At 38.4% G+C, this 72,089-nt stretch overlaps 2 protein-coding genes across 2 annotated transcripts; both read left to right on the forward strand.

Annotated features, from left to right (window-relative positions):
• The first annotated feature begins 604 nt into the window (after window positions 1-604).
• faf1 (Fas (TNFRSF6) associated factor 1) lies at window positions 605-50,943 on the forward strand. Its single transcript, XM_087783716.1, has 19 exons — window positions 605-981; window positions 2,861-2,929; window positions 5,924-5,970; window positions 6,535-6,782; window positions 6,865-6,956; window positions 7,332-7,435; window positions 12,926-13,031; window positions 18,221-18,307; window positions 24,269-24,364; window positions 24,418-24,541; window positions 24,633-24,696; window positions 24,767-24,848; window positions 30,030-30,184; window positions 34,203-34,339; window positions 34,416-34,504; window positions 37,874-37,954; window positions 38,825-38,902; window positions 41,686-41,901; window positions 50,095-50,943. The coding sequence occupies exons 1-19, from the start codon at window positions 949-951 to the stop codon at window positions 50,176-50,178; spliced, it is 1,992 nt and encodes a 663-aa protein (XP_087639842.1). The 5' UTR covers window positions 605-948; the 3' UTR covers window positions 50,179-50,943.
• Window positions 50,944-63,594: 12,651 nt separating this feature from the next.
• On the forward strand, window positions 63,595-67,955 carry dmrta2 (DMRT-like family A2). Its single transcript, XM_087782653.1, has 2 exons — window positions 63,595-64,191; window positions 66,006-67,955. The coding sequence occupies exons 1-2, from the start codon at window positions 63,744-63,746 to the stop codon at window positions 66,887-66,889; spliced, it is 1,332 nt and encodes a 443-aa protein (XP_087638779.1). The 5' UTR covers window positions 63,595-63,743; the 3' UTR covers window positions 66,890-67,955.
• Window positions 67,956-72,089: the final 4,134 nt, after the last annotated feature.

Raw genomic sequence — 72,089 nt, forward strand, 5'->3', positions numbered from 1 at the left:
TTTCAGAATCCCTGTTACAAAGGTAACCTGTGGATTCTACTTTATGCTTTACTGTATATTGTTTAATCTCTATGTATTTATCCATTCAAACCATCCTGCCTTGTTTATTTTGTCGACAAACTTCTTCCCATAAGCTGTACCTCTGATGTATTATATATAAATTATATAATTATGTTATTGACTTTTCTTGTAGCTCCAAAAGAGCCATCTTCTTCGCTGAAAATTCAGCTTTAGGTCTTCGTTTAATCTCTAATATAAAATAATCATATCAAATATAATAAAATATTAAATATACTTGTCATTACATAGCAATAAAAGTAGAGGCACCACAGAATGTAATTTATAGAATTGTTATAAAAAACATTAAATACGTGTATTTTTTCTCAAAACTAATGTGAGATATGAACAGATAACATACTTTGAAGAAATCTATGTCCTTTCATATCCAACTCTTTGTTGCTCTTGTGACTTTGAATCAGTGTTTCTCTTCTACATGACAGTCCAATGTCATAACAAAGGCGTGCCCTTTGTTCGTATGGCGCACATTATTAAATGAATAACCGCATATAAGCTGTGCATACGTCGCTGAAAGTAAATATAAAAGCATTTAGTATCCAGACGGTCTGGAGCTGTTGTTGTTGTTGCTGCTCCGCTGCAGCAGTCTCTCTCTAGCGTGTGTCGACACTTTTGCAGCAGTTTCTCCTCCTTTACGTCAGACGTATAGCAATGACTCCGCTCACAATAATATCAGAAAGCCGTTCATTGTAGCGCACTTTTCTCATGTTGTGACGCTCCGAAGCGGTTGTTTCCACCTCTGCCTCTCTCGTGACCAAGGTGGAGTCAGTAGTTCCGTCAGTATTTATTGTCCCCCCGGTGAAGAAGGCGAGTGGCAGCGCAAGATTTTTTAGCCAGTCATCGCCGTGGCCTCCCGATAGTGGCGATAGCAACATGGACAGAGAAATTATCTTGGCCGACTTCCAGGTGGGTATCGACAGTTTATCGATAGTATTATCGGGTGTGATGTCAGTCGATTAACCCCCAATATCATGCTGCCCTATAAAGACAACGAAGCCGCGGTTGTCGCTGTAAACAACAAAGCTAAGCTAACAAAACTGTCAGGTTGCTAACGGATAGTTGTTTACAAGCGAGCACCGGCTGGCTAGTGTTTTTCTGGACAAAACCCTTCTATACTGTTTATTTCCAAGACGCCAGGTTTATTTATAACACTCTAGAATATGCTTAACACTTAAAGCTGGTGGTTTAAGTTGTTATCGTTCCGTGTCAAGTTGTTGTTTTCTTATCCCTTCAGCACACTCGGGGGGTTTTTACACTCACGAATGGTGATAGTTTCACATTCAATGTCCAAAATGATGAGTTGTGTTTGTAAAAATGTACGTTATTAAACAATCAAATCGACTATAAATCCAATTCGTGTGCATTTAGTGCTATTATATATTTCCATAAGCCTTTATACCACATCAGATTCAAAGGATATAAATTGTCAATCTGAGTCATTCTTACCTTCCTTGAGCTAATAGAAGCCTGTTTATTTATATTGCTCTCGTTGCTCTTTGCTCTTCAGTCATATGTAATATCTATGAGTTATTGGCCTTCATTTAGATAACAAAACACAAATCAGTTTCATTTTGGGATATTCAAAAACGGAGAAGTTCTCTCCAGTTATTAAAAAATAGCCAGATACCATCTCGTGGTGTTGAAGATTCATTTATTTGAACAACTTTTTATATTTGGCTAGTAAAACAGGACATTCTAGTTCAATAGTAATCGTCATGTATGTGTAGCAGGGTTCCTGTGTATCCTTAAAAAGTCTTAAAGGTATTCAATTCATGAATGTAAAAATGAACTAAAATATATAATGTCTTAGAAATGTGAACAATATTTTGTTAATTTTATTGATTTAAATCAATAAATAACAACATGGGGATGTTTTTTTTCTTCATGGGTTAAATCAATAAAAGGCAACAAGTACAAGTTAATGTTTTCTTTGTGCAGGAACATTTCAAAATCACTACGATGGAATTTAATGAAAGTCTTTCAGTGGACTAAAAAGTAATTTGGTTATCGTTCCCTAAGCCTATGTAATTGATTTAGTGTCCATTTTGGTTGATCGTACTTTTATTTTCAAATTGTATTAGAAAAGTCTTAAAAGCCTTGAATATAACTTGCCTTAAGCTGTCAGAATAATGTCATGTTCCTCATGTGCACAATGACAATAAAGTACATTCAATTCGGTGAATGGAGAAAATGTAGTGGTTTAAAAGCCCAAGAGCATAAATGTTTGTATCATGAAGCCTTGTCTTTGTTCCTTATGTTTGCAGTATGTGAAATTACTCATAAATATGTGGGGTAATATGGTATAAAAGCATCTAAAACTAAGGCCTTGGACCAGATAAGAATATGTTCATAAGCAGGGTTTGTTGATCCCCATCGGTGTGCCATGGTGGACACAACGGAACATATCAAATACTGAATCCAATGTTAGGGAAGAGAAGTCATTAATCATCACAAGATTCTAATAGAAGGATATTTATTAAAAGCAAAGGATGGAAAGTCTGTTAACATCTTAATTCTCCTTTTATTTTAGATGTCAAACCTCAAGTGTATTGAGACAGAACCTCTGATTTCCTATCAAAATGTGCCAGCTCAATAATTGGGGTTACTCCTTATCCATTGTTTAAAATACCATTCATGCATCTTAAAATCAAGGAAAATTCACATCTACTGTGACTAACTTAAGTAAATAAGTGCAATGGATTACACAGAGTACAGATATTTCATTATAGAATTATGGTATTTAGATCACAATAATCTCAGTCTACTTCTTTGCTCCTACTTACAGGCCTGCACCGGAATTGACAACATCGCAGAGGCAATCACTCTTTTGGAGCTGAATAACTGGGATTTAGTGGTAAGTGGATCATATTTTTGTCTTCATGTGACACACAGGTATAATTACTTTAAATTCACAACATGCCACATCCTATAATTCAACATCCAAAGTCATGTTGTTTAATGTTATTTAGCACGTTTCCAGTTTACCATGTTGACTTAAATTCAACTTTAACTTTACAGTCAAGAGATTGAGAGATAGAAGAGGAACATGGAACGTTCAGAGATTTGGTTTAAAAAAGTCTGAAGATTAGGAGACCTTTTATTGTACAGTGTACACTTCTCAGACTTGGTCTATATTTAGCTTGTTGCTGGCAGTTACCCAAAGCAGGCAGCATCAGCATTAAAAAGTGGTGGCAGGACAGTGTGAACCGAGTCCCATTGCACCTGTGAATCTGATGACTTGCTGTTTCTTTGCAGCAGCATTTACTTAAGTGAATATATCTTGAGGAATATGCTTTGTTTTAACATGATCTTTAAATGACACGACTTTCTTTGTTTTTATGGTTGCAATATTTCATTCACACAACAGATATATAATTTAGGTCTTGACATTCCTGGTGGTCACTGCTTTTATTTAAACTCTGCTAAATAAGATTTAGTGCAGATTGATGGTGTCTATTTAAACATACTAGTCTAATCTTAGTTGGTTAAGTAACATGTTCAGTTATTTTGATCAGATTAAATGTGCATTAGCATTTGGATAAGGTTCTGTGCTTTAAAAGTACTCTTAGGAATCAGGAATTCAACTCCCTTCTCAGATTTTTAAAACAAAACAAAATTTAGTTGATTTTCTATCCTCTATCCATAATGGCAAGACTGAGTATGCTGTAAGAAGAAATGTTCATGTGTTATTTTACTTGATATATATTGTTAAGGGCAGTTGAGTATGCACTTTTTGTGTGATATTTTCATATAGCTTACTGCAAACATGAGATCCTAGTTCAAGCTTAGCCTGAGTGTATGGGTTTAGTAATACAATGAAGTGCTGTGAGTGATCGAGAGTATTCGTCTCAATTGTTCAGTTGTTCAATAGTTTGCTACAAAAAACAAAGGGTGACTGTTGTCGATCTAAGCTCTTTTCTTTGTTGTCAGCGACCTGCCTTCATATTCTCTTATTGAATCTCAGCAGTCATTTTAGTACTGTGGCTCATGGTGTATGTTTGAGAACGTAAGATTCTGTAAAACAATGCTTCTGATAGGGAGGTGTCGGATGGATTATTTTGCCTACCAACGAGACCCTTCCACTGCTATCGATAAGCACATGAACCAACAATGGGGAAGAGTGCATTTAGACATTGTGTGCCCTGTCAACTTTGTAGAGAGCGGTGAACATTGGCAGCCTCACTGCCCTGTAGCTATGTATTGCCACTGGCCTGTGTGTCTATACACCTGTCATCTGTTGGATGGAGACAGAACGAGCCTCTGCTGCCCAGGACTGTTACTTATCGGTCAAGTTAACACATAAACAGGTGCTGGTTTTTGGTAGAACTTTATTGATAGTTTTTTTTTTCCAATTAGACACAGCAATACAGCAATTCATAAAAATAAGAACAAGAACAAAGAGAAATAAAGGGAAAGAGCAAGAGGATACAATCTAAGTCTAAAGATAAAGAACATAGATCAAAGAAAAATAACAAAGACAAAGGATACAAAGACTAACATAGAACAGAACAGAACATCCAGATACTTTCACTCCACTCCTGCCCCCAAACTCATAATTGTTCAATCTAATAGCCCGAGGAATTAATGAGTCCCTGAGTCTATTTGTTTTGCACCTGGGTAGGAGCATTCGTGCTCCATCTGCTTCTCTGCTCACTGATGACAGTGTTCAGAGGATGACTGTCATCATCCATGTTTTATAAAGAACACATTATTAAAAAATGGGGACATTTTGAGTTTTTTTTGTGATCTTGGTCATAATGTTATGACTCAGAGATACCTATGAAAAAAGTGACGTATGGTGGGATGTTATTTACTGGGTTTGCAGAGTTCTACGTTAACAGAAAAGGGGACTGCTTCCATAATGTTTTCAGCAAGACAGTTGACCCATTTCATCACCACATCTGTCGCCACAGGTTCATGATTTGACCCTGTTATTGTCGTACTGCAAACAGATGATTGATTTTTGCTCTCAGAAGGTGTGGCTTGTGAACGTTCTCTTGTTCTAATACGACTAACAAAACATGTCTATTTGGACTCCTGAGACCTCATGTACTAAACATTGTGTGGATTTCCTACTAAAAACATTCGTACACCCGGATCCAGGAAATGCTCAAAACTCATCGAAGCACATTTAATTTGTACATCTCAATCGTCGTAGAATTCAGTGCAGACGTATTCATACCTAACCTTCCTTAAACTTTGTAAATAATATTTAAATAAACCAGAACCTCTGCACCTCATCATAAAAGATTTAATCTAATATTTTTTAACTAAACAATATTCTGACATTGATCACATATTCACCCATGTCTCATCAATGCTGGCATATTGATATTACATTTATGAAATATAAGTGTTTTCTGTTTTCATAACCATTTTCATATTATGATAGTGCCTTTATGGCAATTAATATTTTTCGGAGATCTCTCAGATCACATGATTAAAACCTATTCTCACTGAAACTTAGTTAGCACTTAGTTTAAAACTGTTCAGCTACAATTTGATACAACTGGCTGATTTGAGGGTGGTTCCGTCTCTCAGGACTGGCATTGGTTGGCTCATGGTCTATTGGCAGAGTTGTGATCGTTAGATCAGCTTCCTCCTGAATGTCCCGGTTGCATGTTGTGTTTTATTTTGAAAACTTTTTGTATCCAGCAGTTTTGATATGAATATTTTTGTGGGCGCACACACACTAAGTACTAATTGAGGCCCCTGATAATTTGGCCATTTACCCTTTTAAACTGTTTTAAAATGAATAACTGCAGATATATTTGACACAAACACACAATGATTATGGCCCAGATGTATTCACAAGTTGTTAAAGTTACATCTTTAATTTTTATTGCAGGCCGCCATTAATGGGGTGATCCCACAGGAGAACGGGATCTTGCCAAGGTATGTCGGCTTATTGTTACCTTAACTAGAATAATCAATGCTTTTAGCTTTATTTGTGTAATGATCAGGTAGGTTTGTGTGTTTATTGTACTTTTGTTTTGAATCAATGTTTCAAAGTGAAATAAAATTCCCACAGAACGAGTTATGACAAGTGATCAAAAGTAAAATTCTACCACCTTTATTTAAAAAAGACAATGATTTTTCAGGGGTGGGATGGGAAACTATTATTTTGCTTCTGGCTGCTCTGATTATCTCTGGCCCTTCTGAGTGTTTTATTAAGATGGCTAATGGCCTGTCATTGAACACAATCATACCAAACAATTCCTACAATCTTTGACTTTGCTTGCCTTCTGTCAATTCCTGATACCAACATCGTCCAAATCATTGTGTAAATACGATGGTTTCAATATCAGAAAGGTCAAGAGTGCAACATCCTTGCATGAATAAGCAGGCACAATGATTTTAATCAAATCACACCTATGTATGTGTCTTAGCTCGCATTTGCTTCAACTGTTGTTCCTTCCCAACTTTAATCGGCTTCTTGTCTTGCAATCCTTACTCTAGCGACGTCAGCGAGGTCGGCATATTCGGACCTCCCAACCAATCAGAAGCAGCAGATGCAGCAGCCGGCGGCCTGGCTCCCCACTCGTCATCTATGCCTTCATCATCTTCACCCTCATCCTCTGCTTCTGCATTTTGCTCCGTCGCTTCCTCCAGACACATTGTAGAGCGTCAGCCAAGAATGCTGAACTTCAAGGTGGAGTACAGACAACGCACAGTAGATCTGATGCTGGAGGAGGGCAGCACTGTTGGTAAGAAACAGGAAAATGTTTCAATTCACAAATAAAACTCTTCACATTTCACAGTCTCACTTCACTTGTGTGTTTCTCCTAGGTGAAATGAAACAAGTTCTTGAGGTAGAGCTCAGTGTTCCAGCGTCCAAAATGCAGCTCAAGGGCTGGAAAAGTGGAGATGTTACAGACAGTGTAAGTATCAAAGTGCAACTCACCAGTCTACAAACTAGATATAGACTGGAAAGCTTCGCTGAACTTTACAGCTTCACATGAACTTGCTCTTAATCTTAAGAAGAATATGTAAAAATGTTGAATTTTGTTGGCAACTTGTTAAGGGCGTCTCCTTCTTCTTGCTCTATGTGTTTGGAATAACCTCTAACATCTCAGTGACTCAGCAGAAAATCAATAATGGCAGAACATTTTTAAAAACTGATAACAAGAACTATGATCGATTGAAATGACTTGTGTGCAAAACGGAATCTTTGCATTCGTACAAAAACAATGAGTTGCTTTTGTATCTTCTGCATGAACATGTCTAACTGTCGATTTGTTCCGTCTGTTTATTAGATGGTGCTGAGAAGTTTACATTTACCTAAGAACGTCAGCCTCTACTTGTTGACACCAGATATCGCTCCGGCTGCCAGCACCAGCACCAGCACCAGCACAAACAGGTACTTTCACTTTCTCAATCACAATGCCTTTAAAGTAGTTCTGTGGTTGCTTGTTGCCGGGCTTGTCTGGGAATATAAACGTCCTTTCATCCTGAAAGACGGTTTTATTTTTGCTTACAATAATCTGACACCAGATGGCGCCCTCTCACTGCTGAACAGGAATCGTCTTTTAATCATGTTTGGTCGCCTTTCAAACAGTTCTCACGTCCCTTTTCTTTGCGACTATTTGTGCCTCTTGAATGTCCAAATTCCATGTGTGTTAAGAGAATTACTATAGACTATTCAAGTGAAAATTAAATAATTCAAATTTATTGTATGAAATCTTTGTATCTATTTTTTTAACCTCAGTATAAAGTCGGAGCAGAAGTAGAGAGAGCTTAACACTGAGTTCCAATGTCTCTATGTCGCTACAAAATCATTCCCTAAATATTTGTATGGTATTGGGAAAAGAAAGAAACCCCAGCATATGCAGGTCTTATAGCTTGTATTTTTCAAATGGCTATTGCTATTCTTCACACTCCAGCGTCTGTCACCACTTCAAGAATCCGGGTGACGGCCTGGCCACCATGTTGTGCAGACCTTTCATTGTGATAAAACAAAACATATGGGGATGAGACATGATCAGCCATTATCTTTTGTAGACACAAAACTTCTACATTCCTTCCCTAAAACTTTAGCAACTACTTTCTTACTTTCAAAACATTAACAGACGGCAGCAAACAACTGGATAAGTGCTTCTTGTTTTCATGCTGCCTCCAGCAAATCGAAGAGATTTCAATTAAATGTCCCTGTTTTAATGAATTCCACATCTCTGTTCTTCTGGTCATTTAAAATAAATTCAATGGTTTATAAATTACCAAGATAACGATGAGTGAATGTCTCTAACAAATATAAGAAACCAGGTTAAATTCTGTCTTAAACTGAATGTCTTGTGACTTTGTATTATATTTTTCCAACCTCAAACCTCTTTCCTGCCACTGATGGTAATTGGTAACCAAACATTGAGGGATTGTGTTTGTAGCCCAGATGTCCATCTATATGTATCCTGTAAAACTGTAAGACGTGTCTCTGTCTCCATCTCGAATCAATGTTTCCAGACAGCTTGTGTTTTTGATTGATTTAACTTATTGTCCATTTTGAAATCTACTTATCATTAAAAAAAAAACAGCCTTCTGTCCAAGAAGTCCTTTGGCAGTGAGACGATTGCATGTGAGTCATGCTAAGTGGCAGTTATATTGTGTTGGCAGTTAATGGCCCTCATCTCCACAGTCTTCCCTCCCTCTTGCTCCTCGTCTTTTCACTCCCCCAATTACGGTCGTGTCTTTTTAACAGCACCGTTGCCATTTCACCAAGTGATATCGATATCATTTTAGGTGTCAGGAGCTCATTATTCTGTCTTAGCTGGTTGTTTTTTTTGTTTTTTTGGTGATCAATGGTCAAGGCTGGAAAGAATCCCGTCCACATGCCACGGTGTAAATGTATGGTTCTGTGCTGCTACTGGGAAAAGAAAGGTGGCACATCTCAATATATGGTTGGAAGGTAGTAGTAGTAGGTGCTTGTCAAGCTTTACTAAACCTCTATTTCTGGAAATTATTTCAGTGTGTTATATGGGTTGGTCACATTTAATGCATTTATTTATTTATACAAATAAATTGTATATTTATTTGTTTATCTGCTTCTCTTTCTTAGGTCAACTATTTTCTCATTAAATTTGCATTATTGGTTTTATGTATAGTCAGCTTTGTGCATCTTGTTCTGGCCATTTCTTGGGTATTACTACTCATTTAACGCTTACTTAAGTATATATTGGTAGGAATTTCTGCCTTCAATTACTCTACTCAGATAGTGCGAGACATTCCCAAGCCAGAATGGAATCCTATATATAATCCCTGGTTGATTCTGTCTGGATGGCAATCTTGTAAGATATGCAATCCATCTTAACCTGTATGAAGTGAGATTTTCGGCTCTAGTATCTTTGCAATGTTTTAAAACTTGGCGATGCAAAGTCACCTTTTGTAAGAGTTGAACTGCCACCGTGAAATCGTATGGGGAATCCTTTATCATCAGCCCCAAAGGTCACACCGCGTTATTATGTCTGGTTTCCACAGTTTGCATTGTCGACACTTGTTATTGTCTAAGATCCAGTCTGCTTAAATAAATATCACCGAGTTAATCAATTTCGAGATGAACGGACCGTTGTCCGCCCAAATATAATTTCAGTGTTTATTTGCCTCAAAGTGTTTCTGACTAAAATGAAATGCAAATGTCCTGTTGTGGTAATATCCCAGGCAATTACTTTGTGGAGCTTGGCTCATGTGGAACACACACCTAACCAAACGGACTGATTAAATAGTGCTGCACCGTCATTATGATCCCGCTATGCAAACTCCTCTTAGTTGTTTGATGAGAAATAAGACTTGAAGCTTTTACAGATTTTCATTCGAGAACGTATTCATCTCATATAGTTATTTGGCCAGAGATTTGATTTGTAGTTAATACCTGTGTGTTGAAGTCCAGTTTAAAGAAGGTCCTTCCCTGGCTATGGTGATGAGTGCCTGTGAATACAAGAGGGTGTTGAGAAGGAGCTAATCTCTTGCATAAATGATGAAGGCCTGATGAATATTTCAATGGAGCCTGTTTCCTCCTTTAGTCACACTGCGCAGCAGCTCTAGGGAAGCATGTTTGCAAATGAAAGGTTATTTTTGTGTAGCAAAAAATGAGGAATTTAGTATTACAGTATGATTTGTTAATTTAAGGAAAGGTTACCTTGCCTGCAAACTGCAGATGCTTCTGGGATGCGGCTTTTAGCAGAACGTTTCTTACAGGTGTATTGTTGGTTAGGATGGCAGAACAAAACAGAGCAGCAGAGTCGAGGCGCTTTCACATCTTTCTCCTTTGTTGTGGATGCAAAATATGGAGGAGGTAAGAGGAGCTTGTGTAAGAATCACTCATCCTAGTATGAAATGTTTATTGTAAATGAGAGAATGTGAGCTGGATGGAGTTACATGTCACGAGGAGTGTCTGCATGTGTCTGGCACAGCAAGTTTAATAAGGTCTGCTCTGTGCCACGGGGACCTGCAGTTTAGACTATAAGCTTACCTCAGGATGAAACCAATCTGCCCGGCCTGATGTTTTCTCCTGCACATTGCTAAATTTTCCCTGTCCAGATAGTTCAATGACATTTTCCTCCCGCCACGCTAATGCCTGCTCTATTGGCCGTGGAGATTACAGATCGACCTGTGTTATGGAGACCTCTGGTAGAGGAACACCTACTTTTTGCATCTCATGCTGCTCAAGGGAGGTCTTCATCCTGACTCTCTGGTATTATTCTTGAAACACATGCTTGTGTATATATAAATGAAGAGACCAGAAGTATTGTAAATTACTTATTTTACGTAATAAATACTTGTACTTTTTAAATCTGAAAGATCTGACTGCTCGCAAAGACACAACAAAATTCTGTTCACACTATAACCAACGGCTTTGTTGGTCTCACTCATAAGATGTTCTTTCTTTGCTTGGAAGGACAGAGTAACACTTCTGCTCAGTTTACCCTCCGTCATCTCAATCTATTTAGGAGGGGAGTCTCCTGCCAACAATGGCTCGGGAAGGTGTCCAAACATAATCACGATATTATAACTGCAGCCACATTTATGTCTCCACTGCTGTCGTTTCTTCTCTCTCCGTCCCTCTGTTTGTCTGCCTCTTTCTCTCCATCCCTTCTGCTCTGCCATATTACATATGCATCCATCCTTCCCACTCCACACATTTCCAATCTTCCCCAGTTAGCTACAACAAACATTACATTTACATATTGATTTCGTAGTTTTAGTCAATGTAAATATGCTCTCATTACAGTAAATTTGAGCTTCTGTTAACATAAGCTCGTCCAGATCTATGCAGATTAAGGGTGTGATTGCATAATTAATGTGTGCGCTACATATTAATTCCCCCATCCATTTTATTCTCCCGAACTCTTCCTCCTCTCCTTGGGTTCTGAGCCCTGATTAAGTGCCTGCTTCGGCCTTTAAGCCCCCATTGATATTCAGCCGCACAGTCCCAGCGTTTGCTCAAAACGCTACTTAACCTCACAGCTTATTGTAAAAGCTTCCAAAACTTGATTCCCCCACCTCCTAGTCTCTACGTGAAGCTCACAGTGTCTGCTTTTCCTGACGGTGTCTCAGTCAATGTAAAAAGATACTGAACCAGCAATCTTCTCTTGGGAATGTTAATTGATGAATGCTTTTTCAACACATTTTGATTGCATCTCCGTAGAATCGTTACAGGCTTGATGAGATTTAACACTTAATTGTTTGCATGATATTGACCTGTTAGTCAGTGTGTAGTGCTGGGTTCGTCAGTTGATCCAGAAAGTCTTCTGTGCATGCAGGTTTCTCAGTAGACTGTTGTCTGTCGGACACTCTTTGGTTAAATTGTTTAACAAAAATCGACATCCACACAGACCTTCTCTGGATCACATGAAGAAGATGGATGTAGGAAAGCCTTTTAGTTTAGAAGAAGTCCAGTATCTTGGAGTCTTGTTTATAAGTGAGGAAGTGAGAGATGGACACTCTATCGGGACTGTTGTTGTTTCAAGAGAGCTGAGCCTCTTAAGGCTTGGTCTCATTTTGTGATATTGTGGTGGAGCAATTGATGTTTCTTGACTAGGAAGGGGTTAACTGAAGGCTATTGACTAGCATATTGACAGCCAGTTTTTTACCCTGAATTAATTGGCAAATTTACAGCATCGTCTTTGATTTTGAACTGCCCAACCTGACATCGACACTAAGCAAGACATTTGTTGTTTGTGACGTTCTTCAACATCCGGACGGAAAGCCTGGCTTGTCAGGCAACCAGTTAAAGTGGCTTGGTCGTTTAACTGGTTGGCAGGACCACGTCTCCTGGTTGGCCGGGGAACCCCTTAATATTCTCACAGAAGAGTTGAAGGTTTTCTGTGCACTTACTACTATTGTACTTACTTGTATCAATGTTGAAAGTTGGATAATTACAATGTATCTGTTACTCGATAATTACTTTATTAAAATGCTACAAATACATAACCTCTATTTACTTTGATTAAGTTGAATGATGAGTGTTTTTCAAACCTTTTGGCCTTCATTGTTACATACAATCACATTTTTGGTGATGTTAATTTCCAGGAAAATGATTCTCTAAAATAAACAAGCGTTTTGTCATGGTAACGGTGGTCACCTATTAGTGACCTGCTGTGCTGAGCAATTGGTAGGCTTGCTAAGACATAACTAGCGGCACAAGTGAATATTCCCCAAAGGAGAGACTCTTACATCAGCAGGATATTGCTTGGTGGCAAGATTCAGCTTGCCCTCGACGTGTTGCTACTGGTGATAAATGCCTCTTTTTTCTTTTTTTTGCTTCTGCCTTGAATGTGCAAGTTATACTACACTTGTTTGTTTATTGTTGCTTTAAGTTTTTGTATTAATGTCTAACTCAGTTTTCCCTTTACCCCTCCAGCGGTCACTCAGAGTCTTTAAACCAGAACTATCTGTTGGTCATCAGTCACCACGAGGCCCAGAGGGACTACAACCTCAACTTCCCTGGTTCACGAACCATTCAGGAGGTAAATATTCAAACCGCGATGTTGTTATTATGTATGTATATTATAGCCTATTTTCTTCTCAATACTTTCTTCCTAGAAATAAACATGTCAAAATGGATTGACCTCAATCGAACCAATCTGGTTAAATAAATGTTATATAATAATAATAATAAACTATTACATCAATGCATTTTAACAGTAAGTATAGCTGCACATATGCTGGTGAGCCAACCTCAATAATGACTCGCCTTGCTGAGCAGAACTATTCTAAATCAGATGTGTTAATGGAAAACTTCGGATCTCCATTTATATTAAATGGAATTGTGGTATTCAATAACTGTGTGTATGGTCTCTTCATTTCACAAACTAACAGGCTATTATGAAGGAGAAAAGTAACGCACAGCTCTTCCTCTCCCTACTGCCGATAGATTGATTTCATTTTTTAGATGAGGGATTTAACGTTATTTGATTATCTGTAGCAAGAAATGGAGACTGTCTATTCCCTTTGCTCATTTGAAAGTGAACAGTGGATTTTGCAGCATATGAAATATTTATCATCATTCAAATTGCACCCAGTCTAGTCCATCCTTCATTATTCTGTCGCATACCAATTAAAGTCTGAGTGTCTAAATCTCTCATGCAGAGGGACATGAGCAGTCGTACTTAATTCACTTGAGGTCACCTGCTGTCACCGCGCCGTAGAAACACAAGCTAGAGCTTCTCTATCAAGTATTGTTAATTCCCCTGCATTACATTCTGATAACTGGTGAAATATTAGAGGTGCACAACGGAATGCAATTCAGCGTTGTCAAAATGCTTTGTTCTGTCACTGTTGGCCTTTTTAAATGGAGATATTATTTAGACTTGTTCCTTTTTAGGCTTTTTGTATGCCTGGTTGATCCATGTGAAAGTAGAAATAATGTAAATTGAATATTTCTTAAGAACCTGTGTACTTTTTTCTACATTTTCACCATAATTTGGAATTAAATCAAATAAAAAGCAGAACGGATCAATCATTTTTATGATTTACGAAAAATAATCATCTTGCAAATCGGCGTTGCTGTGGATACATTTAAATTTAAATTGTATTAATTTCACTGAATGATTATATCATAGGACTTGTCAAAAATGTGGCCTTGTGACTCTGTTCAGTTCCGATTTTATTGATACGATGCACTTAAAGGTCACTTTTTGATCAAACCTGTCAAATGATGTTTTGTGCAACAAATGGTTTATAGACATAGTTACAAAAGTAAAATGTGTGATTGCAGCTTTGAAGGAGTAGCAGAATAAATGAACAAATGAAAGGATGAAACGTATTTTGAGTGTCGACTGCAGAGGATAGTAATTTTTATTTTAGTGTAAGGCATTCAAAAATAATAAACACTTCAAATAATTAGATCATTATACTCTGGATCTTAACTCGAATAGAGGGACTTATTTCCTGGATTTCTGCCCTCACCTACTTCACTCTCTCATATGTCTCCTCCTCTCACTCTCTTTTGGGGCAGATGGTTTTGATGAGCACCCACTGTGAACCTTAAGTGTTTCTGCTGGGATTACAAACACAAGGGAGGGTCCCCTGTGGTGTGGGAGGGGAAACCATCATCACAGAAAGCAAGCATCGTACTCTTGACTTGGCGGGGGTGCTGAAAGAGGCCACAGGCAGCGGCTATCGGACAATGTAGGCTTTCAACAGGCCTTCGTGTTATGGTCTTTACCTTACGCATGCTTGTCTTTAGGCATCACCAGACCCCCTGTGGGGAAAATGAGGCACAGGACTTTAACCTGCCTTTGTTAGCCACATATTGACTGTCCTTTATATTTAAACTTAACATCTCTGTAGGGTCATTTCTCCTAAAAAGTTGAGTTATTTCTGCACATAATCTAGAGAAGACTGGTTTTAGTTTCCAATTTAATGTTACAATTATTATACAAGGATTATAGTGCAATTATATTCATCAATTATTGGTTATATACGGAACATTCTATTGTGAGTTACTGGTATTATTGGCAAAGTTTTTGGCATTTTAAAGCCAGACTCCATTGTGTGTAAACTGTGTCCAGTTACAGACGCATATGGAATCCACTGAACAGCCCCTTTCCTTCTCTACTCTCGTTTTTTGTCTTGGCTGAAAACCAACGGATGGTTCCTGAGTCTGCATATCAATGGGAAAAGTCCTATCTTCTTGTTTGTCTTTGCCCAAAAGGCTCTGGCTTTGGCTTGTGGCTCTCAGGGAACTGCCCTTGCCCCTCCTGTTCTGTCCATTCGTTCTCCATCTTTCAGTGTCCCTTCTCTACACTCTTTCCCCCCCCTCCATATGTAGAGAAGAGGCTGGCGTAGAATGTGATTGGCATAACAGACAAGAGCGGGGATAAGTTGCTGGCTATCCTGCAAGATAAGCTGAAGTGCAAATGTTTGCCAGGGAAGTAGTGGGTAGAATAGGGATTGCTGCCTGGTCCCAACTTCTCCGTGATCAGACCAGTTGTCCCAGGGATTTCCCCCCACCCCCTTCTCAGGGCTAGTCCTGGGCCTCATCCCCACTCTGCAGCTGGGGAACATATAGGGACCAAATGCTGACGGGACCACAGAGATGAGAAAAAGAATGTTTCGTCTAAAAAGGAATAAAGGGAAGGCATCTGGTGCCTTGCGGAGAGGAAGAAAGGGAAAAAGAGAGAGCAAGCTTGTGACTGTTAAACGGAAACCTTTCCTTCGCTTTGATTTGCTTCCAGTCAGGGATTCCATGCCATTGGCATTTCCAATGATTGGTTCATTAATTTTGCTCTGAAGCATATTGCCCACTTGCACCTCAGCTCAGTGCGCGCCACGGCACAGCTGTCTCTCAGACCGGCTTCTTTCACATCATTTTTAATGTCGGCTTTGCATGTTTCTTCAGCCAAATCAGAGGCCAGAACTCGGTTTGTTTAAGTCATTAATTATAGATCAATAAACATGGCAATATGTTAACAGAAATCCTCGTTGATGTAAGTGTGTTTAAATTATTTCTCTTCTGTGATGTAAAATCTGGTTCCTTATGATTATTCCTAAAATGTGTTATTGAAAGGGGTTTGAAATGTGTATTACATTTATTTTATTTGTTATTTTAAATATCGATAGTGAGGAGTTAACTTCCTGCCCCCTGTCTGCCAATGTAACGCTGACAGACAGGGGGCAGTATAACACAGATCTGTTTTCAAGTTGCTAGATTCTACTAATATGAGCACGAAGGATTTGCTAACGCCAAAAATTATCATCTCTCTGAAGTCGCTATTTAATAACTTTTACACACATTTACTGACACTGTTGGTTAGTTTGTATTTATCAGTGATGTTAAGTTGAATGGATGTTTTTCCTGCAGATATTTTTGCAGGTGGGTAGGTCAGCTGTGTTGCTGGTGTTGTCTCACTGTGAGCGAGATCAAGTTGGCCTTTCATTTCACTGTCCATCTCTTCTTTTCCTTCTCACCTCTCAACCTCAGTCTCTGGGTGATGGGCGTCAGTTTGTTTTTTCTCCCAGGCAGTTTTAACCTCTGACAGCAGGCTGTTCATTACTAGTGTTTATGCCTTCCTATCTTCCCTTCTCCCCATCTATTCATCAGCTGGCTAGGCGGTCACTCAAATCCCTGTGGTCCGGCTGGTCAAACATAGATATTACACTCTGTAATAACATTGGCCACCCGCTCTGACCCTGGACGTCTATACTTGCCATGGTCTATCCTCATAAGGATGGCCACTTAGCACCCTGGAGTGGGAAGGACAAAAGAGACAACACACAGACTCATTTCCAATCGACTTTTGGTCGTGTTTGAACTGTCACTTTATTGCGTTCCCTGTAAATACAAAAGTGAGGTGTGTGTGTGTTTCCCAAAACGGCTGGCTTTAATTTAATATAATTTTAATAAAGTCCTTCATAGTTATTGGTTCTCCGAGTTAAAAAAATATATTTCAGAGTTCCGTAGTTTAATTATCTAAGGTCATTTTGATGTTAAGTAATGAAGTTGTTGCCTGCATTTCAATACGTTTATATTTTTCTTATTTAAACCAATATTTCTTAATATGATCTATTACATTTGATTAATTGTTTAGAGTAGAAATGCATTGTAGTTATCAGTAACTATAATAAATAAGAATGAATGTATGAAAGAATAAATGGCTCAAATATGCTTATTTTTTATAGCCCAAATACAATTTGATACGTTTCCGAGTAGGAAACTTATGTTTTTAATAAATATAGTTTATTTTTCTCAAACCTACCCCAAGACAAGATTCCCAGTAGTGGGAATATTACCAGCACACCACCTGAGATATTTAATCTCAAACAAACTGAGATTTAAATCCTTTAATTAAATATAACCATTGTTAGTATCATTACTAATAGTCAAGCTTAATCAAAGTAAAGTAATATACATTTCCATCAATGTCTTTATACAGTAGCCTTCATGTCAAGTTGCTTCGTAGACGACTGCCTCAATAGTCTTGACGGGTCTGTGGTTTTCAGTCGGCCTGCTGCTTTGCCCAACATTGGCTTTGACTTTGTGTTTGTAGCATTCTTTCGGTTTCCACATCTATGAGCAGCAGGGCTTCATGTGCTCAAGGATCTATCTTTCTACCGTGCTCTCTACAAAGTTAGGCTTTGCTTGTAGGTACTGGGATCTGGGCTCGACAATGGACTGTTTTCTCAGCATCAGTGTCCGGTGCTGTGTGCCCTGCGGCACAAATGTGCCAAAGTCCACGACGGCTAGCGCTCAGACGCCGACGGACTTTGATCATCTTTGTCTAGCGCACATTAGGCTGGCGTTGGGGATTTAGATCAGCGGTTTACTGCTGGGTGTGATGGTGGTGCTGGATGAGACAGACGCTGTAGGCTGCTAACTGTTTAAAAAAAATTGAATGTTATCAATTGACTCGGATTGTGAGTCTGCGCACGCATGGAAGAAGAGAAATACTGTTCATTTCAGAACGTGGAGCTGTTGATGCTGGCATTAGCTCTGGCATCTGAAGAATTCTGAAAACACAGGAGAGATTTTTTTTTTCTCTCCTCCACCGTGTCTGCCTAGCTCTTTCTAAACCTCTTCCTTTTCCCACAAAGCTCAGGAGGGTATAGTTTAGTGCGTACTCGTGCTACCTACGGTTATTAATCAGTCAAAATGAAGTTGTGTAAACTGTGTATGCACTGCCGTTAATCTGTTGTTTTGTGTCTTCTCGTATAGGTGAAGAGGAACGTTTCAGACTTGACGAACATCCCTGTTAGACATCAACACTGGGAGGGTTGGCCTGCATCAGCTTCGGATGACTCCGTAAGAACAGACACACACACAGACACAGACACTTGAACACACACTTGCATAGTCACAAGTTTTGATAAATAAGCTCTCAACAGAGGTAAAACGGACCGTCCTCTGGCTGAAGAAAAAGGATAAAATCAATTTGTAAAAATGTCAAAATCCAAATATTATTGGTTTAACTGTTATCTTCTAACGTTTATATACAAAATAAGTATGAATTAACCTGCTCCATAGACTCATTTCAGAGTCGTACTGAACCATCCATGAGTCGTAACTGGATGGATTGCAAAAGCTCCTGTTGCTGTCGAGATAAAATAATCTGCCAGAGGTCTAATGAAGACGTCAAATGCAATTTGGTTTTCTCGATCCGCCTTCACTCTTCATTGAGTCCTCCTGACCCTTGCACAACCCTGGGTCCTTCTTCATCCCATTTATCCCTAACACAGGCAAGCTGATCGCAACCGGCCAACGTACGCAACCTTAAAGATCCTTTGACCCCTTTGTCCAGCCGGCCTTTATCAGTGTATGTGTTCCCATGCTACTTGTATGGGCTGGGTTATCATGCTACATTGCAAAGCTGTTGAGCATACATTCTGTCGTTAACCCTTCGCTTTCTGTGTGCTTTCAAGTTATTGTGTTCGTCTGCCTTTTTTACAATTAGTTTCCCAATCATAGATCTTCCTCCTTCCTTATAAACTCACAATCACTTTATCTGTGCTGACAAAATATATAGCTTAATATTATTAGTAAGTATAATTATTTGAGAGTGTAAATTGACATTAATTGCTTGGTAGAACTATATTGACATCAGAATAGTTGGGTGAGTAATGGGCCTTTATAATGGATCAAAGATTTTAGCAGAAACAATCCAAATGTCTCAAGTTACTGACTGAGAAATCCAGGGAAATGCTACAATAACTTGTGTTGGCGGCCAATATTTCAGTTAGGATCATTAGCCTGATCTCCTCTTGAGGTTTTTGCTGAAATACATGACATGGACTGAAGTCCAGAATGATCTACTCGTTTAAGCATTCACTTAAAATATAAATCCAAACATAGCAAAAAAATAATCGCCAGACCAACTGCCCTAATTTGCAAGTGTCTTTTTTTTCAATAAAGCTATGATCCTGAGTTCCTTAAATATGTGAAATTGTTATTGTCTCATCATCACTCTAAGAGATTAATCTACCATTCAGTGCAACTGGTACTCAAGTTTCATGTCAACCTGCCTGATACTTTCTTCTCAATTGTTTCTTTGTTTATTGTTTCTTGAACCTGGAATTGGATGTTTCCTGTTCACCAGGTTTGCACTAGGGCTGTGTCTTGGCAAGACTCTGGATGCTTATCAGGATACAGGGGCAATATGATATATTGTGATATATTGCGGTACTGTAGGAACCAGTATATACTGCCAGAGTACTTAACGCTGGCGATGCAGAATTTACATTCCGCATGACTTGAATGCTTTAATTCGTTTTGTAACTAAAATTTTGGTCCAAACATTAGCTTTTAAACCTGTTGGATTCCACCATATCCTCTCGCCCTGATCCTTTTGCTGTCTATCAGCTACCAGTTTAATTGGAACAAAAAAAAAATCAAGGTGTGAATATTTCCATTTTAATTTAAAATATGTAAACTGTATATTCAATTGTTTTGAAAATAAATCGATAAAGCGCTGTTGAATATCCATACAGTATAGTGGTTAAAGAACAAGGCAATATATCGCCACATCGACATTTTCTAACACTACTAGTCCGACTAGACAAGCTGTAGCTGGTATTTAGGCCCAATGAAGTCTTCTCTGCAGAGAAGTGGCCCAAAACCATAATGTTTCCATCCCTGTGCTTCTCAGTGGGTATGTTTTTTTTGGGGCGCAACTCTGCGTTCTTGCCTTCCAAACAAGGCAAGTGCCGTGTTATGGATTTATCTGACCACTTGACTTTTTACCAACACTCCTCTAGGTCAGATGGGCTTTGTCCAACTTTAGACAGGCCTGGACATGTGCTGGCTTAAGCAGGGTACTGGAGGATTTTAATCCATGAAGACATTGTAAGACTTGTGTTACTTTGGTCACTGATCTCTTCACGTCATAGACCAGGGCTGTTTTTTTTTTTTGCACAGTTGCTGAGATCATTTGTACCCCACAAAGAGAGATTTCACACGGAGCCATAGGTTAAGGGAGATTGTCAATTTAATTTTTCCTTATAATTGCTCCAACAATAGTTACTCACCAAGCTGCCGCCTGTTATAGATGATTCCAGTCTGATTCCAGTCTTGTGCAGGCGTACAATCATGTCCCTGGTGTCCTTAGAAGGGTCTTTTGGCCATGTTGAAAATGTTGCCGTCTGACTGTTTAAGGCTTTTGTCTTTTGTACAGATAACAAGTTCAAACCAGTGCCATTTAAACTGGCAAATAGTCGAGGATAGAAGAGCATCTTAATGAAGAAGTAATGGGTCTGTGAGGGCCAGAATTCTTGTTAACTCTGCACAATTATACATTCCTTTGAACATTTTTTATTTACCTTCTGCCGCCCTCAAAGTGTATCTATGATGAAGATTACATAGCTCATCTTTTTTTAGTGGGACACCTTTCAGAATCTGTGACTACAAAATACCATTCTATGTTTTGAAGAAATGCTTCACGGTGTATTGTTTCTTCCCTACCCTTAAACCTCCCTCCGTATTTGTTTTTGACAAACTGCTCTTTCCTCAACACCTAAAATGATTGACAGGCTATAGCACAATCTTATTATATTTAGCCCATCTGTTTGAAGCCCTCAGTGTAATCCTTTCTTCCAGCCAGTAATTGCTGACATTTATGTAGTGTTTCATGGTGTTTGCTAATGTATTAATGCAGGGAGCCTTATAGGTGCCTGCCTTGTAGGCCATCACCCTCTTCATTTCCCCGCTGGCATTAATGGAATCCTCCGTTACGCTATAGTGGCCTATGGTTTCAACGGTTTATTGTGGGGAGCCTGTGTTTACCATGGCAACGTGGCTCAGAAGTACGCTCGGAGAACCTCTCCCTTGAGTGATTTGATGCCTTTCAGTGACATTCAACGCCAAGTTAGTCTTTTTCATTTTCTCTCTTGCTTGTTGGTAAAGCGACTGTCTCGGCTTATGAAACCCATTCTTCAATATCGTGCTGATAACAAATGAAGGGGTCACGAGGTAAAGAAAGGGACTATTTTAAAATGAAAATTAGATGATTACAGTTTTATGTTTTAACGATAATTACTGCCATGTGATTGGTAATGAGTACATTTGACACCGTTGCTGTACATATACCACACAGGAGTTAAGAGCTTGGATGTCAAAATCAATACATTCTTTCAAGTATGTTTGGAAATCAATCGCCTTATTGATCCGCTCGGCAACACCTCTGCCTCTTCACTTCCATGTGTCCTCTCTCTCGTACCTCTTCATTCGAGTAAACATGGTCGTAGGTGCTACTTGTTGTAGGGTTGTGCTCGCCGTCGCTGCAGCTGTCGCTAGCAATTATCTCACACTCGCAGCCAGACATCTAATCCAAACACGGCCTACACAAGAAAAGAGAAAAATGAAACACAGAAAGAATGATGGGAGAAAAAGAAGAGTAGAAAGAAGGGGGGAAAAAGACTTCAAGCATGAGGAAAAGCAAAGAAGGGTTTTGCGGAGAGAGAAAATTCTTTCCCCTTTATCAGTCTTGAATGCTCGGAGCCTCAATGCAAGTGTTAATTAAAAGAATCCAAAAAAGAAGAGCCAGTTCCTTTTGTCTGGAGATGTGAGGCAGGGCAGTTTTGGTTGGGGCGGGGGGGTTAACCTCATCACCTCACCCTCGTGCCCTGCGGTGCTTCAGCGTTGTTTCCACGTTTTACCACTGAGCCGTCAAGCTGCACTTGTGTACCTCAACATCAGGAGAAGCCATCGGGTCAAAGTGAAGGAGAGGATTGAGAGGCACTCAACAACTCATTTTCTCCCCTTAATTCACCTCCCCTCCTCGCATCCATGTCAGCCCGGACCCTTCAGGGTGTTTTTAAGAGGGGAAGTGATCATCTTCATTTATACACACTTGGGCCCTTAGACGAAAAGCCTCTTTTGTTTGTCGTGTGAGTAAAGGGTTTTTGGAGATCTTCTTAACGGCCACTGGTAAGATTCTCACGTTTGATTGCCACTCAATGTGGGATTTGACAGGAAAGACCTCGGGCCATTCCTTCACTGTGTAATGGCAAATATGTTCAGTTGTTCTCAGTGGCGAAGAACGAACTAATAATACTATAGTTATTACAATATCTATAAATTATTTGTGTGCACTTGTCATTTATATTACATAATTGCAAGTGACTTGTTAAAAGTATCAGTTGAGATTTGATGGATTTATTAAAAAAAATGATTGCAGAAAGTAAATGCTTCTTTTAAACCTGAAACGTGACTCCAAGTAAGACTGGTTGTCACGTTTCTTCTGGTCTGTATAGATGTTTTGAAGCTGATTTGTAAATTATACTTTCATTGTTTTTTTTCTTCTGGTGATGAAACGGAAAAAAAAAATACTAATATTTCAGGCGATTCACTGATTTCACCATTTTTTAAATTACATATCATTGCCTGTGCTCAGTTCTCAGGAAATATTCTGCACATACAGTGTGAAAAAAAGCTCTTAAGAAATGCAAAAATAATGTTTTGATATTTTATCTTCTATTATTTAGCAGAGTGCTTACCTATGTTCTAAATGCACTTGGTTAGATACTCATCTTGATTCTTTGTGATTTGCGATGTGTGCCTCTTAACGGCAACTGCCGTCTCTTACAAATATTCTTATGTTGCTGGCAAGGTTGAGTGATTTCTCTGTTCTGGTCAGCCATTGAAGTGGAGGCTGGCGTGAAGATCTTTATTTTAAGAGGGACATAGAAACTCCCTGTGGTCTGTAAAGGCCTTTTCAGACTCAATTGGCGTTGCATGTAATCGTCTCCTTATTCAACTTTCACCAGCTGCTCTTTGTGTGTCTTAGCACTTGACAATGGAGCAGATCACGGGACCTTTGCAAGGGGACGAGTAACTTCTCTGCCTTTTATCTTTTCTCGCCACTGTGCGTCAGTCAGACTCGCTCTCCTGGAAAAGTTTCGCATTTATCCTTAGATAAAGGCCTTTGATATGAAATGGTTACTCAATTGTTCAATTTAACCTGTAGAGTCTAGAAAACATCTTAACTCTGTTTCATTCAGTTACACAGTTGTCTTTGTTTCACAGTTCAGTCCTCGGTGTGCAGGTTGTCTGCAGGGATTTTGTTGGCAGTATGAGCTGTAATTAGTCCCTACTGAACTAATATTTTGATTCCTGGCCTTGGGTTTGAGAGATCATTAGTCAATTTTCATCCAATTTACACTCTTTTAATACCCACGATTATGGGATTTAATCTTGGTTAGTGCCCCTTTTTATGGGGAAAAACAACTTACTTTTATTGTTTAATCCCAAATATTATTAGCTTCTTAAATATGTTTTAGTTGAACTGAAAACATAAATTACTTCTAGATTAAAAGAAAAGGTAAAGGTTTTTAATTAATTGGGTCATTAGACTGTGAAAAACATGTCAAGAAGACAGCTTCTGTCTGTAGTGGGCACTCGCCTTTCCCACTGATACCTGATACAAGACAATTAACTATGTACAGGTATATTTATTTTTTGTTACCCTAGTTCACTCTGAGGACTTTAACTGAATGGAATTTGGGTCAATGCAATCAGAACATTTCAGATTGTTGGACCTCATCACAACAAAGCCGCCAATATCAATTTCAAACTTAGGCGGGTACAATTAGCTGAGGTCTCACAAACAATGCTCCTGTGCCAATGTAGTGTCAATAAAGTTGTAAATGTTTTATGTTGATGCAAAAAAAAGTCTACCATGGCACAATATTGTTGAGCATTTGCAATTTCTGTGCTCGATCCATTCATTAAATATTTCATTTTTTTGTACCTGAACCTTATTTTCTGTCATAGATGACGTTAGCTGGCTCTGGGATCAGCTATCCTTGCCATCATCTCCGCGTTTGCCGGAGAAGCTCGCCAGCCAATGCCCAGGAGCCTACAGAAGAGGTAAGTTTACTGAAACACATGAAAGAAAATGAAGTCTAACATTTTCTCTACAGTGTGCCGACGTCCATATGGTCAGTGACAGTGAAGGGGACGATTTCGAGGACGCATCAGATTTTGTCGTAGATGATTCCGAAATGTTTGGAATGGGTTCTTCCACCTGTAGGAAAGCACCAATGAGTATGTACTATGAATTACTGAAATTGAACTGTGTGCTTTGAGTATGGTTTAGGAATTGTTTAGATGTAAACCTATTTCTTTCTGTGTACAGTGCCAGAAAACAGTGAAAATGAAGCTGATGCCTTATTGCACTTTACTGCTGAATTTTCTTCAAGGTGAGAAATGAATTTTAAATAGCCGTATAACGGTGTGAATTGTGTTTACATGTCTTTTTTTTTCCTAAAGGTATGGAGAGAATCATCCAATGTTCTTCATTGGGTCTCTGGAGGCAGCATCCCAAGAGGCCTTCTATGGCAAAGCCAGAGAGGTATTTTTTACAGTTTAACTAGAGGTTTATTAAAATTAAAACAAAACAAGGAATTGCTCACATTTTCTGTTTTACACCATCACATTTAAACCTTAGTCAGTATATCTGTTTTCAAAGACATCGCACATTCTTCACTCATTCACTGCCCTTTAATAACACGCCAACCAATTGACCGCTTGTGTGGATTACAGCTTAATTGATCTGTGCAACACAGAAGTTGTGAGTTTCTTTAAGTAAGAGCGGGAGGTGGTAACATTACTAGATAGCCAGAGACAGATAAAACTATGCACACTAAATGTGTATGTATTTTTAAACTGGATATTGTTTTGTTGTTTAAGCGCTTTGTGACCCTGGTCAGTGAAAGGCGATGTGCAAATTATTTACTTATTATCACAAAGTGAGCGAAGTTCTATAAGTGAGTAATATAAGAATGGATTATTAGAAAAATCTTTGTTTTTTGGGTGCACAATTGTATGGTATTTGTAAAACGTATTGGTCTATGAAACTATAGACCTTAAATGGTTTAAGAAGCGATCAAGTTGTTCCCAAACAGCTGAGAGAGATTGTCTCTCCACCATTCCTGGGTCACCTCTGTGGTCTCCAACAGGAGGGACATGCCCTGAACACCTCACTAGCATGAATGTCTGGGAGAAATCCTTATCAGCCACCAGTTGCTGTTTTCACACTAGTTGGATAAATGTTCCAGTGTGAGCTGACTGGTCACAGACAGGTGATACCAATAGGACCACATCTTCCACAAAAAGTAGTGACCTAATCCTAAACTCTCCTAACTGGAGCCGCTCAACGCCTTGGCTGTGTCTAGAAATTTTATCCATAAAAGTATTTAACAGACGGACACAGAACGACACAGGAGGCGTCATAGCTCAGATGGTAGAGTGGTTGCCTGCAGTCCAAAAGGTTGCAGGTTCAATCCCAGCTCCAGACAAGCTTGTGTCGTTGTGTCCCTGAGCAAGACACTTTACCCTGATTGCTCCTGATGGTAGACTTGGCGCAGGTGTGCAGCCTACTCCCATCAGTATGTGTGAATGGCTGTCAAAAGCACTACCGAATTTCCCCTTGCGGGACTAATAAGGGATTCTAAAAAAAACTAAAAAAAACCTTGCAGCAAAGAGTATTATACGCAAACTCGGTGCCCCTTCCGAGTATAAACGTCAGAGTGGAAAAGTGTCTTAGTCTCCGTCCCTGCCATAGAGGTAACATTCTATGTCCTTAGAGCTAGCTTCTTCGGCTGCCTGGCGCACATAGCACCACACCCCACGGTTGGTGAGCCCATTGGACCATCAGGTGCTCTCTGTTCAAGCCCCACCCCCACGCTCGCCACTCCAAGAGTGGGCCATCCTGAACCCACGCCTGGGCAAGCGAAACTGGGTTCCATTTTCTTTCTTAATCATAAGGGGTTTTAAGTCTGGTCCCTCCCCATGGACCTGTTTGCATTGGGCGACCCTACCAGGGGCAACATAGCTCCTGGGATCATTGGGACACACAGACCCCTGAGCCACGTTAAGGTGGCAGCTCGAGGAGAAGCAAATCACTAAGCAAAACACCAAATTTGATGAAGTGTTTCTGAAGGTGTGTCTTGGAGGACTGTTAAGATGCACTCAATCCATCCTTAATGAAAATGCTTTGGTCTTCAGCGCTGAGCTGAACTCTCTTGGGGATCAGTGGTTAGTCGGAGCATCCAGAAAATTGGCCACCCATCACTAAGCGCGATCCTCACTAAATCCCCGTCAACGCAGTGGTTAATCACTCTAACCCCAGCCTCATCGACTCTCCACTCGTCCCCTCCGTCTGCCACACACAAAGGCACATCAAAATTTAAAGCTTACTTGAGAGGGATTTATCACCGCTTAGTATCACTTTAAAATCCAGCATTTATCTTCCAGGTTCCGGAAAGTACTTTATAGAAAAAAAAGTTATTCTCTGTATCTTATTTGAGGCGAGTAACGGCCGTCTATCATCTCTTGATAGGAAAGAAACAAATACCATGGATATCATTATTATGTTTATTATTATAAATTATTATTATGTATGTTAAGTTGTGTACTATTATTGATCGCATTTCTGTAAATTACCCTCAGTTTTCAACTGACACATGTAGATCTGCTGTGTGTGGCCTTTGATATGGAAGTCATCCCACTGTGTCCCACTCATTAGATGTGTCATCTGAGATGTTCATTTCGCAATGTTTGCTATTCCAGGCTTAGCTGTAGTCCATGCAACAACACTGCCTGGACTTGTTATCCGATGTTTAATTAATTTTTTCCTAAAGCAATGATTCACCTCTGAAGCGTGCTTCATTTAGAAGAGAGTGTATTTAATGTTATTTCTATATATATATATACACACACACACACACACACACACACACACACACACACACACAGTTTTTTGTTTTAGTGTTTCACTGATGGCATTTAATTTCTACTTGAAAATTGACTTGTGCAGTGATCCTGCAAGTCTCTGTTGGGAATACCAGCGCAATTGTTGAATCATGGAATTTGTATTGATCTGATTATTAATTAATAATTGTGATGATATTGCTGAAGTCCTCTAAAGGTGTATTTAATATAAATATTTTTTATCAAACCATGATTCAGTTAAAATGTTTATTTCTACAATATAGTTTTTTTTTGTTGTAGCAACAACTTCAGTGCCAGAACTAAGAGGACTAAAGTACAGCAGTGCAGTACTTCCTACTTCTTGTTCGAATGTATTGCCAAACCCCTTTTAAAGTAATTCATAACAGATTAAACTTGTGATGTGGAGATGCAAGAATAATCTTAAAGCAACTTTTTTCATTTTCCAGGTTGGTAAACTTTTCTTTACAAACATCGTAATGTTGCAAGAAAGCCATTAGTTCCCTCTTTTCACTTTTCATCTCGGATTAGTCTAAATCACATGGTGGAATAAATGTCAAAATTTAAAAAATGAGCTCTTTAGAAAGTATTTTTTCGAACATACATTTTTGTTTAAATGTTGTTTACTGAAAACTTCATACAAGGTTCTCTTCAGCTAATATTAAACGCTATACAAAAAGTTACCAAATTGCTTCGTAGAAACATTTCTGTCCATGCGATTATTGGCCAGAATGGTAACAAAGCTCTTTGAGTGAGATACTTATTTAACAAGGAATATACATTAAAATGAAGATTTGTTGGGAAGCATATAGAACCCACATCGGTTGAAAGAACACGCACACATGTAAACCCAATCGCATGTCAAGCTTGTGAACAGGTGTGAGGAAAAGGCTATGGGGTCACTAACCAGCTCAGGTTAGACCTAGTAATTTACCCGAGCGGGGATTTGCTCCTTCCTGCTAAGATGGCGATACAAAAGGTCTGACTTGAAAGAGGAGAGCATGAAGGCGTACAGACGGTTCGATGAAGATGACGGTGTCCGGTGAGCCAAGATACCAATTTTGATGGCTCTCTACGGTTACTCTAATAGGGCATGCAGGTCCGAGGTGCGAGTCTTCCACTTGTGGGTTCAACAAAGTCATATTTATGAGTCTGTGTATAGGCCTTGGAATGTCAATGTTTGATTAAGTGTCAGATTTTTTTCATGTTTAAGACTCCCTCCCCTCACACTCATTCCATTCTCGAGACTGAATTGGCTTGTCTTCTCAGCATGAGTGTTTAATCTTTTCAGGGTGTTGAATCGCCCCGTTGAATGTGTCCCCGGCTACTTCTCACTAGGAGCCTCGGAGATTATTCTAAAGCACTAATCGTTGAGCAAACACAGCAGTGCTCTCCCATCCCTATTCTCTGCAGGCCACAGTGTAGCACAACTTCTTTCACTTTTCCTTATTTAAGCCCTGTGATTTTTTTTTTTTTTTTTTCTATCCCTGTTAGTTGCCAAGAATAAAGCTCCTGAGAAACGCATCCAGTCTCATTTTAAACATAGTTAGGCCTACTTACTTAATGCTAAACCCTTTACAGTTAGATATAATTCCCGCTTCATGGAAAATTTCATAACAGGTCTAATGAATTAAATGATGTTGGAGAACCCTCTTCAACATCACAACTCAAAACCCTCCTCTCCATTTTTATATCTAAATTTATTCCAAAATAACATGTCCTTTCATTTAAATACTCAAAACATCTTGTTTCTTTTGTGATTATGACTTGGTTCAGGAATATACAAGACCAAAGCATGGTCTAGGGACAGACGGCCAATAGAGTCTGTTTACTTCTAGTTACGACTTTTGTCTTATGTATATTCCGCCATTAATTAAAGTCATATTAGAAACATTTTGCTTCGTTCTGTTTTTCTCTTTCTTATTTTTTATGTTTTATGTTGTGTTACAACACTGGGAATACATTTTTCTAAATCTGATAATTGTTTTAAAAATAAAGCCTTTTTTCTGTTTGTTCCTTAATTAAAATAGTCTCATCTCATTGATCCTCACACATATGTGTAAATTCAAACAGCATTTTTTAGGTTGTATTTATATGTCGTCATATACTAAGACGTGTTTCTATAATTCTTTCGATTTTTCCCTCCTACTTAAGGTCCTTTTCCTCAAAGGTTTTCCATGTAATTAAGACGTATTCTCTTGTTGTTGCTAAGCTGTCGAACTTTACAACAGATGTGATCTCCAGGGACAACCATTTCTGTTTATATTATTTTATATCAAAAGAATTGACATGTAATTTTGGGAGCATTATGTCTAACATAGCGTTTGGGAACCTTTGTGATTCTGGTTGCATTTCTTTTAATTAGATTTTCAGATTCAGGCGAATTTGCCGGGCTTATATGATGGTGTCAATATCATGGGATTTGGAGCTTCGTCAATATTGTCTGGCCCCAGAGCTACTAACCTGTACAGGCTGCTGGCATTTGGTGTAAAATAAATAAAGTGATTTGTCTGTTTTGTTTTCTCCATATCTCCAACGCCTCGAAAGAACTTTTTATTTACACCATTCTTTATTTGATTGTATGTGCCATTCCTGGCCTTGTTTGTGACGGTGCAGGTCGAAGTGGTTTTGCTCCCCTGGCTTTCTTTTCCAATCTCCTGAGAGCAGAATACAAATGATGGGTTTCAGATAACACATTTACGATGCATGATTGACGTGTTTTTTAATGTGCTAGTAGGAATATAATTAACCCACTCGAGATTATGTCTATATTTTGATCCATTTGTTTCATTTTCTTCTTCAGAGAAAACTTCTGGCCATCTACCTCCACAACGACGACAGTGTCCTAAGTAACGTCTTCTGTTCCCAAATGCTGTGTGCCGACTCTATCGTCTCCTACCTGGGCCAGAACTTCATCACATGGGCATGGGATATCACTAAGGAAGCGAACAAATCCAGGTAGGAGCCATTTTACCTTAAGGGTATTTATTCTGAATCAATGCTCTGTTGCGTTCGTCATAGTCGTTGCTCTTCTGGTACAATTCCACAAATTCCATTTTATGTAATCTATCGTTACAATTCCATGAATGTTTGGTATTATTGGTACTTCATAAAGTCAGAATTTTAATAATTTCCGTGCAACTGTCCACAGAGCCATTCTTCAGCACTTAATATTGTCTTTAGTGCACTGTAAAGCTCTTGGGAGCAATAACTCAACCTTCCAACCCTACACGGCATACTTAATCCTAATGTTTTATTTATATGTGACTGTCCATCTGGAGAGGACGACTGCTCGCATAAATGCTGGCATTTCTCTCTAATGGAGAAGGTATTTTATATATTTCAGTGGTGTGTTTTTTTTATGGACGGTCAATTTAATCACAAGCTCTCCACATTGATGTTTGGCTGCAGTATCGATGTCTGTGTGATTATTAAATTCCAATTTACATTTATCACGCCTTTTAAAATTTTGGTTGTGTTATCGTTCTCATCATTATACATCTACTTCTACTCGGTACTGCACTCTCTTTGAGAGGCTCTGTAAAACGGGGTTTGTCATTCCTCTGAGGCTCCTGGGGTTCATTGAAACTCTAATCCTAATTTCCCATCTCTTTCCTTTGTAACTCACTATAACCTGTTCCCGTTGTTTATCATATTCTAATGCTGAGGAAAAACACTTGATTGTCATGTTTTGTTAATGTGTTGTGTGAACATTAGATCATTTTACTGAAGCGTCACTGCTGATCTTTTCTGAACAATTTAAACATTGTTCTTCATTGTCCTCAACTATTCCCTCCTTGCTCACCAGTAGGAGTCGATTCAGGAAAAAGGCCTGTCCTCACCCCCAACTGTTTTTTTTTTTTGAGGGAAAATCCCACCTTCACTCATTTCAAGCTTTCTTTTCACCAACCCCCCCCCCCATTTGCTTTTTTGCCCAGCTGAGCTTTTTTTAATTCACATAAAAAGCAGGCAACATCTGGAGCCTTTTAACACACACAGCAAGTCACAGCTTTGCTGCACACTTGTATGCACAATTTGTTTTTGTGTTCTCACGCTCTGTGGTTGAGCCAGAGTGACTGTGATTGACATGAATCTTGGTTTGCCAAACTGTCAATGTGCACCTGCTGCTATAGGAATGTGATTTTCTTTCTTTTTTTTCTTTTCTTTTTTTTTTGCAATAATGTTGTTCAGGATGTTATCTAACCTATAAAAAAAATTAAAATCTTTATCATTACCGACAACTGTCCCCACATGTCTCGTCTAACTATTAGGCCTCTGAAAAAGTATTTCAGTTTAATTAAGTTTATCAGTCAAGAACATTTTTTTTCTGATTGTTACATTAAATAAATAGTTTCTTAAGTCCATACTCCATATTTATTTGATTTCTTAAAAGTCTTTTATACAAGTTTTCTTTTTTTAATCAGAAGTTTGATGAATGATAGAAAGGATTGGATATGGAAAGCTTTCACTCACTCAGAAAATGTACTCTCATGAAGAACAGATCTGTCATTTGGCTATGTGTAAATGTTAATCTAATTTGATTGAAGGGAACATTATGTTATTATGAATGACTTGGTAACAAAATGTTTGGGTAAAACTAATCTGTAGTTTAATTGTCTTTCTTTTTAACACATTCACAACTGACTTGGAAGTTTAGAGATGCTTTCCAAAACATAAATGCATTATTATAATAAAGTATATTTAACAATTGAATCCTACTCAGGCCAATTAACCAGGGTCAATTTAAGAGTAGTCAGAAAGACCAGAAATAATATTGTTGCATAAAGAGTTGGGGTGCATTTAATATAATTTTTCCTTCCTGAAATCTAATATCAGTGAAATGTATTTATCTTTTATATACATAGTCATCTTTACCACTTTTGGGCAGGTTGTCTCAATACATTATTTCACATCTTGTCAATGTAAGGTCTCACACACTAGGAATAACTGGGACCCAAAGGGGTCTGAAATGTATTTTATTTGGCTCGATTATACTTCCATGCAACTGAGCTTTAAATTAAATTTTAGTGCCTGTGTTTATGTCTGGATGTCAAAATTTGTCAAATGGTATTTTTCTTGCATGATCGTGAGATTTCACGTGCGTTTGATCTGCTCGACTTCTCCTCTTGACATCTGACTTCCTGAAAACATAATTGACACCAATGGAGGACCAAATGTAGTTTTCAAATCCAAACATGTTCAGCTCGAGTCTGAAACACGGTTAACGACACAGTCGGCACTCGGAGCGTCCGGTTCCCAGACGAGCTCCGGTGCAGGTGTCTGCCAGAAATATTCCCTGCAGTGCTACTGTTCGAGTCTGACTCATCAGCTGCTCAGTCGTGCAAATGTCAGGTCCAACCATTCTTCACACTCCTCTTCAGTGTGATGAGATGTGAGCTGACAAACCAGGGAAACATTAACTTTTTTTTTTTAGCTGTCTGGATATGTAGTTTGAGGTGGAATTGTTGACAAATTGGTCGCTGTCAATCACATTGGAGTCTCAAACCCAAATTGGTTGCATGTTGCATGCAGGTGTTTCCTGCACAGGTCTGGTGAGGCAGACGACATTCTTGACCGTGTTATGTTATGGCTGGATGAGACTGGGCTGAAAACTTTTCACCTCCGAACATGAATTGGCTTGACTTTCTTCTGCCCTCAGGATCCTGGTTCATCACACAGTCATGTATTTTTTTTTCTCTCTTCCCAAGCAACATTACATTAAGGTGTAATATTGGGTTTCATTTTAATTTTTCTTTTAGTGCACAGTAGTGACTTCTTTAGTTTAGACTAAATAACTAAGCGGTTTGACTGGTTCTTGACAAGCGATTTAAGATAGAATTACCCTTCAAGTTGGTGTCTATTGTTCTCTCCGCCTTTTCATTACAGGTTAGAGTTTCCTTGTGAGCTTTTGTGATATTCTTCTTTGGACGGTGTCCGAGAGGGGGGCAAATGTAAGGACAAATGATCAGTGGGATTTCGGGTACCAGGCCTCTTTGAAGCCATGGGTCATTTGAAGTTCAGCTGGTTAAGGCACAGGAAGGCGTGTCTAATTATATAGCTGGATTCATTCCGAATTGCAGGTCAGAATGCTTGCAGAATAATGAACATTGACTACCAAAAAAAGCTTTTTTTTTAAAATAATAATGTAATATCGTACACACACCGACGTTACATGTTTCGTAAGTAGATGCTATGAACTGACAGTGTCCCAGGCCTCACAAGAAGAATCTGCCATAGAGTTTTGATAACAATTATTTTTGCCATTTTCTTCCTATACAGTTGCATTCCAACTAATAAACATGTTGTTGTGTATTTACTTCCTACCACAGTTAGTTTGTGACATTTATTTTAAAATCTAGTTTAAACTCTTATACTTATGAAAATGCAATTTTTCTTCACCTGACCACGTCTTCTCCCTCCAAATCCAAGCTTCACGTTTTAATGACTTTCACCCCCTCCTTCTTCAGGTGACCTACCATCCCTCCATTCATCCCCTTACTTCTCTCTTATCTGCTCCTCCTCCTAAAGTTATTAAAGTAGATCTTATTAAAAGGCAGGAGAAAGCTAATCTATATTTGCATTCACTCTATAGCAATTCATTAATATTATGACATTTACAGGAAGCTTGGCGGGCCCTCGCTGCCTGCTACCCTTTTCCCTCCTGGAAATGTTAATTTAAAAAGTTCTGTCTTTGTAATGGAATAAGAAATCCTCTTCTGCCCTATCAAGTCTTGGTGTCTGGTGAGGAATACTAATTCAGTTTTTGTTCCAATGGAGACGGCATGTCATTCTGATGGAATACGAAATGCAAAATTGGTTTTAAGTTCTTTAAATCCACAGCCGGTGTATCATTTATTTCAGCTTCAAGCCACACTCGCTTTTGCGTTTTTCCGCTTATGTGAAATTGTTTGTCTGTTTTAGTTGTGAATTAAAAACATCCATACAAAAATTGACATTTCTTCCGCTTTTTTTTCAGACTACTCACCATTTGTACGAGGCACTTTGGCAGCGTGGTGACACAAACTATACGGACATACAAGACAGATCAGTTCCCCCTGCTGCTAATAGTCATGGGAAAGCGCACCTCTAATGAAGTTCTAAACGTTATTCAAGGTAATGAAGTGTTGCAATGGATTATGTGACAGAAGCTTGGATTGAGTTGTGACTGGTGATCGTTTCTCTTATCAAGGCAATACTACGGTGGACGAGCTAATGATGAGGTTAATGGGAGCAATGGAAATCTTCACGGCGCAACAACAAGAAGACATCAAAGATGAGGTACGTGTTGGAATACAGGAATTACTTTTTCTAAATGCTACTTTATCAAAGGAAAAAACATTTTAGGGACTTAAAAAAACTTCTTGTTGGATTGTTTGGTTAACAGTTGATTTGTTTTATTTTAAAAGATGTACTGTTCATTTTATGTTTAATTATGATGGACCTTAAATGCATGAAAATGAGTAGATTTAAACTCTTTTTCGAGCTGATGGTTGGAAGTTATTGTATTGGGAACTGAATTGCCAATTGGATCATATCCAGCGTGCCTAAAGAATGTCATCTTTATTCAGATGGTTTTCTTAAGACCAGCTTATTTCCAAAAGAAAACAAACAAGCGTTACCATCTCAACTCTTAGGTTCTTGTTTACTGTGTAAGCTGACCAAAAGTTGTATTTACTTAAATTCTACTCTAGCTTCTGCTGCTTCATGTCTGTCATCAAGCTTTTTTTTTTTTTTTGCATCTATTGAAACAGTGGTGGAGTACTTTGATGCACGTGCACACACACGTACGTCCATATGTAGTATTTACCACATTCTCAGAAATGACAAAGAACAATAAAGCTCAACTAAAACATTTTTTTTGGGTTCAAGAGATATTCATTGTAATTCCAGTGAATGGTAATATTGCATATTTGTTTTTAAGGTCCAGTTTAGTTGCTTAGATCCCCCTTAACTTTATTGACAATCTTGTTGTAAGCGGGGTTTGAAGTGTGCATTTCCACTGAACCTCTCAGAAAATGTTTATAGAAAAAAAGATTCTAAACACCATTTTACAGCTGAGAACTGGGAAGAATATTATTTAAATATTGTATATATAAAGAACAAAACATTAAGGAGCTTTGAATGTGTGGCGATTGCAACAGACTTATTCTCTGGCACCTCTTTCGTCAGCTTTTTTTTCAGTTTGAAGGTGATTGTGTGTGAGAGATAGAGTTTGAAGGCCTCTACCAGCTGAATGTAGATGAAATCAAAAAGAGTTTTGAGTTTGTGCAATACCTTAAACTAAAGCTTCAGAACGTGGTACAATCAGAAACACAGTAATGTTTAATATTGCGACATTTAATTTGTTCAAAAAAAGGGGATACGATCACTTACTCGGGTCACATTTAATTAAAATGTAGAAATAAATCTCAGAATTTTGCTAAAAATATCTTATTTTGCTTTAGTTTTATTTGTGCTTCATCTTTCAGACGCGACAGCTGCCTTGTATTGTCACACACCCACATATTTCTTCCCGTGCTTTGTCTGCTCAGTGTATCTGTTTCCCACACTGTCGCATACGCCCTTCTGGCTCTCACTACTGTTTCTATATATAAGAAGCGTCGTCTGTATTAGAGTTTTGAAAATTCAGCATCGTCAGCCAAGCATACTTCTCAAAGTCTCGACTCATGCCCTTAAGAAAGAGAAAATGAATTGTTTTGGACATATTTCAGGTTTTAATCACTAATGAAGGACAAATGAAATCTGATGCTCTTCTCATTCCTGTGTAATGGTTTGGCAATAATTATGCATAACCGCTAGTGTTGTCAAACATTTTAGCTGTTTCAGACAGATATTTAAAGCTGGAAGACGAAGACCATTTTGTTCTTGTCACTTTAAATGTACCATATACCAGTCATTTACCTACTACTACAATTTACCTTGAAGGAATAATTTCCATAACAATATAAATCAATAACCCAAAGGTGTCACACGCTCGTGACACAAATGCATTCAGACATGAAAACAGACATTCCACCTTTGACAGACACCTTTGTGTCTGTCTATGAGGATTTGCAGCTGCAACATTTCCAGACTGTTTTAGAGCCTGATTTAATTGTGGGAGTTTTAAATATAATTAAAAGCAGTTAAATACTGTCAGAAAGTATCACTCGGATCATTGCGGAAAAAATATCTTCTCATCAGTGTGTAGACTCTCCTGGATAAGTAAGATTGTTGTTAAATATAAAACAAAAACCTATCTTGGAAGAAACCCTTAGGGAGGATCCAAGCTTGCCAGATAAAGCAAAAATGAAATTAAAAAACCACCGTCCTCCAAAGTAACAAATGAACAAGTGTGACAGTGCTGTTGAAAAACAAACAAACACAGTTGTTGTGAGACTTTCCACAGTTGTTTCTTTTATTACAAGTCTGTGGCTTTTTGCATTTCCAAAACTAGTTTAGACCTAATTTTAACAAATATTTGTACATATTTCTAGTGTGTCTTCCTTGTTGAATGTCCTGATATTGTATGCATTAATCCAACCCATGAATCTCTTGTACAACCATAACATGGTCCAAAACATTTAATTTCTTAAAATAAAATGGTTTCTTTGCGTTTTAACTTTAAAATTTCTGTCGTTCATCTTCTATAAGTGTGTGTATTTTTTTTTTCTTTCAGATTATGACACCAAATTGTTTAATCTATCTTTTTTCCTTCAGTGTATTGTATAATCTGACATCATCTGTATTTCCATGCAGAAGGATAAGAGTGAAATCTGATCTCATTTTCACAACAGGTTTTTTGTTGCAATTCTGAACTCTATTGAGTATTTTAAAAACAAAAGTTTGCTCGTTCAATGCTATATTTTTTTCATGAGCTTGTCATTCAATTTTTGTTATGTCGTCTTTAACGCTTTAATCTGTTGACCCGTGTGATCTGGTGGACGTCGGCTGACGTGAGGTTGTACACCTGTACAGGCAGTTTGTAGCCGAGGCTTTCTTTGCGTGACTGTTAGCTAACCAACCTTTGGCTCTTTTGTTCCCTCCTGCTATTCTTTTACAGTTTCTTTTCAACGTCGACCTATTATTCCATCCAAAAAGCACAAATGTATCCTTTGCATCGTCAAATTCAAAGCAACAATACACACTGTTCTGTTTTCTTAGCCACCGCTCAGTAGTGTAGTGGCCTTCAGATCATTACAATAAGCTTACATTGCCATATCCGGCCAACCAAACAGCATGAGCCCTCAGAAACCCAAAAACTAATGGCTGTGTGCTGTTCATACAATGCACGCTCGTTGGAGTCGTCATCTTTGTAAAGCACTCTGTGGTCACAGCAGGTAGAAAGAGAAAAGCCGCTCGTCCCCGTCCCTCTGTACAAACAGGAAGAGTGAACAAAAAGGTAAAGGCACAGTTATACTGAGATGAGGGAACATAAAAGAAAGTTGAGGTTTGGTCAATGACAGGTTGGTCCCAATAGCCTCCCCTGGTGCTACTCTTTCATACCTGGTGTTTGTATGTGACCTCTCTCAACAGGCTGCAGTTTCTTTGGTTCGGGTCTTTTTGGCTCCCACACTCCGAATGTGGCTCAGATGTTTTTGTCATTGTGTCTTTTCTTCTGCTCTCGCCTAATGGGCCTCCGCTCTCTCTTTCTTTTACTCCAAACAGGACGAACGTGAAGCGAGAGAGATGGTGAAGAGAGAGCAGGACGAGGCTTATCGTTTATCTCTAGAGGCAGACAGAAAAAAGGTACCTGGATTGATTTGAATCCCTTAATGAACCAAAGACGTTTGTCTTTTGATAAGTCATGTTTTTTTTTTGTACTGCATCGCATCTTTAATGTTAAATTGTTTTCCAATAAATATATAACGAATCAATTTTCCAAAAGGCCAAATATGAAGAGCATATATAAAATGTAAATAAACTTAACATTATGGCCAAATGGAGTTGACCTATTCATATTTTATCAAACAATAAATATTTTATAATATTTGACTAAATGTAATAAATACTTATAGACAATATAGTCTTTGTATTTTACCTCAACTTATTCCAGTGAAAAAGGTCTTTACATTGCAAGATAGTTGCTGGTGGACAACAAGCAAATGAATGAAAGGATCCTGTCATCAACTATTTATTATTTATTAAGTATCAACACAAAATTGGAAATTGCTTTATTTCATTTTTCAAATCAATTTTTAATTTTCAGTTTTGTAATATGATGCATAATGAATATAATGACAATTTCAAAAATTGACAGGTGCATAAAGACCATGTTTTTGTTAAGATTAATTCAAGAGAAATTGTAATTTGTCCGAAAAAGATGTATCGTGTTTTGAGACGAACGGCTTAGAGATGCATGACAAATCCAATGTAAGTAAGTAAGTAATTTTTATTTATATAGCGCTTTTCCAGACCAGGGTCACAAAGCGCTTAAACAACCAAAACAGTATTCAATAAAGTATGTACTTTAAAGGGCAAGATAAAACTGATAACACAACAGGAGTTCTAGAAAATCAAGTAAAAGTCTGAACGAATAATAATAATAATGTCATAAACGGTTGTCTCTTTGTACTGTATTGTGATTGTACTAAACCTTTTTTATTTACTATTCTAAAGAGAGAAGCCCAAGAAAGAGTAGAAGCCGAGCAGGTTCGCCTGGAACGGATGAGGAAGGAGCAGGAGGACGAGAAAGAGGTGAGAAAATATCCTGCTGACATTATACAAGTTGCCTCATTCATATACCTGTCAGAAATCTTTTTCCTGAGCTTAGTAAGCTCCGTCTTTCCATCTGCCTTAAACTGACTTTTTAATAATCACTCGATTGGATTGTGGTTTACAAGTCTGCCAATCATGAAGCGTGTGGCAAAGGTAATCCGGCTTATGGGTGTTTTAAACAGAAAAATAGAACCATCCTAATTACAGTAAAGCCCATCCCTTCAAATGGCACCTTACATACACACAGTAATCGTTGTGTTTTACAATGATGGAGCTCACCCGCTCGTATTGAAACCCTCGAGGACAAAAGACCTTTCATGTGCACAAACACACACAACCTAGGCAAACACATACATTTGCTTGAAAACAATTAATGTACGTAAAAAGCGGGCTGACACACATGCAGGCAGACACACTAGAAAAACAATAATTGACGGCACCACGGTTATAATACACTCTTTAGAAATACAGTGTAGTCCTGCGCCATTGTTTGCTCGGAGGCAGAAAACCTGAGGGCACTGAGACGTATTGGGTAACCTCGCTCCCTCGGGTGATTTGTCACTTAAGTTAAACAGAAAATAACAAAAGACCAGCGCTCTGTGTGATGAGTTCAGTCAAAATGAGTGTTTTAAATAACATCTTTAAATAAAGATGACGCGAGCTCTGCTTTTCTGCATTTTTAATTTGATTTTCTTTTTGTTTGTTTAATCTTACCTGGTCAGTTTTCATTTTTTTTACAAACATACACCTTTGTGGTTTTGCGTGCACCTTACATGTTTAACTGCACAATATAATTTGGAGATTACACACAGAGAATAACAGTTTTATTACCTCTTTTCATACATTTTTAACTGAACAGTATGTATTTATTATGAACAATGTAGTTCCTACTTGATTTAGGTCATTTTTTTGTTTTTTATTGGTGTTTGTTCGTGTCATTTGATCATTTTGTTTGTGAAATAACTTTTACTTATAGATGTAGAATATGTGTTTAATGACGATGGCAATCTCTTCGATTTATGAGGGGAGAGAGAGAGGGGATAAAAAAAATAATATTTTTGTGAGTTCTCGATGTCAATGTGGGTTGAATGTGGCTTTTGCAAATATGATGAAGTAAATCATATATTTCATGTTGCTCACTAAATCAGATAAAGTTGTAATATATATATTAAATAATATATTATTATTTGGAATGTTAAAAAACCAAATGGATGCCGTTTTATTTTTTATATTATACGTTTGTGAAAGTAATGTAACTGGTCTTGGTAACCTTTTTTCTAGTCAAATATCATCGTTATTGTCGTCTTATAATAATAATAATAGCATGTTCATTATTATAATAATAGCATGTTCACTATACTTATTGTGTGCAGCCACGTGCCACTCATTACCAGCTGCGTGTCTGCTTTTGTAGGGACGCTACTTCTCACTTCTGTGGGTGTTTGTGCTTGTGTCTGTGGTCTACAATCTTGCCTCTACCACCCCACACCTCCAGTCTGTTGTTTGCATGTGTGTGTGTGTGTTGTCTTGTCCCCGGGGGGCCCTTTACCTCAGTCAGCATCAGCTCTTACACCTGAGGGAGTGCATGTCGGAGTGGCACGCGCCCTACCCTGCCCACCCAACACCAGACACGGCTAATGAGCTACTGTTGTACACTCTTATGGAATATAATTGCATTATGTTGTGTAAATAAAGTCGCGTGTGTTGTCGCAGCATATGCTCCCAGGCCGGCCAAACAGGAACAACAAGTCATGGGGGGAGGAGGTGTGGGGGCAGCAGTTAAAAGAAGAGTGGCGCCCCAGGGAGCAGCTGAAACGCTGCGTTAAGAGCACAAGAGAGTTGATTTGCTCTTCTGCGAATTATGACAGTTGATAAATGTCTTTGTGCCAGAATTGCGTTCTGTTTCTCCCCCCACTCGGAAACTGTAAGACAGAATCAAGGCGCTCGATAAATGGTATTGGTTACTGGGGTGTTCTGGTGTGGGGGGGACTTGAGACAAAAGACTTCAAAAGACTCAATAACACTAAGAGAAAACTTGGAAGTCATCAATTCCTCTCTGTAGAAAGAAACCAGAGTTGATTCTGGAAAGACACATGGATACAAACCTTTGATACAAACCCAGATTCATTTTGGACACAATCAGAAACGTGGAAACGATCACTTCTGAGTTTATAACACAAAGCAAGAGACGCTGATCTGGACGATGTATGGGAACAGAATTTTAAGACTTGTAGGCCTGTTTCAATAACGTGAGAATGTGATGATGCAATGATCTCCGGGAGCGTCATTCGGGTCTGTCTCACGTCTGGTGAGCATGCCGTCATCTTCTGAACAGCCAGTGTTACTGATGTGTGGTATAGTTTTACTATGACCACAGTTTGAAGAGGCTCATTTTAATGTAGTTTCATTAGAGATGGTATTTCTTTCATTAAGAGTGACGGCAAAGTTTTAGGTTTTTATCTTCTATGATAACATTTTGGTTTCTTGAATAAACATCAATTATCAGAAAGTGATAGCAGTTATTTTAATAAAAAACCCAAACATATGACATATTTCTGTGGAAAAAATAAAGCGTCACAATCTTTTTTTAACATTTAACAGACAAGTTACGTAGTACTCCAGTTGTTTAGACTTATTATGAATGACCATTGAAGTGAGCAGTTCATTAGCAGTAACTAGTACAAGTATAAACGGTCTCATACATGGTTTTTGTCTGACTTCGGAATACAGATAAACTAACTTCCTTTCCCTTTTTTCTTCAGGCAATCCGCTTGTCATTAGAACAGGCCCTTCCACAAGAGCCCAGCGAAGATTCAAAAGAACAAATCAGCAAGTTGCGGATCCGCACACCGAGTGGAGAGTTTGTGGAAAGACGTTTCCTCTGCAGCTGTAAACTTCAAGTTCTCTTTGACTTTGTGGCTTCCAAGGGATTTCCATTCGACGAATTCAAGCTGCTCACCACCTTCCCGCGTAGAAATGTGAGTAAAATATTTTTTTCCTTAAAGACGAGTTAAAAAACTGACATCTCACTCTGGTTCTGTGTTAAAAGTCGAGACGTTTAACATCAACATCAACGTTTAAAATGAATTGGCATTTAACTACGGTGTATTTTTATGAACACAATATATTTAAGTAGATCGTTTTTAATAGTTCGAATCTTAAAGGAACTGTGCACTTATATTCAAGAAAATATTATAACTCCATAACATTTTTGAAACGACAAAGATAAAAAAAAGATAATACATATAATATACCCATATATTCAAAAGAATTGTTTTAATTAACAAAAACCTTTCTAAAATAACCTCTGTACAACATTAAACAATTTAAAGAATCATACATAAAATATTTATATAAAAAAAATAATATGGTGGTATCTTTACTTTTGAAAAAAAGAGTATCATATCTGGATATAATGTTTTTTATTATCAATCCTTACTTTTTCAACCGTACTTTCTCTTTAAATCTGCAAAACAAAAAAAATGCTTTGAAAATGTTGACATATTTCGTATTAAGCTTTATTCAGCAAGTCTTTTCCCAGAGCTGCAAATAACACGTTGACCTTGTTTGAAAGTTTCCCCTCAAGTCTCATTTCCTTTCAAATTGGTTGAGTTTGGATTCACTATTATTTTTCTGCAAAAATACCAGCCTGCAGATGCTATTATTTACTTTTACCTGTGCTGGGACAAATGAAGCCTCGTGTTTATCCAGCCACCTGTGCACACTGGATTCATGGCGAATATTAATTAGCATCAGTCCGCTGCGAATACAGTACTCTACGACGGCTGTTAGGATACTGTTGTTAGCAGTAGAGGAAGCAATCTCCACGGCGCTCGTCGTCCCTCAACCACGTTATTACAGGACGAGCAGTTGCCCTCCGTGATCCCGAGCTAATGAGCGCGGTTGAAACGGCCCTTTTAATTAAGACATGATGCTGGAAACAAAAAAGGTATTTCCATTAATCAAGTCACGAGTGTGTTAGAGAAGATGAGGTGAAGCTGCTGTGAGCGCGCAGGCTTGCCCAGACACAGGCGTAATGATACCACTTGGGCATAAACACGCCGAGCACACGCATACATGCACACATTAGCACGTAGCAGCCTCTTCTCATTTCGTCACAATCACACCCCCTTCCAAGACACGCGCAAATATTTTCAAGCGAACACATGCCCCCGTTCACAACTTTGTCACTTAAAGGATTCACAGTTGTCTCTTTCTAAGCAGGAGTAAACATGTGTTTGAGTGGGAGATAAAGACGTGTCTGCATCGCAGATGAGATTTCAGGCAAAAACAGGATGGGAGGATTAGAAGGGTAGAGGAGTGAGGCGAGGCTGGTGGCTGCACAGCGAGTGGAAGGAGCAGCAAGAAGACGAAAAAGCTTAAACAAAGAAGATTTAATCAGAGAGCGGGTCTGAAGGAGAAAACGGATAGATGAGACAAATGGAGAAGATATTAAAAAGAGGAGGATGGAAGATGATTCCAGAAAATGGAAAGGCAAGAGAGATTTTGTGGAAGCGATTGGAACAACGTCGGTGCCAATAAGAAGCTGTGAAAACAGGCCCCTGTCTAATCCCGCAGCTCTGTGTTGTAATTAAATGAGGGAGTATAGAAAGCCTCCATCCTGTCCAGACGCTCTCACTGTTGCTCTGCCAGGATCAGCGGATCGAGGATAGACCACTATTGCATTTGTAATGTGGCACAACTGTTGAAACTTATTTTTCTTTGCACCATCTTTCTTTGCTTTCCTCGTCACATGATACAATTTTTTTTAATTCACTCATTCCTTATTGATTTTAAAAAAGATTTTATATTCTATCGTTATCATGATCTTCAACTTTATGATCAGTACCTCATTCATTTGACATTTCCAAGTCCAAATGCAAGTATAGATTTTTCTTTCAATATTTTAAGCTTCGATCAATATTTCAATCTTTAAACAATCACTACCTATTAGTCAGTGACTTTTGGACAGGCTTTCATCGTCAACATTTGGTATCGGCAGCTTATCTCTTCAGCACTACAGCAGGCCTTACACTGGCATCATTTGTACTGGGCTTAGCCGTGCTCAGGGAACTAACCCTTCCTCCGTTTGCCACGACTGTCGGTGGGTTTGCAGATGGAGTGGCAGTTTTAGTGTTTCACTTTTCTTGTCGTCATTCAAGAGATTCCTTCTTTTGATCGCCTGCATCGAGCCGGCGTTGAAAGGCCAGAGGTTCTCTTCCCTCATCACGTGGTGGACATGTTTAGACTGCCACAATAATCGGCATAATAATAATTTCCCCTATCAACTCTGTCCACCTCTGATATTACATGTTACACTGTTCACTTTTCTCCTAATTTGTCGTCCAAACTAAGCCATAGAAAAAGGGCAGCTGGATTCTTAGACAAAACTTGAGATGTAAAGAAAAATAAGCATCAGCAGGAAAGGCGTTAGTCTGGGACTGAAATTCATTTCACATCTGTCATATTGAGTTTTTATTTTCATAATATCTGAAACTGGTCACAAAAACAACAGTGGACGTTTATTTTAAAAGTACTTTCTCCTGGAAATATCTTCACACATGATCTCGGGAACTGTAGGAGCATCGGGTCGATGCAGTCATGTGAGTTTTTTTCTCAGGTCAACACTGTCCAGCGCTGACATCATTCTTATGGAAATAAAGAAGAGATATTTTTTTACTTATTGGTTTGTATATTTTTTTAAATCTTAATCTGCACAAATCTTTATATTTGTATCAAAAATACTGATCACCTCAATATTTAGATTTTACCCCTTGCATCCTGGGCATCATGGTTGGTTTTTTTGAGTGTAAACATTTTTTATTTATATTGATCATTTTAATTATTATAAGGATATTTAACTTACTTGTTACCTTAATGTATAGCCATGTTTAATTTAAAAAGGTTTGCCTTATTTTTAAACTTGATTATTATGTATTTTTTACTTCTGTGTCCAAGTCTTCCTGAAACTATTAACATTTTAACTCCTATAAATAATCGGAACACGATTTGACATTCCATCTTTTATAGTGGTTTGCTCTCGTAGCCGGCCCACCAACCCCCTTCCCATTCTGTCCGGTCCAGTCGGTGCGGAGCTGTTCTCCCTTTGAAGTCCCGTATTTGGGTCTGTTCTATTCTGCTCTCGCCCCCCGGCAGTATGTGCTGTCAATGCTCCTGGCAGCAGATAATGATCTCCCACTGCTTTTGTAATTGGCCAAATAAACACTTGACAACACTTGTTTAAAACAGACAAGTTATTTGGTTTTAATTAACATGGCAGGGCCGATAATGGCTCGTCTGAAGCGCGTTATTTCAGCTGCACGTTTGATTATGTTGGAAAAAGGACATCTTGCCGAGCCCGTGTTTATTTTCCCTTCTATTCTTTCGGTGCCACGTCACGCTCTCGTGTCACTTCCCCTGTTATTAGTGTTTTGTTTATTTTCTACTATTGATTTACAATAGACGTGTTTATTTAAAAACCTCAAATTAAAAAACCTAATGTGACGTCTCCGGTCTGCCCGAGATGTTTAACGACAATGATGTTGGTTTGGTGTCGCTTGTTGTCCTATAACACATTTTTTGGTGTGGAAAATATTCCCCTCTGCCAAGAATGACCATCTGTCTTTTTATTTGTTTTCTGTTTATGCTTAAATCCGCTCCAATTATTGTATTATCGTTTCATATTTTCAGTCAGATGGAGTTCACCGTCACTTTGGTTGTACAAATCTTCCTTTTACCAATATTTTTTTGTTTCTTAATAGATCTTTTGACATCAATTACATCGGAATAGTATTAAAAATGGTGGCTTCGGGCGTGTTGATGAGTTGGAAGCGGTGTGATGACAAATCCTTTTTTTTTTTTTTTTTAGGCAAAGTGAGAAGCTCGATTTTTGTCCATTTGCTGTGTGAATGTATGCATGCCTGTGACGGCAGCGGAAAAGAGAATATGGCTTAGGGAAGCAGAGGAAAAACAACAGCTTTGTTTGTTGACAGATGCCTCCATGCTTATGGTCTGTTAATTGGATAACAATGTAAACAATCACCGATGGCGCCCGTCTCCTGTGTCAGTGTGGCATCTTGTTTCCCTACTTTCTTTTTCAGAGTCAGATGCTGCTCTCTCCCCTGGTGCACCGCAAGCTCAAACCCATCCAAATATATTAGACGCACGCACACACCGAGGATATGCACACGGCGAAACGCACACACCTGCTCCACCCCGAAGTCTCATTTACTCTTACCTGATGCTGTGGTGTCTTAACAGCCTGTCGGGTTCATTAGCATGGCAGCCATTTGCGGCACAGAGCTCTCGAGGTGGGAAAAAGGATCACAGCGGCACGGTTGGTCGTTTCCCCGCTGTCGGGATGGAGTATGATTCGAGCGCGCACACACACACTCGCACTTACACCCATCCCTAACGTCGAGCTTAGCTCCCCGCTGTGCCTGGAGGTGGTTAACTAGGTGAGGGGGCACGAGGTTGACGTGGCAGTCCCTCCCAGAACGCACCAGGACGTTGAGGACACCACTGAGAAGTCAAGTGATTAGACGACACGGTGAAATGAAGACGGAGAAATGGAGGACTGGAAATCTGTTCAGGGAAGCCATATGTGAACGTGGTGTGACTTTCCAACTCACTTGGGAGATGGAGAGTTTGTTTGATGTTGATGCGTCCTTCTCACCTCCTCCCAATTTACTTCCCTCTTCTTTCACCTTCTTTGATCCGAGGATGTCTGGTTTACACAGTTGATGTCACATCTTGGAATCTGATGCATCTTGTTATAAACACACATCCAACGAACCCAGCAGCCTCTTACCATCCTCTCAATCGCTGAAGGAAAAGCATCTATCTGATCGATCTAATATGAGATGGTTGAACCACCACTTGCCACTGAATAGTGTAGATTATATCTCAACAACATTAAAGTGGTTAGTTGGTGAACACAGCTGGAGAATTTTACAAAAGTTGGACCGTCAGTGGTTGAAGCATCAGGCATGTAAAGGCAGGATTACTACACCTTGGATATATAACGATATTACACTAAGAAGATGCTTGAATTCTGGTATTTTAGAGCTTAATTTTCCATGATTATTCTCATAATGGACTCCGCTCACCTAACCTCTTGTTTGCCGAGATTTCAGACGGGGTAGAACTTTATAAAGTAATACGTTTAAAACATGGTCATGATGAGAGACTTACTGCATCTTGTGGAGGAAGACTTCAAGATTTGAAACATGGGAGTGAGTCTGGAGAGATGGAGTTTCACATTAATTACTTTCCAGCTTTCAGCTCTGACTCACCAGAAGATATAATTATATAAACATATCAATCAAGAAGAGACGTAAGAAAATATAGATGCACTTGAATATCGCTATCGTTATGTATCAATATTTTATTTTACTTTGGCTTTCAATGATCATATTTAATTGTATTATTGTTCTTTCATGGTTCTATGGTTTGTGTTTCAATAAACTTTGTGTAAAATAAAATCATTCTATTTTAATTTTTTAACCATTTTTTTTATTTTATTATTATGTGCGCTTTATTTTTAAACATGTAATTATTCACAGCGTTTACTTATTTTTCTTTTCCAATTCAACTTCTGGCCACTTGATTGTTACATCCTCTGCAAATAAATTAACATTAAAATCCCTGGAGTTCCCAGCAATGACTGAGGACGAGAGGATACAGACGACTAAAGAGGCTTTTAAAGCTGATGTTTGGACATTGTACGACTTTGTCAAGAGTCATGTGGTCTGTAAATTCTACAACACCAGAGTCATATACTCGACTATACTACAAAAATATCGTTGTTACTACAGTATCTTAATGTATTGTATTGTGATACGTGAAATGATCGGTGGATTTTTGACAATACACACCCCTTAAGTTTTTGATGGTGTTTGTCTTGAGTTTGTTTTATTATTGCTTTAATTGTTTATCTGGATTTATGCTATTGCTGTTAAGAACTACTGGGCTGTTTGGAGCAAAAAAGTTACTTAATAACAAGCATAGAATTGTATCACAATGCTTTTTCCCGTGAAAACAACTTTTTTGCCTTCACTGAATTTGAAATTTGAGGCTCAAATTTCATGGATTTGAAGCGTTTAAAGCCGCCGACTTCAGGTCAACATGTGACTCATTTCAGCTCTCGTCACATACAGTTTTCCATCTGTACGGCGTAGTCGTGGGCTCGGTGCCGAAGAAAGAGCCGTGACTTTAGGCAGGAGCTCTAATCAGAGGAGCTGACGCAGCAGTCACCAGATAATCCCTGGACACATCTCATTGTCGAACCACCTTGCCATCCCGGCCCAGGTGTTAGATTGGCCCAATGAAATACTATCCCTCTGGTGATTAGCTCACATAATCTTGGAGGCCCACAGGGTGGGTGGGTGTCAGCGAGTCAGCTTGTCCAGCTTTAAAAAACATAGGTCAGTCCCCCTTCATGGTGCATAACTCAATCACCTCCAGTGTGGGTGGTACTCGGCTACTCCTCTGCACTCCCAACAAAGCTTTTGCATTATTGGATGCAAAATAATAGTTTCTCGACACCATCTGCTTTGCTCCCGCTTGGCCTTTACTCGGTGTAAATTATACATTATTAGAAGTCACAACCCACCTCCCACCCTCGAGCAACTCTGTCTCAGATCCGCACCTCTCGAGGAACACGACTTCTTCAGTTTGTTCTGGATAGGAGGCTTTTAAAGAAAACAAATGTCGGGGTCCTATTAGGGAAACAAAGCCGGAGCTGCTCAGATTACTGCTTAGCGTTATTGGAAAAACACACACATACACAACTCTCACACTGCAAGTGACGAGACCGTTGTTAAAGCGGTTCACTGGAGACAAATGAGCCGTTCAAAGAACAATCGCATGCCTGTAAATGTATCTTCTCTCACGACTTTACTGGGAAAACTGTTGCTCAAATGTTAGTGTTGTTTTCCGAAACTAGTTTGGATGTCAGGAATAATCATAGACTTGAATCAAGAGATATTTGAGCTTTTGTTTGAATCAGGTTAATCAGCATTTGACATTTTAAGAATGGTTTATGTCAGATATTTTTTATAGAAATGTCTTAATGTTAGATTAATCCTGGAAATCAGGGAAAGGTTTTTAAAAATGATTGAGAAGCCTTTTGTAAGAAGAAACGCATGACATGCGTTATATCTCTTATATTATTATTCGTTTTTTATTTTGTCTCTTTTATACATTGATTAATTTAAAAACAATGGTTGTTTTTGTGGTCATGGCAAATGCAATCGCAATTTAATTATTTCCTTCTAGGCCTTTAGACTATTTTACTCAAACTGATCCCAAATCCCTTCGGATACACACTTGCTATTTAAATGATGTTCATTATCAGTATTATAGCACTTTTAATTTAGATTTTATTTTTTAGTCTGTGGGATTTCAAGTAGGAATTTTTAATTTTGAAACGTTTAATCTTTTTTCTTTTTGCTACCTTTTTTTTTATTCCATTGCATATATGCATACATGCACATATATCCTTAAATCCTTGTGCTTTGCAACGTTGTCCTGAGCAAAATGCAACAAAATTGTGTTCTTTGTGCAGTTGTTGAAACTTGAATGACAATAAAATATGTCCAATTCTAATATTAGAAAGTATAGGTTTGTTATTTAATTACAGGTCTGCATAAATGTATTCTTCTTAATGCACAAAAACTCAAAGTGTTGGGATGATCATGTTAATCTTCATTATTTACTGCAGCTAACACTAGCTAAACTAGCAAATATATACCATCCCTTCACTTAACATTATGGTTGAATAAAAAAAGTCTTGTCCAGGACACATTACAGAGGTAACGGACCAAATAAATAATGTGAAATTGCGTGTGAACTCGCCTGCCTTAGACCTTGGCTCCTGTAGGGGTTTGGGTTTGAGGTGGTATTGCCTGCCGTCTGTGATGTCAGTTATAGCTAGAACATGTTTTGCACGTGTTAAAGAGTGGTATGGGAAACACGTGAGATTAATTGGACAAAGAAGACACTTGTTGTTTCATAATACCCAGCATGCACTTTTTTAGCGTGCTGTAATTGCAGGTCATCATGTTGTTTGGTTCCTTTGTATCCCTAGTATTGTTTTGTGTGACCTTATGTCATCTTCTAAAATGAAAAACAAGCATTCTAACTTGTTTGTTCCCCTTTTCCTCCCGCAGATCACCCAGATGGAACCTGGTTCTACTCTTCTGGAGGCCAAGTTGTATCCACAGGAGACTCTGTTCCTGGAGGCCAGAGAATAAACGCAGACGAGGACCCGAGCTTTTGTCAGACTGAAGAACTGGCCGGACTTACACTAGTCACCGAGCATGGGCTTCATCGTTCTGGGCCTTCAGACGACACTCACACAACATGCTCCCACATTCTAAGCTAACAAAAGAGCCCGACATAAACACACTCACAGGCATAACCCGTGACACACCGTGAAAGTACGCTCCTCGGCCTCGTCGCAGTACACGGACCCCCACCCTCCCCCCGGCGTACGCTCGCCCCACAGAGGAGAACAGACCAGTATCACAAGCACACAGCCAAACACTCGTGTCCCGAGAGACCCCTCTCCTCTCCTCCCAGACATATACTTCACCATGTTGTGTTTCCTACTGTTGTGTCATTAATTTCAATTTCCCATCACAACCAGAACAGCATTAAAAAGACGGACTTCGCCAATGTTTGTTTTGGGGAACATTGTGAGCAACTCAATGGTTTCCACTAATTCTGCATCAAGGCTGCTTTTTTTTTTTTAGAACATGGTTTTGTGTTTGGAATTGAGAAAAAAAAAACAACAAAAAAAAAACGATAATATTGAATAAAAGAAAAGAAAAAGAGATGTTGCCCCGCACATGTCGGGCTGTTTGATTTCACGCTGCATTGACGTCTTGAAAACCTCCAGCGCCCCCTGAACACCCAGTGATCCGTACGCCAACAGTTTTTCTTTTCCTTTTGAATACTTTTTAAGTTTGATGCTGTAGTTTTAGTTTGACATTCATTCTATAAAATTATGAAGATGAGTCTGTCTCACTTATCTGTTCACTCGTCATATTTATTTCACCATTTGCTGTGATGTGCAGAAGGAGACGACGCCACGCGACGCCTTCATCTCCCCGCGTTACTGTGACGCTGATGTTCCGTCACCAAAGACCCCTCTTGTCGTTCCACAAATTCTAGGACGCAGAATAGAAGTAAGGAAAGGGTTCACACTCGGGAGTAAGTGATGAGTTCATTTGTCATCTTTTCTCGCTGCCGTTGCTCTCTCTTGTACAGGTTGGCTGACGTAATTCGAGTTTTATCAAGTTCCCCCCTTTTTGGCACCCCCCGACTGAGAGTGTAGGTTCTTCTTTTAACTATAATTTCACAACTGCTGTTAACCTAAATAATGAGATAAAAAGGAGCTGCACAGTGACGAGCACCAAAGAAGAGTCAGTGCTGGTACACTGATCCACACGTAGAGGATTAATTGGATTAAACTGTTTGTACCAAACTAAAAATGCTAAAGTTTTCATGATCTGGTCAGATTACGATGTAACCTTTTTTTTTTTTTATTTGGAATTCCAATAAAATTTTCACATTGCCTACATTTATATTTGAATCAAACATTGTTTTCTCTTTTTCATTTATAACAGACAGGAACAGATGTACGTATCAATAAGGGGGAAGACTTTATACATTATATTACAAGAAAACATCTGCAGTTATGTTTACATTACAAAGCATAGCTTCACACATTTTCCTACGTTTTCTCTGTGTTTCTAATTTTCTCGTGCGCTTTATTACTTATAAGGTTTCAAACTCCATCTCAAACAGAATTCATCTCGGATTATGAAAAAGGAAACTGGCTAAAACACTTTTACTATTTAATCATAGATGTTTGGATCATTCAATATTAATTTGCTCGGATCTGATTCTCTACTGTCTACTAGAATTATTTATTGATATTTATCTCTATCGTTTCCTAATCAACGGCTGCAAAGCATGATGGGTCACAATATCGTCACACGTTTAAGATGATTTAGTTTTTTATTCTATTATTAAAAAGGTTTTTAAAGATACTGTTCACTCAAGTTAAGATGTGTCGAGAATTTTTAATATTACTTTACATTTATTTGCTTATATTACCGAAGGCTTAGTTCTGTATTCCTAGAATTACTGGTTAAAACGGAAATAATTAAAATGTTTCTCTGTATATTAACAGTTTCTTCTGCCGCTGACGACAAAAGAAATATAAAAGACGAAGGATCTTGTGCCACAATGGCTCTGCGAGGTCGTGGTACCAGCGCTTTCATCGATGCTCCACTTTATTAGTGTCTGGGCTTCACGGATGAAACAAGTTCACACATCTTGATTCCAATCCCTGGAGCCTGACCCCCGGGGGCCAAACTTGGGTTTGTTTTCCAACCACGAAAGTTTTTGGACTCGTGTCCCTCTCGGCTTCTTCTGAACTTTCCGCGGTTTCTTTTAATATAGTTTGTCTCCGGCAACCTGGTATTATGAACAATGCTCGAGTGGGATGAGATCGAGAGGGCTTAGCCTCCATCTGTAGGACTCCGACAGGCGCAGATGAAGTTTTAAAACCTCACCAGAGAGTCGGCTCAATCAACCGCTACAAGAGAAATGTTGTCCCCTCAGAGACGAAAGGTAAGTGCGGCAGCAGCAACTAAAGCTACTTGAATTCTTATGTCATTAGTAGAGAAGCTATAGGTGTTTTTTTTTAGTTTCTAAACGTGTGTTAAAGTTGACCTATAGTGACTCATCATCTGGGACCTTCAGCTTAAATAAAAGGCTGCCGTGAACTACAGTTAACTTGCATCAGACTTGATGATTAGTGTGTGTGTCACGAGCATCCGAGGAGTGTGTGTACTTGTGTTGAGGATTTTCACGTCTGGTTTCTCACGCAAGCAGTGAGTCGCCCTAATGTGTTCAGTCAGACGAACTTCCACAGGTTGGACCAGACGAGACCGAGGGCGCTGGCAGGAGGTGCGAGGAGGAAACGCTTCGGGACAAAGTCTCGAGTCTCTGTCTGGATTCATCAGAAACAATCATGTTTCTCAACCATCCTCAGGTGAAAAAAAGCGTGAAACGCTCGTCGCTCGCCAAGAAATGGTGACGTGGAATTTAGACTCTTATTAAAGTCTTATTAGTTTTACAAGCATAGAAAAAGATTCGCAATAAAACCATTTTATTTTCTGTTGCCGTTTATTTAATTTAATATTTATTTAAAGCAATTTAATTGAACCCCAGATTAATTTAAGATTAGTCATTTGAAAGCAGTGATTTTTCAAGATGGTGAATATAATTATTTATTCTTGTTTATTTATATTCAAGGCTTTTTTATTATTTTATTTCTCTTTCTCAACCTCCCTACCCTTTTCATTCTTTTGAATCCATCCTTAATTTGATCATAATTCAATCATTTTAGTCTCAATCATACATACTCTTCTTAACCCTTGTGTTAACTCTGGGTCAAGGTGACCCAGGGGCCTCAAAACAAATGTGTTTGTAGTATACCTTGTGTTTTCTCTGGGTCAAAGTGAACAACCTCCACCACTGCATATGTATTTATGGCGGCCAGGGCGGGTCGTTCACAAGGGATACCACAAACGCATTTGATTTCGGGCCTTCAGGTCCCCTGGACCCTGAAATAACAAAACAGTTTAGAGTTTTTCTTTTTTCACTGTTCTTTTCGACAATACTTGTATAGCAGAACTGCATTTATTGAATAATTTATTTACTTTATTTGTTAATTCATGTGCTTCTGTGCAGGACGGTGAACATAGTGGCCATTTTTGTGAGTTGAGATTCAGGTATCGAAGACAAATTCATAATTTTTGAACCTGCCTCGCGTTATGTTCTCTATTATCTACAATAACAAGGTTACGACTTAAATGTGGGTTTGAAAAGTGCCAAAGTCTTGAAACTGATCTTTGTGTAGGTTTTTAAATGAATTGATTTATTAATTATTGCAAATGTAACCATTGTAGTTAACCGTAATTTACAGCTTATTACATGTTTTTTACGATTGTTTAAAATAAATGCTGAAAACTTAACTTTAAAAAAGCACTAAAACAAATTTTATAACATTTCTTGGTATTTATTCCTTCGTCCTTGAACCTTTTCCAATTATTTTTTTTACCATCATTTGCTATAATACACAGATGTATCTTTATAGTATCTAAAACGACACTACAAATATATTCATGTGAGCCGTGTTATTAATAATCCAAGACATTATTACGTATTATAGAATAACTTGCAGTAATAAAATACACATAACTGAGATGTTCATAATAGTTAATAAGTTGAATTAAAATATAAAGTAGGATATTATGTTCTGCCCTAGAATTAAATTTAAAAACTTTGTATTTACTTGTTATTAACCATAAGTGATGTATAATTAAAAGTTGAAATGTTACAGGAACTCATTTTAATAATCGGCACATCTGTGTTGAAGAAGCAACAGCGAAGAACTTCTAATGTCTTCTGTCTTTTGTGACATGTTTGTGTCGCCTGCATATACCTGCACACGCACACACACACACACACACACACGCACACACGCACACATGCACACACACTGTTTGCTCGACCTGCGAGTGTTTTCAGTGGAGGGTAAAGGGTTCAGTTGTTGGAGCAGCAGACGGACAGGTGCACCTTGGCTCCTCCTCCTCAGGAGATCAGTGTCAATAGCTCGGATGCTCTCAGGCATGAGATTACAGTTTCTATCATGCGAGCGTCTGAATCAGATCTGCACAGACACGCATTCATGGGCGTTCGTGGCCAATCGTGGTGATTGGATCGGAAACACCGATGAGCCACGATGATATAACCCGACTGAGGTGTTTTTGTGTTTCGTTAAAATACCTGAAATGATTAAGTGAATAAATCATGTAACTATGATTCAAGAATCTGCTCTTCACATATCAAATAATATATCATGAGAGATAATGATGTGACTTTCAGAGAAGTTGTTGATTCAGAAGTACATATGTTCACATGGATCAACTGTTGGTTTGGGGCAGAAACATTGATAGAACCAGACTTGAGACGAGGGTTGAGGAAAAGTAGTAGAAGGTTAAGCTCTTGTACGTCAGTCTTAAATATATAAGATGATAATGGGACTAGGAACATGTTTTTGGGGGTTTTCATCTGGACTGAGGAATACATAGAATATTTCTTCCCTTTTGCTCTGTTTAGAAAAATAAAAACTTCATGAAAGTTGCATTCAAACGATAACCGTCAGTGAAATTATGAATATTATTCATAGATGTCAGTAACAGCATGTGTATCCTTAATTACATATTTAATTAGTATATTTTTGCACAGTATTTCTTTGTTAATTTTATTGTATTGTATATAAGTTCTATCTTTCTTTAACTCTGATATTCAGTTTGGAGAATCATCGTTTCATTCCACAGCCACATATTATATACTGTATATAGTCAGGGAGGTAAGCTTTTGCTAATGGCAAACGTATTTGTTTAAACATGAAAGTTGTTTTATTGACTAGTTTTTTTGGGGGAAATTAGGTTTTTTGTCTCAGTGCTGTAAATCACAATTTCAAGAGAATATTCTTTATCCCGTATATTTAAACAACATTACAAACCAATAGACCTGACAGAAGAGGCCTGATCAGTTTAGGGTGAACATGTTGTGTTATTTTGGTTTTTGTGTGTTTATGTTGATAAAAATCAGAAATTGAATGCGTAAATAATCTGGATTAAGAACATGTTCATTAGCAATGATTTGAAAACAAAAATGGTTGTTTTTGTGGAGAAAATAAAAAGTAAAATAAGATGTAAAGCCATCGTTCCATCTCCCTCCTCTCGTTGCTGGAGCGACATGGTCAGAGTTTGACACCGGTCGCTCGGTCGCTCTCAGGTTTGACGTCTTAATGCGACGCGACGCCTCGGCCTCCTTTAGAGCCGGCCGATGAGAAAGAGTGTGTGTGCCGATGAGCTTACGCCTTCACACACACTCGCCGGTGGCAACATCAGGTTTTCTCTCTTGATTCCCCGACAACAAAGGAGAAGAGCGTCCACGATGTTTAACCAGCTCCGCCGGGGTCAAGAATGTAGCCGGCTGGCGAGCGAACAGAATTCCTAACACTAGAGATCTTCTCCTCCCTCCTTTTGAAGTGGGACATGCCGGGATTTCTGAGTGGAGCATCGCCTCCGAAATCACGGCGTCCCCCCGCTAGAATCCCAGACTGGAGTAACCTGGAGGGTCACCCCGAGTTTACTTTCTCAGAGACGGCGGTACGACCCAAAGAAACAGAATCTGTGAAGCTTAAGATGCTGCTCCGGCACAAAGGGAGGCTCATTGTTCCCGCAATCGTCTCTGGCGACTCGCTGATGTTTGTTAAACACCGGGATGGACGGAGGCAAAACAAAACTCCGGGTCTCTAGTAACCATGTTACCAATCTGATTAAAGAATCTATACGCATCTGAGTGTTGGAACAAGATGGACACACATGCTGAGTTAGAGCATCTATTTGTGTTTATCATAAAACCATCTGCTCTGACAAAGTATGAAAGACCGTTCTGACTCCATTATCCACTTCAAGATATTTCAAATCACATTATCCAGTCGAACGTATCGAACCATCATAGCTCGACAGACGGAAATCACTATTGAGTGTCTTTATCTGCTCCGACAGGTCGTTAAAACCATTAGTAAACCTTTTTTAACAAACTTATTTGGACGCCAAACCGAGTTATTGTGTTTGTGGAAACATTTGTTTTTCAGTAATTTGCAGTTTTTGCAATTTTGTTTTAAAATATTCTTATTCTGTTTCAACATATTAAGAACTGAAGTTACATTTGTGTTAGTTTAAATATTTCTCAATCATTTAACCTGTCGCTCATCTGTGCTGTGTGTGTTTTTTGTGGTCATATCTCGGATCATTGTGTTAATAGTGGGTTTATAAGAGTATAATGATATGAGGGCCTGGCGAGCTGTCCAGGGTGTCCCCCGTCCCTGAGCCGCCACAGCAAGGATAAGCTCCTTTTAACACAATATGGTGCATATGTTTTTTTATTATTGTTATCAAGTCCCTGCTGGTCTCAAGCCGGGCTCGGCCTTTGACCAATCGCAACGAAGGGGGCGTGTTCAGGTGGAGTGAAACCGTATACTTTGATGCTGTGAAAAAATGATACATTTGTACTGCTTTTTTTTTATATATTTACTTAGATTTTATGAGAATCTGACTTTATATTATCATTAATAAACTCCTCTAATTTGTTATCGATTGAGAAGCTGCTGAAATTCATTTTAAATATCATAAATATATTAAAAAAATAAAAAAATAAACCCTGTTAATGTCTGTGCATGATGAGCTATTAAGGAAAATATCATAAAAGTCGCACACATGAATGAAAGACAAAAAAAGAGCAATTGGATTTTTTTTTAATTAAAATAAAATCAGCATAAATTCATAAAAATAAAAAAAGAGATAATTTATATAGTATTAAAGCAAAATGTAAGGAACAGCAGACATGACATTTTAAATCAAATATAATTTGTGGCCACAAAATAAAACATTTCTTTCATTCTTGTGTAATATTTACCCTTTATTACTTAACTGGTAGCACAATTGACTGGTCACCACACTGGACACCACACTGAGTTGCGGGTTCAACTCCTTCCCTCTGCATTATAATTTTGTAATGTTTTTTTGTCTTTATTTTTACTCGATGTTGAGTCATTATTTATATATGTATTGTATAATTAGAGACACCATTTTAAAAAAAATCACTCAAATAGGCCACATCTATTATTTTCTTTTTGTTTAGGCTTGTTTAGTCTTTGTTTTTTAATATTCTTATATTGTGAGGTTATTCTGAAGAATAAAGTACTTTTGTAATTCTAACATTTGTTTGACTAATAGAGAGATTTTAGATTGTATTTTGTTAAAAAATTATCGTTATCGGATATTTTTTTGATGACGTGAGCACTCCTGTGGCAAGTATTTCAAGTATTTCGTAGCCAATTTTTTAAAATAATTTTTACCACTTTATGTCTGTGGCTGTGTAAAAATGTCATGTAATAAGAAATAACATAAATATTTTGATAAACACAATAATGATTTACTCCTTCACGTCTATTTCTCTCGAAAAGGAGCAGGAAATGAATCCAACATGTGTTCTATCCTAATGTCATCGTCCTCTATGTGTCTAAGTGAACCTGATACCAGACCAACAATATGCCATTGTTTGTTGTCATTTATTCGCTGCTCGCTCCTCGTCAATTTTTAATCACGTTCATCGTCAGACCTCTGGATGCGTCTCATAAAGAGCTGCGGTATTTGGATTTACCAGCCTCGTGGGATCAAGCAATAAATGGACCAGTGGGGTTCTGAATGTGCGCAGTGGTGTGAAGGAGAGTAATTACAGCTTCATATTAATTGTGTTTTTTTTTTCCTAACTCTCGTACACACACACACACACTCCCACACACACACACACACGGAGTCTGTGGTGACATCAAGGAGGGCCAAGTCTTTGTGCCGAACACTTCAAGTTTCAAAAACAAGGCCAATTGAAGCGGCAGAGCTCAAAGCCGGCACCATTGTAGGCCAACACATTGAGTTTTGATTGGGGACAATGGTGTTTCTCAAATTTCTGCTAAAAAGAAAGCCATACTCCATCTGTGATCTCAATGAACGTCTATTCAGCAGCTTCCTTCTTTTCTCTGCCATTCGGCGCTGGAGAAAAGGAGGCAGATGTGGAGGGATAGAGCAGGGGAAAGTGCATTTTAATTGGCTGCAGTGTGTGTGTGTGTGTGTGTGAGTCTCTCTAATACACACACACACACTCACACACTGCAGCTCTACGTCACTATAGGCCCAATAATCTCGCCATGTTGATGAATACTTGTAGCCCATTCATTAAACAAAGATAATCCCTGCCAACCTTCCTCAGGGCCACAAAAACGCATTGTGTGTGTGTGCGTGCATGTGTGTGTGTGTGTGTGTGTGAGATGGGGGGGGGGTGGGTGGGTTGGGGGGGTGTTGCAGTCCTGGCCGGCGTCTCTGGCAGCCAGGAAACCTTGAAATCATTGAAATATTCATAGGGCTGCCTGTGCCACGGAGGGTGATCCCCCATTTGCAAATAAGTGTTATTCTAGCGGCTGAAGAGTCTCAGTGAGCCACTTGAGCTGGAGTGTTTGCAGCTCTCAACCTCACACACTCCTGCTGTCAGAGTGACGCCACAGACCTGGACGCTCTGATGCTTCTCACCGGTTATCATGCAGTATTTACCATCATCCTGTTATCATGCAGTATTTACCGTCATCCTGACTGAGACAACACTTAAGTTGACCATGTTGTACTAAAATAGTACTGTTACTGCTTCTGCTACTACCACTACTGCAGCTAATGGTACCACTGCTGCTACTAGTTATACTACTACTACTGCTACTAGTTCTACTAGTACTACGTCTGCTGCTACTGCTACGCCTTCTTGTACTACTAGTACCACTACTACTGCAGCTACTACTACTACTACTGCTACTAGTTCTTCTACACCTGGTACTGCTACTGCAGATATTTTGGGTACTACTAATATTACTTGTGGAACTAATGCTACTACTACTGCTTCTACTACTACTGCAACTTGTACTACTGCTACTACTTCTAGTACTGCTAGTGCAACTTCTGCTACTGCTACTACTTCTAGTACTACTACCACGATTACTGCAGCTGCTACCTCTATTTCTACTACTACTACTGCAGCTAATACTACTGCTACTAGTTATACTACACCTGCGGCTGCTACTGCAGATATCTTGGGTATTTCTACTATTACTAGTGCAACTAATACTACTGCTACTACTACTGCTACTGCAACTTGTACTACTGCTACTACTTCTAGTACTGTTAGTGCAACTTCTGCTACTGCTACTACTTCTACTACTTCTAGTACTACTTTCACGACTACTGCAGCTGCTACTTCTATTTCTACTACTACTGCAGCTAATACTACTGCTACTAGTTATACTACACCTGCTGCTGCTACTGCAGATATCTTGGGTATTTCTACTATTACTAGTGCAACTAATACTACTGCTACTACTACTGCTACTGCAACTTGTACTACTGCTACTACTTCTAGTACTGTTAGTGCAACTTCTGCTACTGCTGCTACTGCTACTACTTCTACTACTTCTAGTACTACTTTCACGACTACTGCAGCTGCTACTTCTATTTCTACTACTACTGCAGCTAATACTACTGCTACTAGTTATATTACACCTGCTGCCGCTACTTCAGATATTTTTTGTACTATTACTATTATTTGTACAACTAATATTACTGCTACTACTGCTACTTCTAGTACTACTAATGCAACTCCTACTACTGCTTCTATTTCTGCTACTACTACTGCAGCTATAGTCAAATGCTACTGTTGTTTTTACAGTATCTAAAGCAAGTACTATTTTTTTAAACTGATACAAATGTAATAACTTACAATTGATTTTGCGACTACTTGTCATTTGTTCAGATATTTAAAAAAAATGTGTATATATCTTATAATTAATTAGTATTTCTATTATAAACACTATAATAAACGGCAGCATCAAAACAAAACTAATAATCATATCAATGAAGATGTTTTATTTAATACTTTTGCCACTGTAATACGTTTTTTTTCCCTTTTTTTTGTTGAAATGTTTTTATTCCTGACGAACGATATTTAAAATTAAATTTACTGAACTATATCGCATACAACGAAATATGTTTCTATATACAGTATTTCAAAACGATGACCTGTATAAATAAATTCATTCCTATTATTAAGAATAGTTTTTTTTTTTTATTATTATAAACGTAAATCAAACGAATATTTTTTATTTTTTAACCAAGAGGTGAAAACACTTTTAAATCTCGAACAAACGTAATAAAATTGTGAGTTATACACTGAAGAGGAATGTTCGAGATTCTCTGTTATGTAGCGTTTTTTAAAAGCTGGTTCCGGTCAAGCGTGTAAACACTGGACCCCCGCCTGCGTCTTTTCTGCCGCGGCTCTTGTCCATGTGTTACTCTAACCTCCGCTGCTCCAGCGGGGCGACGCGGGGAGGAGATCCGAGCCAGCGGCGCTGCAGGCGGGGCGGCTGCGGTGGGAGAGGCCGCTCCAAAGAACCGCAAGCGGAAACATGCTGCTACATATGTCGGGTCAAGCTAGGCTTTTGTTGCCTTCTTAAAAGAGTGTTTAAAAACCCACTCGGCTGTAGCCCTCGTCAAAGAAATGAAAGCGTCCGAGAGGTTTTTTGAAGCATCGGCCTAATGAGAAGAATTCACTTGTTACTGAGCAGAACTTTTAATTGGACCTGCAGGACTGACGCGGGTCACGGGTTTCTTTCACGTCCGCGTCATACATCACCGAGAAACCAAGAAGAAGTTCCACTTAAATCACAGAAGTCCTGATGTTTTCAGACCAACACGTTACTTTCCTATGAAGACCTTTCACACAACATTCATCTGATATCTTCCACATATAACCAATACTTTTTTTTAACTTATTAACATTTTCAAGTTTGTTATATTGCTAAGATATACATTTTCGTTAAAAAATAAATAAATAGAAATGTACTATTGATCTACATAATATTTATTATAATAATATTAATGTTATTCATTCGAACGGGTTCCATTGAATCATTAATTCAAGATTAATGTTAATTTAATTCGATGTTGGTTTACTTTTCAGCTTGAACTGTTCCTTTATGTGTAGAGATATCATTTTAAAAATAAAATTAATGATAGAAAATTGAGAAGTTACAACATATAATTACAGTCTGCATTTACTAAATTTGGATCTGGTATCATTATTACACCTTATTTGTTTGTATTTTGGTGTCAACGATGTAAGAATATAAAAAATACTTGTACAAAAACAAAAGAATAGATGTGGCCTATTTTAAATATTCTTTAAAATGGTGTCTCTTATTGTTAAATACATTTAAATAATTCCTCAACAATGAGTAACATTTTTTTTGTAGTATTGTATTTGTCATGAACGATCGAAACATTTAGTTGTTTTCTTGTAAATATCTGATATATCCCCAATTTAAAAAAAACATAAATTAAATTATTAAATTAATTATTATCTCTATATCGTAGTGTCGCTATATTCAATTTACTAATTTTCGTATTATATTATTGTTAATTAAATTGTGCTCTTTTTACATTAAATATATTTATTTCAACAACATTTTCTCATTTTCATTTTGTCGTGAAAGACTGTGACGGGGGTGTATAATGGGGGTCTCCCTCCACACCCCGAAAAATCTTCATGCCAACCGAACCCTGTCTTCCTCCGTCAACATCTTCTCTGGGCTGACTGGTCGGTGTCCACTCTTTTTAAACAGTACACACAATAAAAACACACTGTATTTAAAATCACAACTTTATTTAAACAGCGACCGAGAAGAAGTTCCTCCATCAGAGATGGAAACAGATGGTTGTGTTGACAGTGATGGAGTCACAGCTTCTCTTGAATCCTCCACAGAAGCAGGTGAAGAGCAGCTGCAGACCAACTTTCATGCGCATCAATGAAGTGTAACCCAATAAATATGAACTCCTGACGCCACTTTCCCTCAGAAAATAGACATTTTTAGGTTAAAAATAAAACAAATTATTTAATTGTTTAATTTGTTTATTGTTTATTTGTTACATTTGCTTGTTGATATTTTGCTATACATTAAGAAAGAATGTGATTAAATTTACAAATAAATAATTAAATGATCAAATCATGTTGCCTGTTTTACAAAGCGTTCGAATTAAATTAAATTTTCCTAACATTAAATTAATCTTAGCACATTTATTTAATGTTAGGAAAATGAATCGACCACAGATTTATTTTGATCAATATTTTAAAATAATAATATGCCCGAAAATATGTCAGCGACGCCTTTATAGTTAAATAGTAACAATAATACATTGCTTTCTTATCTGGTAAATAAAAAACGACTTGTTCACTCTTGTGAAAAAACCAACGATATATATTTAAATTTTAATTATTCTCTTTTTTTTTTTTTAACATTTTTCAATAAAATAATCTTTGGTCGATTCGTTTTCCTGACAGACAGTTAAATACAAAAGTTACAGGTTAACTTAACTCACAAAAATACATTTGATTTGTTTTATTTATATTTATTTGCTATTTGTAAACGAACGTCGAACGAAACGATCATTTTTTTAATTTATTTTTTTAAATCAATTAAAACAGCGGGTTCGAAATCTATCGAAAAAGAAACGACGTTTAAATAAAATCACAACATATATAATAAATGCGTTAAATAAATACTCACCTCAGACAGAAGATAATGGATTTATTAAGAACGAAGCTATTGTTTGAGGACTATATGGATCATCCTTCTTGTCACAAGTTTTACTGAAACCACTAAAAGATTTAAAGCAGACGAGCGTCGATCGATATATTTCTTGGGACTTCCTTCATATACTTTACACTTGATATTTGGAAAAGTGGAAACTCAGGTGGACACAGTTGAAGAAGGAGCGAGAAGCCAATCAGATCTCTGCTCCTCCTCCGGCCAATGACAGGCGCCACATTGTTGTCGAATTTGTCTAATGGAAAGTTAGGAGGAGCGACACTCAGATCTGTATCCACTGCTCATGTCTGCAGGAAGTTAGTGTGTCCGCGGCTCCGTCTCCTCCTGGACCCTCCGACGCGCCCCGGACTTTAAGTGTCACTGAGAACCTCCAGAACTTTTTCACTCACCTGCCTGCTCGCGGATGTGGTCCAGCTCCAAGTCCTTCTAACCAGAACCCAGAACCCAGAGACGTCCATCCACATGGATCTGAGACCGGAGCTCCCCTCGGTCTCCTCCGCCTCGCAGGTGCACCACGGGCCCCCGGGGGTCGTCACCGCGACTTCCATCCCGGTGTCCATGCTGCGCGGCCCCCCGCTGCTCCTGCGCGCCGCGGACAAGTACCCGCGCACGCCCAAGTGCGCGCGGTGCCGGAACCACGGCGTGGTGTCGGCGCTCAAGGGCCACAAGCGCTACTGCCGCTGGAAGGACTGCATGTGCGCCAAGTGCACGCTGATCGCCGAGCGCCAGCGCGTCATGGCGGCGCAGGTGGCGCTGCGGCGGCAGCAGGCGCAGGAGGAGAACGAGGCCCGGGAGCTGCAGCTGCTCTACGGCACCGCCGAGGGGCTCGCCCTGGCGGCCGCCAACGGCATCATCCCGCCGCGGCCCAACTACGACGTGTTCGGGTCCGTCAACGGCGAGAGCAACTCGGGTGAGTGGAGGGAGAAAAGGGTTTGGTTTTTATGACGTAAAGGGATTTAAACGAGTGACTTGTTGAATATAAACACTTAGTGAGTGACCAGGGAATCTACCTAACTCACTATAAATATAGTACATATTAAAATACATCATTGATTTTTAAATACCTGAAAGGTCAGCTCCTGCTTCTATTATATCTCATAATAGCCTGAAGAAGCTTCCCCTCGAAATACAAATATACAGTATGTTAACTAAATTTAAGCCATTTTAAATATTATATATCACCAGGAAAAACATGGTCAAATGTAAGTAAGTAAGTAAGTCATTTTTATTTGTATAGCTCTTTTCCAGACCAGGGTCACAAAGCGCTTAAACAATCAAAACAATATTCAATAAAGTATATACTTTAAAGTTGTTGATAAACTGATTTACAAGTCCGTCACTAGCAGCTCTCGGTGCTGCTTTCGTCGTCATTCTCTCACAAACTCAACAATATTAACCAATCTAGTTAAAAATATTAAATATAATAAAAAAGTTACTTTCAGACTCATTTTAGTTGGAGCCGCGTTCACTTTCTCTACCCTCCTGAAGGGGGCAGTGTTGCTTCCTAGTGGATACATGTGGCGATGGGAGCTTCTTCACTGTTGGACAAATTCAAATGTATTTGTTGTCATTTTTAGTTTCGTATTTTCGTAAAAAAAAATGTTCCCTTGTTTTTTATAAATTATAGTTTTATATTTATACTTGTTATATAGTTGGCCCTTAATAATTTTGACTTGTTTACCTTGTATTACTGGTCTAAAAAAGCGCTCTACAAATATTACTTACTTACTTACATAAATATCTGATAAATACTTTCACTTATACGAGTTAAAATAGTATTCTAAAATAATCCGAATTTATATTTTTTTCACTTTTTATCTCATTTTATTTCGACATTTTTTTTCATTCTTTACATTTCAGTTTCAGTGTATTTAAAAGGACAATGTGCAGTAACATTAAAAAGATGGACACAATCAGAGGTTCTTAAGCAAATATCTTTGCTTGAATTGTTTAATCAAACCAGAAATTAATTAGTTACAGTTTAAATATAATTTACATTTTCAGACTTTATTAAATAAATAGTTGTTATAATATTATTTTCACTCTGATAAACCACTGATAATGGTAAAAAAAAAAAAATTCTCCACGTTTAAAATAGATTTAGAATATTATTAGTTTTATTAGAAATAAGTTTATTTTATATATACATATAAATGTATGCGTGTCCTTTAAAAAAGTACAATATTCTGCCATTTAATTTTTTTTTTTAATAGTGTGTTCGTTACTTTAAATTATTATTTTTAAACTATATTTTCTATTGTCTTGCAATTTCACTGATTTACTAATTTTGCTTTAGTGTGAATTCGCCAATTAAGTCGTAAAAGGTTAATTAAATTCGATTAAAACACAACACGTTGATTCTTCTAAAAAAAATGGCATCAATATAAATAAACAAAACATTTTTTTTCATAAATTACGATTTTCGAATCGCTTTTTGCGTGACATTTTTTATTCCTTTCAACGCTGATCATGTTTCTTCATCACCAAAGCTCAAAAATAATAAAAACAATTATTACTGCAGAGATTAATTTCTTATTTTAAGTTTATTTTTACTTAATCTATTTTACTTAACTTCCATTTTTAATCCCTTCATCTACTTAAGTCTGGCTTTAAAACGGACTAATAATAAAATGTGATATTTAATATTTTACTGTATTATTATTGTTGAACAAACTAAGAGTAAAATAAAAAACTCATCTAATTGAAATGTGCTTCTGTTTCCAGACTCGAGTCTCCAGAAGTACGAATTGTTCCCAAAGACCCAGCTGTCCACTTCTCCGAGCCCCCATCAGTCCAAAGCGGCCCCCAGCGAAGGGGACTCGGTCCCGGGCCTCTCCTCTCCAGACGGCCGACACGGCGGCTCGGGTTCTGAGAACGGCGACAGCGAGTCTTTCATCCACTCGCCGGTTCCGAAGCCCCTGAAGGACGGCGAGGAGACCCCCGGGTCCGTCAGCTCGCTCGGCTCGGACTCCGGTTCCGAGACCGACAAGGAGGACCCGGAGCCGTCCCCGTCCTCCGCGGCCTCCAGGAACATGAACGCCATCGACATCCTGACCCGGGTCTTCCCGAGCCACAAGCGCAGCGTCCTGGAGCTGGTCCTGCAGGGCTGCGGCAAGGACGTGGTCCAGGCCATCGAGCAGATCCTCAACAACAGCGGCGCGCACGCGTCCAGCAAGGCGGCCGCCGGGGACGAGACGTGGACGGCGGAGAGGATGCTGACGCAGACCCCGCAGTCCACGCCCTCCAGCACCGCCGCCGCCGCGACCACCAGGCCCCTGATCCCGGGCTCCATGACTCTCAGCAACCGGTCCGCCTTCTCGCCCCTGCAGCCCAACGCGCCGCACTTCAGCACCGACCCCGGCACCTACTCCCTGGGGACCCACCTGGGCCTGAACCCGCTGCGTCTGGCGTACTCGGCGCACAGCCGGGGTCTGGCCTTCATGACCCCCTACTCCACCACCGGCCTCATGCCCACCCTGGGCTTCAGACCCCCGATGGACTACGCCTTCAGCGACCTGATCCGAGACCGGACAATGTTGCACAAGGAGCAGGGCTACACCGGGGGCCTGTACGGGCCCCTGGTCAACAACACACCGGACAAGCAGTGAACACACACACACACACACACACACACACCCGCGCACACGCACACGCATTCCACGAAGTGTTTTTAGTGTCACTTGTTGTCAATAAATCAGAAAAATGTGTCATTTCACACTTTACTGTAGTTGATCGGGCCTCCTGTATACACTTTAATCCGATTTAACGAGATTTATTGAATAGAGAAAATAATAATAATATCTCTTCATTCATCAGAGGCGCGTGGTGGTGCGTTCACGTGCAGGCGGACTCACCTGGGAAAACGTTTTCTCTCATATAATTGAACTCGATGATTTTTAATTCGTTGTTGAGCCAGTTTTGAATAAGAAAGTTTAATTAGAAACGAAAATAAGATCAATTTTTACGTGAACGCAACAGATTTATTTATTTGTAACGTAATAACGTTTTTTCACCTTTTATTCTTCATTATTCTAAGACTTTTGATATAAATTATAATTTATATTTACCCTAGAAAAACATTGACGATACATTTTTTTTATCTTTGGTTCAATAAATATGTTTTACTTGCTTCAAATAAAATTAATGCAAATCTCCACCCACACTGAAAAAAGTTTTTTTTAATAAAATATTTTTTACAAGGTTAGTTGAGTGTAAAACAATAAAAAATGTATATTTCTTATTTAATTGTTGTATACTCAACTGACCTTAAACAGTTATTTGCAAAAACTTTACACACAATACATTAAATTTAAAGCCAACTTCTGATTTTTTCAGCGCACATGAAAACAAATCTTATTTCTTCTCACAGATATACAAAGAAAAAAAGCGCATTTTTAATCACGATTGTGTTAAACTCGCACAAATCGACTAAAAGCAAATTATCCCATTAATTATATTTAAAGTTTCCCTATTTTACTCGAGCGCATCGCCGACACGTGAACGCACCATCAGTCCCCGACCGTGTAATCTTTGCTGTGAATTTCTAACAAACGACGTGTTAATGTATCCATTCTGAACTGTATTATTTTGTATTGGTTCCAGCTTGTTTGAGCGACTTTAGAAGATGCTTCGCTTCATTTCATCATCGTAGTCTATTTTGTGACCAAGTGCTGAAAAAACCCCTCATTGTCTTGTACACACGTCACGAGCTGTGCTGTCATATTGTATGAATATGCTGGAAAATAAATATTATTTTAAACAACGACATGTTTCTTTATCATCAGTATCAAATACACGTGTATTTTATGTGTTGATTCATGTATTGCTTTTGCTGCATGAGACTTTGTAAATAAGATGCAGTATTAGATAAATAGTTACGAATAATTTCTTATAGATTGGTATTATAATGTAAGAAGTTTTTAACAGTCTGTCATATACATTTTATAAAAAAACAAACCTATATATTGTTTGACCACCTTAAATTATTGACACATGTATATATAAACATGACCATTATCTTAACATATTGTAAAACTGATATATATTTATTTATAATAATCTTGCGCCATTTAACACATCAATTAAGGTAATAATCTTCAAGGTGGATATTTTACTACAAGAGGAACTATATACTGTCAAAAACGGACAGAATAACAATATTTGTATTGAAACAAATAAAAATAAAAAATGCTAACATCCATCCGTCCGTTTTCTTCCGCTTATTACTGGATGTGTTCGAGGGTCTGAAGCCTCCATATGAAAAAATAAATCAATTCCCTAAAAATCAATATGAACGAGAACATTGTTTTCATGCGAGAGAAGAAACAATTAAACGTATAACTCCACACATTTGATGTTTAAGGTAAGTTATGTGAATAAAAAAAGAAAACTCTCTGGATTAATGGAAGATATCGACACTTTTATTCATTCTCGTCGATCAGTGCTCGGTTTTGCGCAGTAATGGCGCCACCTATCGACAACCTATTGTCATCGCATCTTAGCACAAACTTCCTGCTTTATTTGTTTTGTAGCACATAGTCTTTTATTTCTGTCTTAAATTGACATCTAACAACAACGTGACTCGAACCCCGCCTTGTTGTTTTGACCCAAACTTAAACCAGTATATAAAAAAAACAAAAAAAACAATGAAGGTCTGTGGTTACTTTGTTATCAATCTTAAATCAAGTTGTGTTTTAAATATATTTCTTATTTCTCATAATATTTATATAACAATCCTTGTTTTTTAAAATAATAATATAATAATCATTTTATTTAAACAACACTTTTCAAACCTTGCTTACCATTAAAGCAAACAAAAACAGTTAAACATCACACAATCCATTAAAACAGCACCGTAGTAAAAAAAAGGAAAAACAACACGTGTTCCATTCAAGGAAAATATTGTTAAATAAAATGTTAAAACACTGGAAAATAAAGGAGAGTAAAAGCCCGTTGATGAACCCAAGGGTTCAGGGTTAAGAGGCGACATCACACAAAAGCTAGTATATAAAAGTACGTTTTTAAAAGAGAATTAAAAGAAGGCACAGACTGAGCCAGTCTTATCTCCTCCTCTGTGTGTAAACTTCTAATGTCAATTTTATGTACATTTTTTTAATGAGTTACATTACAGTGGTTGTATTGAGTTGTTGTTATGGTTCCTAAACATTTAATTCAGGTCCCAAACTCTTGATGTATAGTCATTGATGTTGGTATTTCTTCCTCCGTATCTTAATGCAGCCACACTAACTAATAGAAAATATTAATACCTCAATATATATCGCAATACTTCTTTGTCACAGTACTCTATATAGTTTTGTTCATTTTTTCTTCGTATTTTTTTAACAACAATTATTTTATGGTCAATATTTCTTTTAACAAGCAAATGTTCAAAGCGTTTGTTATTTTTTTTGAGTTGCAATTACACCTCTGGCCACTAGATAGCAGCCATTACTATGACCAAGGGCAGGTGGATACATCCTACTCCAGTTTTTCAAGACTATGTTTGATCTTTTTTTGGTTAGAAAACCAATAAAAGCAGTTACGACTTCGTCAAGAGTCATGTGGTTTGTAAATTCTGCAACAGCAGAGTCAAGTACTCGACAATACTACAAATATATCCTTGTTACTACAGTATCACTATATATTGTAGTGTTTCCCCTGTAATGCCAGATCTTGCCAATACAAATCCATGCTATCTAACTATCTATTTCTGTGTCTATCTACGCACAGGTACACACTGAAATACAAGTTGTTTTTTTAGCAGTATCACAAAGTAAAACTACAAGTAGAGCTGCGCTCTGAGTGAAGAGCCCTCCATTTATATCCTTATTACAATTCATTTTGAATCCTGATTTCACCATATCTCTATTTAACTACATTATTAAAAAAAACAACCTTTTTGGCATTTGAAATATCTCTTGGATCAATGAGCTCAACGTGACACAGACGTCCAGAGTGATCAATATAGCAGAGGAAAGTCTCAATAAAGGCTTTTCCTTGATTCTCCTTTGTTTGTCTTATTTGTTGTGTGTGTCTTGACCTTTTAAGCATCTATTTTATTGAGTATTGTTTTGATTGTTCAAGCGCTTTGTGACCCTGGTCTGGAAAAGCCCTCTACAAATATTACTTAATTATAAAGACACTGTGAGGTGAATTAAGTCCTTTTATTTCCTGCGTGGCAGAGTTTCAACCACTAGATGGCAGTCTTTCTTCACAAATATCACTGTAACCCAAGACACCTGTAACAAAACCTGGTTTCTAGTTCACAGATGAGTTTATGATCCTTCAATGTATCTTACAAAGAGACAACTATAGCCTCTTCCCTCTTGAGAACACATTTCTCTGAGACCACTGAAGGGTATTTTTGGTGTTAATGACAAATACTACTTCTTCTGTATTTACACCACATGATCTGCTGCGCGCCCCCAGGCGGTGAACGGTCGACATTGCAAGTCAATATGTATCCAGAGACTTTAAATAAAGAATCCATACATTTTATATCCGTTTGAATCAAGACAGACAATGAAACATAAATGATACATTTGGAACAGCCGATAAGATGAAACATGATTCTTAAGATTATCATCATTTCTAGCTTTCATTTGGAAATATTCTCCATAAAAGTGTCTCCGAGGGGTCTTGATGCTTCTGTTAATTCTCAACTGATTTACTTAAACATCAACAATTGAGAAAGAGGCCTCCAGAGGGATCGATAAAGTTGATCTAACATCTAAATTATTTCAGGAAACACACCACAGCAGATTTGGGTAAAAATAATTAGTCATTATCACGTTTGTTACCTCAAAACGTAGCTGTTTATGGAACTATTACTCAGTGTGTTACCTGGCTTGGATTGAGTCACTTTGAACATAGGATGTGAATCGACGAAGACAAAAAGACATTTGTGTGTTTCCTGAATTGACAGAGATTCAGTTTTTCCTTCTCTGGTCAACAAGTGCACATGTAAGTGTCGTGTCGACGGTGTAGAATCAGCCGAATGATCATCCGTCCGCGAGAAACACAACGTTACACACGGATCAGGCACTTTGTTTCAGGCCTTTTTAATGTCGTTCAATGGACGACTGTGTGCGGCGACGAGTGATTTCTTTGTAATCTCTATCTCGTATTGCGGTGATAAATTTGGACTTCATCTGCTCCCTTTTTCGTAAGAAGCCAAACGTGCAAACGACTATGCAGATTGTGAGGAATAACAAAAGAGGACGGCGGCATCCGTTTGTGGAGAAATGTGCGTCTGCCACGGCGAATACACAACTAAGTTTTCCACGCGGCTTCCTCCTTGTCCACTGATGAATAATTAGACACAGGGAGATAAATAGCCACCGGCTGCCAGAGCCGTGTGTGTGTGTGTGTGTGTGTGTGTGTGTGTGTGAGAGAGAAATCCATTTAAGTTATTACTCCATACATAAAACCCATTTTCACTTTCACAGCCGCAGTTTTCTTTACTGTCAGAATAACAAATAGATAACGGCGAAACAAAACAGCAGTGAGGAGAAAACAATTGTGCACATTCAGGGCTGAATTTAGACTCTTCCAGCTCAGTAAGCTCGCCGGCAAAACAAGCAAACAAATAAAACAAATGAAGAAAGTTTGCTCGGGCCATCCAGCAAAAGAGTTTATAAGTTTGTCGTCTCGGCGGAAGATGTTTCATCGCCGTCCTTGTTTTTAATTATTCACCACGATTACCAGCTGCTCTTCACCAGCCCTGGACCCTCAGTGGAACTATAGAAGTGATACAAATGTTCATCATGTCTCTTATTTGATGCCTTCTTTATTTAGTAACATTTACAT

This window comes from Callionymus lyra, chromosome 2 (genome assembly GCF_982586985.1).
Source record: "Callionymus lyra chromosome 2, fCalLyr1.hap1.1, whole genome shotgun sequence".
In the NCBI taxonomy this organism is placed as follows: Eukaryota; Metazoa; Chordata; class Actinopteri; order Syngnathiformes; family Callionymidae; genus Callionymus; species Callionymus lyra.

Bases quoted from the DNA above. Each gene is read 5' to 3' on its own strand.
- faf1 (XM_087783716.1), top strand. From the start codon at position 949: ATGGACAGAGAAATTATCTTGGCCGACTTCCAG. The intron at 5,971-6,534 runs GTATGTCGGCTT...TCCTTACTCTAG, and splicing joins GAGAACGGGATCTTGCCAAG to CGACGTCAGCGAGGTCGGCA. The intron at 34,505-37,873 runs GTACGTGTTGGA...TACTCCAAACAG, and splicing joins AAGAAGACATCAAAGATGAG to GACGAACGTGAAGCGAGAGA.
- dmrta2 (XM_087782653.1), top strand. From the start codon at position 63,744: ATGGATCTGAGACCGGAGCTCCCCTCGGTCTCCTCCGCCTCGCAGGTG. The intron at 64,192-66,005 runs GTGAGTGGAGGG...TTCTGTTTCCAG, and splicing joins CAACGGCGAGAGCAACTCGG to ACTCGAGTCTCCAGAAGTAC.